This window comes from Erigeron canadensis, chromosome 3 (assembly GCF_010389155.1).
Source record: "Erigeron canadensis isolate Cc75 chromosome 3, C_canadensis_v1, whole genome shotgun sequence".
NCBI lineage: Eukaryota > Viridiplantae > Streptophyta > Magnoliopsida > Asterales > Asteraceae > Erigeron > Erigeron canadensis.
This window is the reverse complement of record NC_057763.1, coordinates 6,207,244-6,279,231: the sequence shown is the minus strand read 5'-3', so window position 1 is coordinate 6,279,231 and position 71,988 is coordinate 6,207,244. Positions and strand designations below refer to the sequence as shown.

Below are 71,988 nucleotides of genomic sequence, written 5' to 3'. Positions count from 1 at the left end.
ATCGAGCATTGTTACATCACTTACATTACATTTTTTATTTAAGTTAATTACAAAATTGGTCCATGTGGTTTGTACATTTTAACAAAGGGGTCCTTATTCGAGAATCGTTGCAATAAGTGTCCGTATTTTGAGAATTTTTTGCATAATTAGTCCAAATTTAACGGATCCGTTAAATGTGACCGTCAAGTATGCACATGTGGGGGGTATTTATGTACTTTCTACCTCACAAGGACCTCCATTGTTAAAATGAAAAAACCATATGGACCAATCTTGCAACTAATACCTTGATATATATATTTTTTTTCATTTAAGAGATTGTAACATACAACTATCTGCTCGTTAGGTATCTAATAGTAAATTTATGTGTACTTTAAAATTTTAATAATAGAAATATATCTTATATAAATGAGAATTGATATTAGTACCACACCATTTGATTATTATACCACATCTATGCAGTTAATACTTGTACAGTCTGGAACAATACTTGTACATTGTGGTAAAAGTATTAAAGGGTGGTACAAATATCATCCCCTTATATAAATACTTTTGTTTTAGAAAACTGATTTATATATAAACTTTTGTTATTATAAAATCTTAAATAAATAAAAGATTGTACGTTTGGAATTTGATACTTATTAAAAAGAAAACAGAAAATTTGTTCGAATAATCTAAATGTCATATATGGTATATTAGTTATCGATTCTCGAGTCAAATACACAGAAAGTCAACAACATTTTTTGAAATAAAATAAACTATTAAATAAATAAAATACACAGAAAGTCAATAACATTTTCTGTGTACTTTACTCAAGAATAGATAACTAAAATACAATATACGACATTTATCCTATTTGAACAGATTTGCTTTTTTGTTTTTAATAAATATCAAATTCCTAACAGACAATCTTTTATTTATTTAAGCATTATAATAACAAAAGTTTATATATAAATCAGTTTTCTAAAACATATTTCTATTATTAAAATTCTAAAGTGCACATAAATTTACTATTAGAGACCTAATAAGCAGATAATTGTGTTAAGTCCAGTTTTACTGGAGTCGCTTCAGATTTGAAGACTGGAGCTTCACTGAAGATTTGTCCAGAAATAATAGAAGACCAGTGAATCACTTACTTGTACAGGAATCTGGATTCCACCAGATTGCTTCACTGGACTTCACTCCAGTCAAGATCATCCCACTGAAGACTTTCTCACTGAAGTCGAAGACTGAAGTCTGAAGAAAGAAGACCGACAAATGGCGGGGCCCACTGACAGTCTTACCAGATCTCCTGACTGGAGTTCTTGTCAGTGTTCTAGACCTTACAAGTCCGAACACTGATTACGTGGAATTGACTTGTTTACCTTTACACGCTTTTATCCGGATAATATATTTGTCCTTTGTTAAAAGCCTTACACGCATGTAAAGGTGGTTGGTTAAATTATGAAAAGTCACATCAATGTGACTTTATCCTTGTACTTTAATCAATACATTTAAGGTAATAGATATTATATTGTTAAATGTATGAAACTTTATTTGTACGGCAAAAAGAATTAAATATTAATTCTTTTTGCCTATAAATACCAAATCATTTCCCTCGTCCAAGTTACTTTTTGCAATTTGGTGAATTTGCCTAAATACTCTCGATCCAAACTGTTATACTTCACAACTTTAAGTATTTCGATCAAGGAGATTATTTAGCAAATATAGATCACTTGTAATTCATAGATTGTTTAGATACTTACATTTGTATTATCTAGGTTCCACAACAATCTTGTATTTTATTTAACATCAATAAATAAAATACACTTGAAAATTATATTGTGTCTCACCATTTACTTATTCACTTATTTATTACTTTAAGTCTTGTATTACTTTATTTATTTACTTGCATTTATATTTAAAGTGATACTAGTCCATTCTAGTTCAATACTTGACTTGTCATTCTACACTCGTGAGTTAAACCATCGTATGAGGGGACTTCACATTTGGTATCAGAGCAGAAGGTTAACATACTTTCTTAGATATGTTTCATGATGTCAAACCCAGAGAATGCACAAGCTAATCCTAATGATCCTCCAATTATTAATGAACAAGTTAATGAACCACCACCCATAATTAATAACAATCCTCCAGCTCCTCCTAATTCTGCTTCTCCACATGTGCATGTGCACTACTCCAACAATCCTGCTCCCAAATTCAGTGGGAATGGTGATGAGTTTGGAACGTGGAAAGCTAGGATGATTCTTCATGTTACTGGCTTTGAGAGGAATATGTTAAAAATTTTAAATGAAGGTCCTTATATTCCCAGATCTCCTCTCAATCAACTTCTTGATCCAACTGGATCTAGATCTGAAAGGGAAATGAGGGAGGAACATTGGTCTGAAGAGGATAGAAGATTGGTAAACCTTGATACCATTCTTAAAAACATGATCCTCGGGGCTGTTCCAGAAACCCTAATTCCCACACCAGTTCTCTATCCCAGTGCTAAAACCATGTGGGATGTACTAGCAAACCAGCACGAAGGAGGTGATGACACCATTGTCACTAGAAAAGTCTCCTTAAACAAGAAGTATGAGTCATTTTTTGCTCTCCCCAATGAGTCTCTAACTGGTACATATACCAGATTTATGAGCATTATTAACCAATTAAGAGGACTAGGGGTTGAGAAAGACAAGGATATTCTTCCAACAAAATGGTCTCACATGATTCTGGTCTTGAGACAAGCTAAAACCTTGCATACCCATACTTTGTCAACATTGTATGGAGCCTTCAAATTTACTGAAGAAAATCAAGCCCAGAGGATTGAGGCAGAAAAAGATGCTTTAAATCATGCTTCCAGTAGTTCCACAGTGGTCAATAATTCTAAACCACCTTGTGCTGCATTCATGTCTTCCAAAAATGTATTTTCTATGAAGAAGATAATGTCTGAATTAATGGAATCTGGAGTCACAAATAATATCTCATCTGACTGTGATGAAACTGACAGTGACGACTTAGTTGCAATGATTGCTAAAACGTTTAACCGTTTTACAGCAAGAGCAAACAGGCCCACTGGACAACATGCCCCCAGTTCCTCTACTGACAAGACCAATCTGACATGCTTTAAGTGTGGTAGAAAAGGTCATTTCATGAAGGAGTGCAAGTCCAGTCAGTTTATTCCCCGGTCTGGTCCATCTGTTCCCTATAACAAGCCTGATGATAGCTATAAGTACAAGTACAAAAAGCTTAAGGCAAAAATTGCTCTCATGTCTGCAGAAAAAGATAATAATAGGTGCATGATTGCAACAACTGAAGAAAAATGGGTTCCCTCTGATGACTCATTTGATGATGAGGAAGAGGAAAAAGATTGTTGCTTTATGGCTCTGGCTGATGATGAGCATCTGGTGAAGGAAGATGTCACATCTGGAAGATGGATGGACATTGTTATCAAGAAGGTTAGTTTGTATGATCTGGAGAACGATCCTGAACTATAATTGGACATTGCTGAAGCTCTTAATTCTGATTTAATTTTTGTTGAAACTATCAGATCTGAAATGACAAAAGGTTTTGAAACTGATTTTTCTGAATTATCAATTTTACAATCAAAATTAAAAGAGCTCCAGGATATTGAACTGGCTTTTTAAGCACAAGTTTTGGTAACTGAACAACTGGTTCAAGAAAAACATGATCTGGAAATAATTTTGGAAAAGGAAAAACAGGTCATTAAATCATGGCTTGAAAGTAAAAAGCCATATGATGCTGGAGTAAACCAGTTTCCATCTCAAAAACGTGCATATCTGCATGGAAATACTCATGTTGCAGCATTAATACCAGTAATTGACCGGTTACCAGAGGAGGTTAAGCCAAGCACCATTTATGATGAACCTTCTACCCCAAAAGCTTGTTGATGTGTCATATTTTATACCATTTCCCACGTGATTTTAGAACCAATTATTTGTCATTTTGATAGTTTTATATCCAACTTTCGATGCTTTGAAGGTGTGTTAAGTGTTTCCAGGTTGGAAATTGATTAAAAGAATGAATTGGTTGAGTTCGATGATATATAGAAGAAACGGGAGGAAGATTCGGTTGAAATCGAGCGAAAGACGAAGGAAACGAATCCTGGAGTTTGTAACTCCCGTTACTGGAGTAATGGCCATTACAAAGGAAAATCATGAAACTCCTGTAACTTGCAGTTACTGGAGTAACGGCAGTTAGTTTTTCAAAGGAGTGTAACGGCAGTTACTGGAGTAACGGCAGTTACAAGGGAAGTTCAAAGGTAACGGCCATTACTTCACTAACAGCAGTTGCACGCGAATTTTGTATATATAGACGATTAGGGTTCTGCTTTGGGGGACGAATTCTTGGCAAAATTTCATTAGTTTTTTCATACTTCGGAATATTTTGGAGCAAACAAGTGATTAGGGTTTCACCTATTTTCAGCTTTGGATTGTAATCATCATTGCTACCGGATTATCATCATTCATTTGGTATAATATGATTTCTTCTCTATTTGTTTGTTCTTGTGTTTTTAATATGAATAGCTAAATCTTTAGCACCCGCTTGGGTAGTAAGCATGTCATATGGTCGAATTGATGTTGCTTGTAAATGTTGAACAAGGTTTATATGTTTAATCGAAGATCCACATTTATTTGGATTTAAATATTGTTTTCAACTTTTATATTTATTGATTGATAATTGTAATTAGAAGTTCGGGAGAAATCTATGTCATTGTCAATTGATTTATGAAATGGTTAATCGGTCTATAATTAACCGGAAATCGTTGGAGTAAATTCATTTTGAATGTGTCAACGCTTATGAAAGAGGGATCTGATTAGGCGAATAAGCAGTTCGGGAGAAAGCTTTCAAAAGATTAAATCATAAAATCAACTCAGGAATTTAATGCTTAACTGTTTAGAGGAGAAATTAAGTGCGGGAGCAATAATTATCTTTTGAGCAGTTAAAGTTTCAAGTATAACGGGAGTTCATCTTGTCTACTTTTTGAGTCGTTCAACAAATGCAAGTAATATTTAGACCCGATGATTGACATGTGAGCTGACCCAAGTAGGTGTTCCTTTTAAATTTGTGTTGAGATTCAACAATCAAAAATTCTTTTGCGATTAATCCTACGGGATTACTGACTTTTCTCACTAACTTTGCAACGTGACAATTCGGTCACAAAACCCCCCTTTTAATCTGAATCATTTTATTGTAACAATTGCTTATTAAGTCCTTGTGTTCGACCTCGGTTTACCAAGTCAACTATATTGCATACGAACGGGTTCACTGCCCGCAAGTGTGTAGTAGTCAGTAGCTAGGTATTTCGTGTTCATAAATTTAAGACTAGAAAATCCACATTAAGTTTTTAGCGCCGCTGCCGGGGACTTATTTTAAGTAGTTGTTCAATTTTGTGATTCAATCCTTTTTCACTTGTGAGGAAGTTAAATGCTTTCTTAGATTAGCGTAATGTTGTGTTAGTTTATTTATTTATTTATTTAGTTTTAGTACATTTAGTTTTCCAATTTTTCTTTTCCATTTGTGCTTTTCACGGGGTGTGAAGTTTTTGTTTTGTAGTATTAGCGTCCCCTTGGCAGATCAAGACTATGAGTTGGGGGCAGAATATCCAGATGAGATTCGTAACTTTAAGCAATTGCCCGATGAAACTTGGTATGAAGCATGGTTGAGGATGAGATACGTAGTTGATAAGTTAACCACAAACAACGTTTTTGTTGGTGAACTTGTTAACATATATTTATGTGGGCTAAATGACAAATCATACGAAATTCTAGACGAGGGAATAGTAGGAATGAATACCGACGAGGTATTTGATTTTATAGAAGAATTCATTCACTATAACGAATTTGTGTATGAGCCCAGAAATGAAACAATATGGCAAGAAGAGTATGATACTGCAGAAGAGGATGAAACAACGGAAGCTTATGATCTCTTGGAAAATGAATCTCATACTCAACCTCCTGAAAGCCAAAAATATCCAGAGATACAGGATTCCATTCAAATCTTGAACACTGATGCAATGGAGGAACTACATGTATCTCTTCCGCAATCTGACTTTGGTGAAGTGATAATGGCAGAACTGGAAGAAGAATTCATGGAATCAGGAGAGGGTGTTAGTAAGATAGTGGCAGAAGAGCTAGAATCATGCCCACAACTTTTCATTGGAGTTGACTCTAAAGAAGATGATTATCAGTTCACTCATTCGGAACCAAATGAACTACCACTTATTAGCAATGAGCCAATGATTGAAGTTGTTGAATTGGAGATTTGTTCCTCATTTCTTGGTAAGGTATGTGATGTTTCTTATGATAATACTAATGTTGCTAACTATATCTTGCAGGATATAGAGGATAAAAGCATAATCGACTTGGATGAGGAGGTAGTAACCGGTCCAACAAAGAGGATTGAGCTTGAACACACCAAAATGGATGAATTACAGACAAAAGCATGTTTTCAATTGGTGAGCAAAAAGAGGAAGCTAGAGGGAGCATCGGCTACTTTCCTCATTGATAAGTGCTTAATTATCTCTCAAGAGAGTCGTGTTTATACTTCCGGTAACCCAATATTGTTTGAGTATAATAAACGGCGATGGGTAGAAAACTCGGTTATAAAAATAGATATGATAGATCATGTGAGTAGAGATTTTGAAAATGCGGATTTGAAGGAATGGGTAATGATAAAAGTTAAGTTTACAAATTTTTCACCCTACTCGTGTAGGCCACCAGACTTTTGTGTAGGTGATGTGAATGATTGGATCTCTGAAAAGGTGAAAGGTAATTGTTTTTCACCGTTTAAGGGTAGACCGCCCAACACTTTAAGTGTGGGGGCGTCAGAGACCCCACCATGGTAATTCTTTGGGGATCGAGTCTAGCTAAAGACTCGTTAATAAATTAAGCGCTTCTCGGGAGGCAACCCGTGTATCATATTTTATTTCCATTTTAGTTTTAATAAGTAGGATTTGGATGTTTACATGCTTTATTATTTCATATGTTGGCTTTAATGTGTTTGTTCATGCTTGATAGCAAGTGATAGTCATATGCATATGCTGCAGCGCTCATTTTTCTGTTGGCATCATTCACGCATGGAACACCATTTATACCCGGCAAGTTTTTCTTGTTCTCTATTTTTCTTTTTGTTTACTCTCCCCTATTTCCCATAGTTTTCCTTAGTTTATTGGACATTGAGGGCATTGTCCAACTTAAGTGTGGGGGGGGGGATGGTAAATAGGAAAAGTCGGGTATTTTAGAGGAATTTTGAAACTTTTGCTTGCTTGTCCTTGTAGTTAATTGCTTTTGTCACCTAATTATACATATAATTGAGCAATGTAACTACACCCTTGGCAAAAAAAAAAAAAAATTTATATGTGGAATGTGTTTTGACTGATTAACGTGGCATTCCTTCTGGATTAATAACATTACTAGCATGCTTATAGCACCAAAACACCAAAATTGTGAGATATTATTGATTCATTGCTAGATATGATAGGTGTTACGGTTTTGGAACCTTTAACCTTGTAAATTTGTCCCTCTCTTAGGCTTTTGGATTTATCCGGAAGTAAGGGTCTCTTTTAGAGCTCTGAACTATGATGTGCAAGTTTGAGCTTGATTTTCCATTTCCGAGTTATTTCATTTGCTATGAGTGTGCCGGTGATTGCGTTGATTCTAGAACTTGTCCTTGTAGATCGTTCCGTTATCTTGCTAGATGAAAAAGAGGCAAATTTAGGATAAAACCTTTGTTCTTTGTTCATTCACCTTTTGTTTCGTAAAAATTTGTTATATGCATGTTTTGTAATGTGCTTAGTAGCTAACTACTCTGGTTAGTGAACCACCCGTTAAAAACCCGTATGTTGCACTCACTTTTAGTGCAAGAAACAATAGAAAACTTGTTGTCACTAGCCTGTTCTTTGTTATTAAATCTACCTAAAAATAAACCTTTCCTCGCCATACCGATAGTCAAAGTCCTGGTGGGTCATTGGTTGCCTTTGCTAGATTGGATGGTTTGGGTTTTGCCTTATTATGTCGGTCGAGATATTCTCATCTTATGGGGGTAGTTTGATTTCGTCATGGTTTTTGGAAAAGTCTAGACTGTTAATCTTGGCATCTTTTGTAATGATTTGTCACTGTTTCTTAAATTTTGTAAGAGAATACCAATTAGTCAGAGTAAAAGTAGCTCACAAAAAAAAGAGAATAAAAGAATTGTAAAACAGAAAAAGAAAAAAAAAAGAAAATATATATAAAAACGAAAGAAGAAGCTTGGGCTGTCAATTGGTATTTCTCCCTTTTGTCTAATCATTTTATGTAAGTTGGTACGTCGTTTAAAACCAATGAAGTGTTCTTAAATTGATATATTTGATTAGAGTGTTTGAGGTTGGCAAGTTTGTTGAAGTCAACACCGTTAGATTTGGTTGATAGGTTGTTTGATTGTCTTACACCACAATGGTGTCGGTTTTTGGATCATTCTATTGGGGTATGGTCGAGATAACTTCTTGGGATGTGGACCGTTGGCAACTAATGACATGGGTTTGTTTGGACTAGACTATATGTGAAAAATTTGTTAAATGTTGTGTTAGTTCTTTGTTTAACACTACTTGTTACCAAAATTTCCATACCTTGTTCAAATACCTTGTTTAGCCTTAAAATGTTACAACCCTTAAAGTCCTCTTTTGATAGACGTTATAGGGCGCATGCGCCTTGGCGACTTAGGAACGATCCTTGTACAAGCCTATGGTTAAAAGATTATGCATCACGACTTGGCTATTGAGTGATTATTCGAATATTCAACCCCAAAAGAAAGTTAGTTGGAGTAGGATAGGCGAGATATCACTTGTTCGTTTCATTTGTGCTTAGTCGTGTTGTTGAGGCTTGTATATCAGTCAAATATTGTCAAACGTTCCGGTTTTCATTTAAGATTAAAACCGCCTAACCATTTATTCACATTCTTGATTGTAGTTGAGCTTCTTTTTGATTACTGAAATGTGGTTCCATGATATGCCAAAGAATTTTATGATCTTCAGTTTGGATTTGCTTGAGGACAAGCAAAGCTTAAGTGTGGGGGGATTTGATGTGTCATATTTTATACCATTTCCCACGTGATTTTAGAACCAATTATTTGTCATTTTGATAGTTTTATATCCAACTTTCGATGCTTTGAAGGTGTGTTAAGTGTTTTCAGGTTGGAAATTGATTAAAAGAATGAATTGGTTGAGTTCGATGATATATAGAAGAAACGGGAGGAAGATTCGGTTGAAATCGAGCGAAAGACGAAGGAAACGAATCCTGGAGTTTGTAACTCCCGTTACTGGAGTAATGGCCATTACAAAGGAAAATCATGAAACTCCTGTAACTTGCAGTTACTGGAGTAACGGCAGTTAGTTTTTCAAAGGAGTGTAACGGCAGTTACTGGAGTAACGGCAGTTACAAGGGAAGTTCAAAGGTAACGGCCATTACTCCACTAACGGCAGTTGCACGCGAATTTTGTATATATAGACGATTAGGGTTCTGCTTTGGGGGACGAATTCTTGGCAAAATTTCATTAGTTTTTTCATACTTAGGAATATTTTGGAGCAAACAAGTGATTAGGGTTTCACCTATTTTCAGCTTTGGATTGTAATCATCATTGCTACCGGATTATCATCATTCATTTGGTATAATATGATTTCCTCTCTATTTGTTTGTTCTTGTGTTTTTAATATGAATAGCTAAATCTTTAGCACCCGCTTGGGTAGTAAGCATGTCATAGGGTCGAATTGATGTTGCTTGTAAATGTTGAACAAGGTTTATATGTTTAATCGAAGATCCACATTTATTTAGATTTAAATATTGTTTTCAACTTTTATATTTATTGATTGATAATTGTAATTAGAAGTTCGGGAGAAATCTATGTCATTGTCAATTGATTTATGAAATGGTTAATCGGTCTATAATTAACCGGAAATCGTTGGAGTTCGGGAGAAATCAACGATAAAGATTAAAAACAATTAAATTCATTTTGAATGTGTCAACGCTTATGAAAGAGGGATCTGATTAGGCGAATAAGCAGTTCGGGAGAAAGCTTTCAAAAGATTAAATCATAAAATCAACTCATGAATTTAATGCTTAATTGTTTAGAAGAGAAATTAAGTGCGGGAGCAATAATTATCTTTTGAGCAGTTAAAGTTTCAAGTATAACGGGAGTTCATCTTGTCTACTTTTTGAGTCGATCAACAAATGCAAGTAATATTTAGATACGATGATTGACATGTGAGCTGACCCAAGTATGTGTTCCTTTTAAATTTGTGTTGAGATTCAACAATCAAAAATTCTTTTGCGATTAATCCTACGGGATTACTGACTTTTCTCACTAACTTTGCAACGTGACAATTCGGTCACAAAACCCCCCTTTTAATCTGAATCATTTTATTGTAACAATTGCTTATTAAGTCCTTGTGTTCGACCTCGGTTTACCAAGTCAACTATATTGCATACGAACGGGTTCACTGCCCGCAAGTGTGTAGTAGTCAGTAGCTAGGTATTTTGTGTTCATAAATTTAAGACTAGAAAATACACATCACTTGTATTATCCCAGTTCAACCTTCTAAGGTTAAGACTGGAGCATCCTAGATGACTGCTCCAGTTAAAAAGGTCAAGCAGAATAAACCTTTGCCTCAGTCTGCTTCTAAAGAACCCTAGGTTCAGAAGAAAAAGAATGTTTCCCTTCCTAAGCCTAATGTCCAGTCATCTGGAAAGGCTAAGGTTTCATCTGAAGAATCAATTTTGTTGAGGTTAGAGAGCCAGTTTCAACTACTGACTCGTCAAGTTCAACGCTGTAATGCAAGAATGAACAACTTTGAGGGCACTTCATCCCTAAATAAAATTCCAAACCTTTTTCTAAGAAAAATAAATATTGCTCCTGTTGAGAAAATTAAGAAAAAGGTTTCTAAATTGTCAACTCCAGTAGTCTTTTCAACTAAGACTATTATTGAAGAAAGTGAACTCAACCAGATACCTCCAGGGATCCATAAGGGAGGATCTGGTGAACCCATTAGTCGATGGGTTCCCAAATCTAACTAATCAATCTAGTGGATGTGCAGGGCGATCGAAAGAAACATATTTGGTATCTTGACAGTGCTGCTGGCAGGACAATGACCGGATGTAAAACCCTGTTAGAGGAGTTCACAGTAACTGATGGACCCTCCATTACTTTTGGAAATGATGGTTGTGGAAAGACTGAGGGGTATGGTGTCCTGAACAATGGACAAGTGAAATTCAGACGGGTGGCTTATGTAAATGGTTTGAAATACAACCTGATCAGTGTGAGCCAACTATGTGATGATGGCTACCAGGTGTTGTTCAATATTGCTCAGGGCATCGTATTCAACAAGGATTGGAAGGTAGTATTGATTGCTCCCAGAAAAGGAAATGTGTATGTAATGGATATGGAAAGCTCTCTTTTAGAGCAGTGTTTCTATACAATGGCTGATGAAGACACAAACTGATTATGGCATAAAAGGTTATCTCATTTAAATTTCAAAAATATTAACAAGTTGTCCAGAAAACAACTTGCAGATGGGATGCCTTCAGTTTTCTTTAAAAAGGAAAGGCCATGTCTAGGATGTGAGATGGGAAAGCAGAAGCGTGCCAATTTTAAGACCAAGCAGAAATTTCAGTATATCTGAACCACTTCATATGCTTTATATGGATCTCTTTGGTCCAGTGAACGTTCAGACTCGTGCTGGTAAAAGATTTACCCTGGTGATTGTTGACGAATACTCCAGATTTTGTTGGGTAATCTTTCTCAGGTCTAAAAATGAAGTTGCTGCTGAAATCATCGCTCTTATCAAGCAAATTGAACTCAAGTACAAGAGAAACGTGTGTCAGTTAAGAAGTGACAATGGAACAGAATTCCAGAATGCAACTCTGGAGAAATTCTGTACTGACACTGGTATTTCTCAGAACTTCTCTTCAGCAAGAACTCTAGAGCAAAATGGAGTTGCAGAAAGAAAGAACAGAACGCTGATAGAAGCTGCCAGAAGTATGCTTGCTGAATCTGGTATTCCTATCAATTTTGGGCTGAGGCAATTGCAACTGCTTGCCACACCCAGAATAGATCAGTGTATGTGAAGAGACACAAGAAGAGCTCCTATGAAAAATTGAAAAATAGAAAACCAAATATTGGTTATTTTCATGTTTTTGGATGTCCAGTTTACATTCTGAACGACTCCAGTCAGTTAGGAAAATTTGATGCCAAAGCTGATGAAGGATATTTCTTAGGATATTCAGCCATTCGCAAAGCTTTCAAAGTTTATAACAAGAGACTGGAATGAGTACAAGAGTCAATGCATGTTACATTTGATGAATCAAATAGTGCAATCAATAAAAAGCCAGCCCTTGATTCTCCCCAGTAAATCCAATTATCTTATGTGAATATGATCCTATCAACTACAATAAATATTCACCAGAAGAAGTTTCCAGTTATCCTGATCTGGAACCTGTTCAATCTGAAAACCCCCCAGTAGTACCCCTTTCTATCCTTCAATAAGTTTCAAACTACCCTCTGAACTTGTTATTGGATTAGATGTTCGTACTACTCCTCCAGTATCAGTTTCAGTTGATACTGAACCAGTACTTCTGGAAATGCCTTCAAATGAAGAATATCATGATGCAAATCGTGATCTTACAGACTCAGACGAAGATGTTGAAGTAGTCTGGCAAGACCCTCTTTCTGAAGCAATTCCAGAAGGAAATCAATTGAATACTTGCACTAATATTGTTGTCAGAATCAATCATGGTCATTACTCTAAGTGGACAAAAGCTCATCCTATTGATTAGATCATAGGTGACTCCAGTAGAGGGGTTCAGACCAGAAGAGCCTCTAGTGAACAATGTTTATACGTCAGCTTCTTATCACTGGTAGAACCAAAGAAGATTGACGAGGCTATGGAAGATCCAAGCTGGGTGTTAGCTATGCAAGAAGAGTTACACCAGTTTGAAAGGAACAAGGTTTAGTACCTGGTCCCTTTCCCAGTTGGTAAGAAAGAACCAATTGGAACCAGATGGGTTTTCAGGAATAAGGTAGATGAAGATGGCCACGTCATCAGAAATAAGGCCAGACTGGTGGCACAAGGATACTGCCAGTCAGATGTTTATTTTGATTAATCCTTTGCTCCAGTGGCCAGACTTGAAGCGATTAGAATTTTCTTAGCATTTGCTGCTCATCATAAATCAAGGTCTACCAGATGGATGTAAAGAGTGCATTTTTAAATGGGAAATTAGAAGAAGAAGTTTATGTCAAGCAACCAACAGGCTTTATTGACGAGAAGCATCCTCACTGGGTATATCGTTTGGACAAAGCTCTTTATGGTCTCAGACAAGCTCCTCGTGCCTGGGATGATACTCTGACTAAACATTTGTTGAAAAATGGTTTCAAAAGAAGTGCAATTGACAATACCTTATTTATTCTTCGTGAAAAAGGTAATCTTCTGCCGGTACAACTTTATGTTGATGATATAATTTTTGGGTCTACTGATGAAAACATGTGCAAGAAATTTTCAAAAATCATGTCCTCTGAATACGAAATGAGTTTAATGGGTGAATTAACATATTTTCTAGGACTCCAGATTAAACAAACCAAAGATGGTATTTTTATTAATCAGGAAAAATATGTTAGAGATCTTTTAAAGAAATATGATATGAGTTCTTCAGTGTCTAAACCCACTCCAATTTCTGCACCACTGACACGCGATTCAGATCCTGATGGAAAACCAGTGAGCACCACTGTCTATAGAGGCATGGTTGGCTCACTGATGTATTTAACTGCCAGTAGACCAGATATTATGTTTTCAACATGTTTATGTGCCAGATATCAATATAATCCAAAAGAATCTCATATGCTTGCTATAAAGCGCATACTGAAGTACCTTAAGGGTGTCCCCAGTTTGGGTCTTTGGTATCCCAAAGGCTCAGGCATGGATTTAATGGGTTATTCAGATTCAGATCATGCAAGATGTAAGATAGACAGGAAATCCACTACTGGTGGATGTCATTTCCTTAGTGGCAAACTGGTGAGCTGGACCAGTAAGAAGCAAACTTCAATTTCATTGTCAACTACTGAAGCTGAGTACGTATCTGCAGCCAGTTGTTGTGCTCAAATACTCTGGATGAAGAACCAGTTGCTTGATTATGGTATTAAATATTCAAAAACTTCCATATTTTGTGATAATACAAGTGCTATTGCTATCTCAAACAATCCAGTCATGCACTCCAAGACAAAACACATTGATCTCAGGTATCACTTTATTCGTGATAATATCATGAAAGGTAATGTTGAACTCCATTTTATTCCCACTGACAAACAACTCGCTGACATTTTTACAAAACCATTGGATGTGAAAACTTTTGAATATCTTGTTGGTGAGTTGGGAATGTTGAACCCTTAAACCTGGAATCTTGCTATGAACGACGTTGTGACACTGGCAAGGTTCATTGATTTCCAGATTCTGAAATCTATACCAGCTTAGCTATCGAACGCCTTTGTGATACTATCTTTGCATTAATAGATTTCTGGATCACCATTCCATGGGAAGACTCAGACCAAAATATTTTTCTTCATTTTTAAAATGTTTTTAATTTCATGGGGAATTTATTAATTTATTTTCTCACTGGACAAATTTTCTGAAAAATGTTTCTGGTATCTTGTAAATATGTCCCTTTCACTGGTAATTGGATAGGTTGAAGTACGTGTTTGAGGTTACTCCAGTCGCCTTGTAAATATGTCCCTCTCATTTGTCTGTATTAGTTGATGTGCATGTTTGAGGTCACCAGTATGGTTTTGAAATTGGTACTTTACTGGAGTGTCCCTCCAGTGTACCATCAGTGCATGTCTCACTGGACTAATCCACCAGTGATACTGGAGTGACTAGTCATCCTCCAGATACATTGAATTGAGTCATGGTGTGTCAGTCATAACACGTGTGAACTTGATATTAGTGCGTGCCACGTAAGCAAACCTTTTAATGGACAACGACTGTTTATCCTACGTGGCATGTAATTTTTCAAACTAAATGATGGTTATTTTACCTTGGGAAGACAAAAAGTGCAAGTGGGTAGTTTTGTGGGCTCTCAACTGTTATACATTTCAAAATTACATTGAATACTTTTTTAAAATAAACCGTTTGATTTCCCATTTTCTCTCTCCTATATATACCAAAATTTATTTCCACTTCCTTTTTCATCTCGAAAAGCATTTACTCCCAAAATTCCTTCATTTACTTTCTTCTTCATTCAATTCCAATCATCACTCTCTTTCATCATAAATCATTATCCAAACCCTAAATTTTCAGTTTCATTTTCATCTTCTTATATCAAATACAATGGCACCAAGACAATCAAACTCTAACAAAAATCTTCTTTCTGCTACTTATGCTCCACCTACAGCCGTTGAAAAGGCTTCTTATATTACTCTAGAGGCTGGGGCCATTCGTATTAACATGAATAATTGGATGACAAAACTATCCAGCAATCATGATGCTCAATCCATTATTGGGTGAATTGACACATTTTTTCTCAGTTGTCCATTGTATGGTGCATTAACCCTAAACCTAGGGAAAATGTATCATGAATATCTATGTGAATTCTGGTATACTGCTAGGTATGAAGAAGGTGAAGACTCCATCCAGTACACTCTGAAACAAGGCACCAGGGCCTTCACTATTACGGTGGATTCTCTCCGAGATGCTCTCAGATTGAATTATCTGGCTGAAAATGAAATGGCCATTACACTTCCCTCCGGCATCAATATGAGGGATGTATGCAGACAGATGGGCCATTCGGAATTTTTGGATGAGCATGGCCAGTTAACAAGAAAAGGCACACTCTACATGAGTAAGTTGATTGACTCATGGAGATATTTCTTCACTCATCTTGTTGAGTGCATAGGAGGCAGTTCTGGAGGACTAAATCAGATCAATCAAACCCATCTCAAGATTGCTTACTGTCTCTGGTTTGGATATAGAGTGGATCTTGCTCAGATCTTTTTCGATGTTCTGGTTGAACGTCTGAAAGTGAAAGGTAGAAAAGCTTTTGTGCCCTATATTCGTTTTCTGTCTATTATTTTTAGAAGGGCCATTCGAAATGAATATGATTATCAATCCAATCATTTTTCTGTGTGTGAATATATGAGGGACTTGTCTCAATTAAAATCTTCTCTTGGTAAAGTAGATATCCCCCCTAATATGATTCACCACTTTAGACGTGAAGAAACCAATGCATCATCACCAGATGAGTTGGAAGAGGCTCCAGGCGGGCTTCAAAATAATGAAGGACCCACTGGAGTCCTCAATGCTGAAATGGTTTTACCCATTACCCAGGTGGCTCCTGTCCAACAACAAAATTTAAATGTTTCATCAGTAAATCCACCTAGACGACCAAGAAATGTTAATCCCAGGCGTTTAAGAAGGGGATGAGTTCTGGTCGCTCCCCATAGTTGCCAATCTAGCCTTCCAGAATCCTCCCAATAGGATTCTGGAGATGTCATTAGGGAAAACCCACAAGCAGCCACTTCCGATGTTCTTGTAGGAGGAAGTGGTGAAGAAAATATAGGGTCAGGCCAACCCTTATTAGAGTCCGTGTCAGCACAATCTATTGAATTTGGCCATACTCCTGATCTTTCTCTTACACAAACTGGGGTTGCTGGAGCCTCACCTCTGGTAATTCCAGTTTCACATTCTTCGGCTGGTGATATTATGAATGCAGATGGTACTTTGATTGTTGTGCAGGTTGGTGAGCAAGATGCTCAGTTAGATTTAAACAGAGAAATTGGTGATCAGATAGTTGGGACGGCTCCAGATTGGGAAGAGGTTGAGTCTCCAATGTCTGAAGATAATATTTTTGATATAAATATGAACTTTCTGGGTGATGAAGTAGAAAATGTTGTCACTTCAGTCTTTGCTTCAGTTACCCCACCAATTGTCTCCACTGAATTGCCACCACCACCTCCACCAAAATCAACACCACAAATTACCTCACTTCCACAAAATCAATCTACACCTCTTGCAACACCACTGGCATTTCCTCGTGTGCTGGACTCAACTGCTGTCATTTCTGAAACATCTACTGAAGGAGTCCAGGCACAAGTTACTTTGGTAACCAGAATGGCGTCTGATCTGGCACCTCCCAGTGGTCTCTCCACTTCTTCTTCCACCGAGGTCCAAGGTCTTTTAAGTAAGGTGGCGGACCTGGAGAGATCACTCCAATCATCTTTTTAGGTTGTGTCTGACTTTAAATTTTTATTGTCAAATAACCTTACCTCTGAAATGAATTTATTTGCTGGAAATGAGAAGATCGTTTTTGAAAAGTTAAATGAACTGGTACTTGCCACCAACAACAACACCGAAAATATTAAAGTGGCAGTCCAGGGGTTGGAGGAGAGGTTGGTGACTTCTGTCCAGACTGCAGTAAAATCTGAAATGGCCCAACCACTGACTAGTTTGACAAAAGAAGTTCAGAAGTTGACCACCAGAATTAGCAATCTGGAAAGTAGGCCAACCCGACCAGAATTCAGCTATATGCAACATCAGTGCTGCGGTTGTTCTCAAATTCAGGGCTGATATACTGAAGACCATCACTGATGAAATTTCTGGGTCAGTCTTGCGAAATATTCAAGACGGGTTGCTGCCTCAGGTGGTCAACATGATCAATACTGAATTGCTAAAGCACTTGCCTTCAGAAATTCAAGTTATCAAGGAGGAGGTGACCAAGCTCAGGAAGACGGTCAATATCACCACTCCAGTGGCAGGTAGAACATTCGGAATGTCTGACCGTCATACACTAGACCTGATATGGAATCATCTCCAGTTCCAAACTGGAGATACTTCCAAGGAGAAAAGTCTACTGTCACTGAAGACATCTCTGAAGGTGTGGTGAGAAAGAAGAATGAACTAGTGGTCAGTGAAGTTGAAAAGGCATTTGGTACTGAAGCCAATGTCCAGAGTGAAAGTGAAGTGCCTGGTACTGATGCCATTGCACAAGAGGCACAAAAAACACTTGGTACTGATGCCATTGCTTAAGAAGAAGCTACTGGTACTGATGCCAGTGATTTGTCTTTGAGGCCTTTCCAGATATCTCAACAGAGTTGATGTTAGTAAAAGAAAGAAACATGTGGTATCTGGAGGGGAAGTTGAAGAAGAAAATATTGAAGAATTTCCATCTGATGATGCCACTTATAAGAGACTGGAGCAAGAAGGAATAATGATTGAAATTTTTAAGAAGCTTCAAAGAGATGATCTGACTGCTCACAAGTTGGATATGGCAAAGCGTGGAACTTTTGATTCCTATAATGCTGGACGTCTAGGGATCCATATTGATGTTTATAAAATGATGAAGGAAGATCCCAGAGTTCATCAATGCCTTGAAAAACTTGATGATGTATACATTCGCTCCAGGTACTCTCTGGACCTGATTGCCAAGAGAAAATAAGCTCTGCAAGAGCTACAGAAAAAGGTCAGAAGAAATGTTGCGGCCTTGGAGAATGAATATAGAAGAAAAAGTAAAGGTCTCCCAAAGCGTCCAGCAAAGAAAACCAAAGCGGCCAGGGATGCAGACATTAGCAACATCATTCCCTTGGATACTACCAGAACAATAAATAGGGCTCAGATTCGAGAAGCCATGCAACAAACCAGAGTATCCAGGGAAACTGAAGAAATGAGCCAGCTGGCAAAACAAAAAGATAAGTACAATGAACTGATGGTGTTCAGGGCAAATGATCCACTCCAGCCAACTTACTTGTACAGGAATCTGGATTCCACCAGATTGCTTCACTGGACTTCACTCCAGTCAAGATCATCCCACTGAAGACTTTCTCACTGAAGTCGAAGACTGAAGTCTGAAGAAAGAAGACCGACAAATGGCGGGGCCCACTGACAGTCTTACCAGATCTCCTGACTGGAGTTCTTGTCAGTGTTCTAGACCTTACAAGTCCGAACACTGATTACGTGGAATTGACTTGTTTACCTTTACACGCTTTTATCCGGATAATATATTTGTCCTTTGTTAAAAGCCTTACACGCATGTAAAGGTGGTTGGTTAAATTATGAAAAGTCACATCAATGTGACTTTATCCTTGTACTTTAATCAATACATTTAAGGTAATAGATATTATATTGTTAAATGTATGAAACTTTATTTGTACGGCAAAAAGAATTAAATATTAATTCTTTTTGCCTATAAATACCAAATCATTTCCCTCGTCCAAGTTACTTTTTGCAATTTGGTGAATTTGCCTAAATACTCTCGATCCAAACTGTTATACTTCACAACTTTAAGTATTTCGATCAAGGAGATTATTTAGCAAATATAGATCACTTGTAATTCATAGATTGTTTAGATACTTACATTTGTATTATCTAGGTTCTGCAACAATCTTGTATTTTATTTAACATCAATAAATAAAATACACTTGAAAATTATATTATCTCTAACCATTTACTTATTCACTTATTTGTTGCTTTAAGTCTTGTATTACTTTATTTATTTACTTGCATTTATATTTAAAGTGATACTAGTCCATTCTATTTCAATACTTGACTTGTCATTCTACACTCGTGGGTTAAACCATCGTGTGAGGAGACTTCACAAATTGTATGTTACAATCTCTTAAATTAAATCAAAAAAATATCAAGGTGTTAGTTGTAAGATTGGTCCCTTTGGTTTTTCCATTTTAGTAGTTGGGGTCCCTATGGGATGGAAAGTACTGAAATATCTTCACAGATGCACACTTGACGGTCACCTTTAACGGATCCGTCAAATTTGGACCAATTTAGCAAAAATTCTCAAAATAGGAACCCCCATTGTAATGATTATCGAATAGGGACCCCCTTTGCTAAAACGTACAAACCGCAGGACCAATCTTGCAATTAACTTTTTTTTTTTAACGGCAAGATATATTAATAATAAACTAACCAAGAGCTAGAGAGTACACATGATATGGAAAAACATACAATTAAAAAGGAGAAAAGCACCATTTGTTCCAATCTAAACAATTTAACTTGGCTCTTGTAGATATCCACAAGAAAGTTGAATATTTTAATTCTTCGGTGATCCATCTCGGGTTTGGTATTTTGTTGGAGAATACGCAATCGTTCCTAGCTTTCCAGATTGTCCAGCCGGTAGTGAGGATGATGAGGTTGAATGTCTGTGATTTTGGGCCCGAGGGGGTATCCACAATTGGTCGTAGGTTAAATAGATCTTTTGTGGAAAACGCGAATATAGGTGGTATGTTGCACCATGAACGGATGGAATTCCATACCAGCTGGTATGCGGTTTCTTCACCTTCATTGCATAGCGGGCACGTTAACAACTGGGATGTTTCTTCTACCGAGTTCCAAGGGAGTTGGGAGTCGGCCCATTTCAGCCCTCCAGCCGAAAATATTGACTTTTAGCGGGGCCCATTTGTTTAATGGGAAAATCCATTGTCTAGGCCCAAAGTAGGAGCTACTGATTTTAAAGCGAATGACTTTGACCGAGAATTGAGTGTCATGTCCTCCTGCCCAGGTCCAAGCATCAGTCCTGTCCGTGAATCCGTGATATTAACATTATCAAATAATGATACAAGTTAATAACTTATCAAATAATGCATTAAAATCCTTATTTGGTCCTCCTTTTTTATGCTTTGATGTTTTTTACACGTAACTTCAATAATCGGTGCAACTATCTTAAATTATATATGAAGTCTTTTTTTTTTCTTTCTTTTTTCAAAAATAAAATCTTATTTCAACAATCAAAAATATGGCGACCGATTTATATGAGCAAAAGTAGTTGAGTAGGAAGAGTATTTCGTGTTATGTTGTTTAATTACCCTTTGAAACTTGATGATTGATATATACTACAAAGTTTATTTTGTATTCAAACAAAATCTTAAATACTTATAGCATATATATTACTCACACGTTGTTACGAGAAATAAAGAAAATTGCGGATAAATATGAAGGTACGTTTATGGTGCGTGAACGTATGCACAAACTCGTAAATGTTGACAATTGATTGAAACCCGATGTTGAATTATTTTATTGAGATTCAAATGTTGTTTTATGTGAGTATTAGTCGAAATGGAGATGGAAAAGAGAGTAAGAAGAGAAAGTGGAGTGTGTTTTGATGTGATTTTTTTATGATCTTAATTGGTAGTTTTGACAAATCTTTCATCTCAAATTACATTATTTTCAATAGGGGATTTTTTTTCATTAGGAAGTAGAGATTATTAGTTAATTAAACATGTTAATACCTACATATTACATGTTTTTAAAATCTAGTTAAACTTATCATAATTTACTCCGTATTAAATTAGCAATAAACGTAAAAGACAAAAGCAAAAATTGTGTAATGACTTCTTGTGTGTGGTCACCATCTTTTTTTTAACTCTTTTGTCTGCACCCTGAAAATAACACTTCAAGATTGTTCATTGTGAATTTGTGATACTCAATATATGTACGTTTTCTTCTAATTATTACATTTTGTAGTTTTATGATATTTTTTGAAGTACAAATAATTCTAATGTTCTGTTGTGACATGTAATAATCATATATCTTGCTTTAGTTGTGTTAATAATAATAAAAAAGTTAATTTTGCAAACGTAGATCCAAAACACCAAAATTTTCTTGATTTGCAATTGAATGAAGGCCATGTAAACATTAGTTAAGTTTCACGTTGATTAGAGGCTTTTAGAGCAATAACTTAGGCATACAAAACATCCACTTACACCATCATACTTCATACTTATATTATAAAAAAAAAGCCTTTTTTATTTTTAAAAATATTGAAAGTTACTGTATGCGATATAACAGAAATACCTTTTACTTATTTTCTAAATCACCTTATTCTTTAGTTACTAATTTAATTACTTTTACTAATATACTAAAAATACTTTTAATGAAATAAATACATGTATTAGTCGTCACCACCACCCGTGATCACCGCATTGTCGTTTCCATCGCCGCATCGCGCGGGAACCATGCTAGTCATAATTAAAATAAATTTCTTGTCTTGTGTTGCATCTTGATTAATGTACTCGTATTAATTATTATATCCTTCTCATTCCACATTCCCACCTTCCTTTACTTCTCTAACCTACACACCCCACACATACATCTGCATACACTCATATTTTCACCTTCACTTTACACACACTCACATTTATAACCACAATATGACCGACAAACCCAATTCCAATTTCCAATGGAACTACCACCCAACTCCTTTGCTCCTACTTTTTCTCATTTCCACAACCACCTCATCTCCAACACCACCTCCGCCGCAACCCTTGCCGGAGCTACCTTCATCACCACCACACATTTCCACCCTCAAACCAAGCATGACTATATTAATTGGAATCATAACCACTATATTTTCAATTACTTTCCTTTTACTCCTTTATACTAAACATTGCCGTAGAAACTCGAATAGTTCAAGTTATCCGAGACATACTGTCTCGGTTCATTTAACCGACAGAATAAACTCAGGAATAGACCGAACAATTATCGAGTCTCTCCCGGTTTTCCGGTTCGGTTCATTAACGGGACAAAAAGACGGCTTGGAATGCGCCGTCTGTTTGTCCCGTTTTAACCGCAACGAAATGTTGCGGTTGTTGCCTAAATGTAAACACGCTTTCCACGTGGAGTGTGTTGACACGTGGCTTGACCAACATTCCACTTGCCCGCTTTGCCGGTACCGGGTCGACCCGGAAGACATTTTTCTTATAACAAATGAGGAAAACAATTCTATTTATGAAAAAGAAGAAGAAAAAGAAATAATTCCAAGACGTGTCTCTGGCAGACATTCATCTGCCGGAGAGAAAAGAACACAGATCTCCGTGTTGAAGGATTCAACACGGAGATCTTTAGACAGTTTTAGTAGAAAAAAGTTCGTCAGAAAAACGAGAAATAAAAAAGAAGAAACAACGCCGATGAAACACAGAAAGGACGGAATGTTATTGGAAGAGAGTAAAGAAACGAGGAGGTTTGAGCATAGGATAGTAGTGGGGACAGGTGGCGGAGGGTACAGGTGGAGTGACGTACAGCCGTCGGATCTTTTGTATTTAAGATCAGAAATGATATTGAGTGATCATGTGCGGAGATTGAAGAGATCTAGACCGTCCGTTTTGCATGAGGTGGGGAATAATAATAACAATAATAATAATAATGGTGGTTTGTGGCAGAATGTAATAAATTCGAGAAGTGTGTCGGAAATGACAGGATTGAGTAGGTTTGGAAATAATGAAATGGTGTCGAGGTGGTTGGCTCGTTTTTCTGAACCTAAATCCCAGCGTAATTCTTCTTCTTCCAACGTTTAGTTCACAAGACACAAGTTATTCTTTGACGATTTCGGTAAACGGGGCAGATTATTTGAGAATTACGAGTCTTGTAGTTATTTTTTGATTAATTTTCTGACCATTTTAATATGTTTGGATAGGATAATTTTTGATGATTTTGGTCTAGACTCTAGAGTAGATTTATCTTGCACTTTGGTTGAATCCATTAGGATATTTTAGTTTTAAACATTTAAAAACGATTATTATTGAATTTATTTATTATTATACACGACGAAATGTGGAGAAGTTACATTACGTGGTTGTTATTTAACAACCAATGGTATGTCTTTTATGTTTGTCAACTACTGATTCGTATACTCATGTGTGGGAAGGTGAGAATGTCACATTACTTCCATCAAAAAATAGTCAACATGGAAAATGGATGAATAGGAAGGGATAAAAAATATATAGCAGAGTGAGTGGCGGCTTAAAAACTTATGTTTTTTTGTTTTTTTAAGAGCACAAAAGTTTATCAAATCAAGCCTCTATTTATACAGACAGACTTTTTGGGTGCTAAGATTCAAAGTCGAGAGGGAAACAACCCAGATCGTACACTAAGGTCCCTAAGCAATCACTTAGTGGAAAAGGAAGTGATCGAGCTTGATGTAGTGGGATCGTTTGGATTGTTACAACCTCTAGCAGATGGCTTAAGGTTTTTAGAGGTCTGAAACGAGATCAATTTTAAGGCCTAACTTATTGCCTAACTTTGTTATTGAATAAATAGTAATAAAAAAGGTGCAGATTGATGCAAAAACCAAAAAGGTGTTACTGCAATGCAAATTATATAATGATACATAGTCCAAAATACAAACATTAAATCCAATATACGATATATTGAGGCTTAGGATTTCGGGGGCTAAAAACGATCATTTAGTCTCATAGTAGTGTTGAGTCACCTCTGAGTAGAGCAGGGGTGGAGCTAGTAGGGGACTGGGGGGGGGGGTGCTTAGCCCCCGCTAACCATTCATGTTTTTGGTTTTTCTTGAAGCAAGCCACCCCCTATTTATAAATGTATGATTTTTATCCATGACAGCTCAAGTAAACCTTTACATTTGGTACATTTGGTCCGTATACTCGAAAAAATAAAAAGTTACATTTGGTCCGTCCCAAATCCGTCCCTAATAGCGAGGAATTAGGGATGGCCAAATATTTTTCTATTTTTTAAAAATCCATTTTTCGCCAAAACGAATGAACATTCATTCCTAAATACAATTATATAACTAAATTGTTCATATTTAAAATTTAAAAAGTGTAAAAACTCACACAACTCTACGACTTTATGTACAACCAGTAAGTTCGAGTATAAAACTACATATACACCGACTTGGTTGAACGTGTAAACGCCACAAACAAATCGTTTGTTGGTGGGTAGATCACCATTAGAACTCTAATTTTATAAATACACTTTATCATTACTTGTTTATGCAAATCATTGGTTGTATAATCGAAAAAATAAAAAAATTACATTTGGTCTGTCCCAAATCCGTCCCTAATAGCGACGGATTAGGGACGGCAAGATGTAATTCCGTCGTAAAAGATTACCGACGGATTTGGGACGGCAAAATTAAAGTCCGTCGTAAATCCGTCCCTAATAGCGACGGATTAGGGACAACTAGATTTAAGTTTGCCGTAAATTCGTCGTAAAAAATTAGATTTTGTCCGTCCCTAATACCGACGGATTAGGGACGACAGTTTAAGTCCGTCATTTTCATCTTCTATTTCATGAAATATATTTGTAATAAGCTCCCTAGAGAATCTCTTGACTAGTAAATCAAGGAACTCATCCCATCAGTGCCCTCTTGTTAGTGCTAGTCAGCTACCATCCTAAATCCGTCCCTAATAGCGACGGTTTATATATCCGTCGGTAATCCGTCCTTGATCCGTCGTAAATGTTTTTGTATGATTTTAATTGGTTGGTTGTCTCAAATCTGTCAGAAATCCATCTTTAATTTGGGACGGATTTTTTTCCGTCACAAATCTATCGGTAATATCAGTTTCTCTTGTAGTGCCACAATAATGAAACTTAATTGATATGCTGTAATATGGGTGAACATCCTTAAAATTTAAGGAGAACACTTAAAACATCATTTTGATGCATTAAATGTTCATAAAGCTAACATAGTGTATAACTAATTATCATTATTTAAGTGTTTAACAAATATACATTGATCCGTCAAAATCGAAAAAATTACGTTTTTTGTTGTATGCATTCATTTTGATGAATATGCATCTAAGATAGATGCATAAAACAAAAAACATGTTTTTCTCGATTTTGACTGTTGTTAAACATTTAAATAATGATAATTAGTTATACAATATGTTAGTTTTACGGACTTTTAATGCATGATGTTTTTAGCTATTCTCAACGTAATAAGGTGTTCTTATTTGATTGACCCCTAATAGTATTACAAACAATATATTAAACATAATTATTTCTTAAAAAGATAAACATTAAAAAATCTATTTCACATAATATTGGTCAAAAAGGTGACCAAATAATTGAATCTTAATTCTTACAAAACTACAACCATTATCTTCGAACCAACCAATCCTTTTATCAAAATCAAACATGACCCGTATCTTGAATCTTCTAATCAAACCAACAATAATTGTGTTTGTTACCAAACAATGTTTGTATTTATTTCTTGTTGTCTTTCTAATAATGATGATAACCTATAACTTTAACTATTCATCAAATTTAAATTTTATAGAAGTGAAGAAGTTTGTTATAACTTTCAAAACCTCATGTTCCCATTTGTTGACTTGACAATAACTAAGTGGATTGAAATTTTAAAAAAATAAAAAATAATAAAGGCTAAGGAAAAACAAAAAAAGAAAAAGGGAAAAATGGATTTTGCACGCCAAGCAATTCGAAAACTATTGTTACAATATATAGACAGTGGCGGTCCTGGAAATTTAAGTACCCAGTCCGAACCGTGAGAAAAATGCCCTTAACTTTTAGGAATCCAATTATATAAACTAAAACTTTTTAAAATTATTGAGACATTATAACAATAGCAAAATGATAGTATTAAAAATACATACCACATGAGTTAACCAATGATTCGAGAAGCTCGCCTAACATTCTTCATAGCAAATTGGTTTATTAGCTCGTCGCCTAACATTCTTCATAGCAAATTGGTTTATTAACCATTTCCCAAGCATTAATCCTCAATATATAGTTGTAGTTATCCCAGATGAAAAAGATGTATTGGTGTACTTGGGTTTAAGTAAGATGTTGTCTCGTCTTTATTATGGTGATCTGCCTGATGATGAGATGGACGAATACATCATGATAAAAAAATGTGTCATTCTTTCTTTGATCTTTTCTGCCACTCTGGCTTTGTTCAGATGACGATCTTTATCTTGGATTTACTCCGGCTATCCTTTCGTGCTTTCTGTCTCCATATTAATAATAGTCAGAGGCGTTTTTCATCCTGTCATAGCCTAGTGTGACGCGCGAGACGCGTCCATCGCCAATCCATTAATTATTTCTTGGGACATTGTTGATCGTAAATAAGATTTAAATTGCTTCAACTTCGAAGAACTTTCTTTCGGCGAATACAACTATGACTCCATAGGGTTGTTAAGTTCACCGGTTTCTTAAGTGTCAAGTAGTTTTAACTCCATATAAAGTTTATCGGCATCAATATCCAATCTTTTTTGAAACTTGAGTGCATTTACATGACTCTCACATGGCAACATAAGATCTTCATCTTCAATTTCCCTCAAGTAATGTGGAAATAAAAAGCCTAATAATTTTTCATACTTTTTGAATTGCTCAAATCTTGTCTCAAGGAAAGAACGAGCCTGATCAACAATATATAGTTCACTCTAAAGTTCTCTTCCGGGGTAAATGAAGCTACTTGGCTCTCGAACTCTCACCAAACTATTTTTTCCTATAAATCACACGTTTTTTGTGAAAAAAATCAGATGAATACCCATTTGAAACGAAACAACTTGATTAATGGAAAAAAAATAAGGATTTTTTTTATTTTAAATATGCATATATGTGGCCCATATCCCTGTCTGACAGAACCAAACTTCATTTTTGACACATTAAGTTAAGCAATTACATTTGATACAAAAAGACCATAATACAACCGTAACTTAAAGTTTAGAAAATAAGGGCTTAAAGTGTTAATTACATTTTGATACAAAAGGACCATGACATGTTGTATCTACATTTTGTTCTCACTAATATTCATCAAAACTTTCATGCAACCCAACTAGAAACATTCATTCTGATTAAATTTTAAGAACCCTAACTTGTATTAAAGTCATTTAACACATTTAAAGAAAAACCCCAATTTCCCAAATATAATTGGTGCATGAATCTTAATTCTTAAAGAAATTAAAATTAGGTCAAAGTACCTTAAAGAAAAGGGCTGGAAACACAAAATCCTCTTCCTCCCTTCTTGAAATTTCCGACCACTACACCTTCCCAAATCTTCACTTTTAATTTCTTAGATAATAGGAGATTATTATTCTTGTTAATGTAGAGAATTCTTAATTGAGATGAAAGAATGAAATTAGATTGAATGAGTTTGAGATGGTTTAGAAAAGAAAGAACATAAGAATGGTCGAAGAAAGGAGATGAGAGGGTGGCTGTAACACCCCAACAAGGCGGAATCAAGGGTTATCACAAGAATAACATAGCATGACATGGAAATTATATAAAGTAATACTAAATGCATAAATAGGATTGGACAATCCATACAATTCAATCACGATACAAGTGCCGGAAGCATACAAAAATGCATAAGGAGCATGCCCATCAAACGTTTACAAAAGATAGTTTAAAAGATGGTAAATGATCCTAAGCATAACCCATAAACTGGAACTATGAATCACGGATCCAAGAAGTCCAAGTCCAATCCTAGCATAATCAAGCAATCAATCATCCAATACGTTTCTGGTTTACCTGTTCACCTGAAAAGTGTACTAAAACGTGTCAACATAAAGTGGTGAGTTCATAGGTTTAGGTAATAAAAATCAAGTGTCGGGATATCAACCGTTATCGATAAGTGAGGACTATAGAACCTAATCACTTCAAGTCAATACAATAAACGTCAACGTCTCAATAACCATCAATATATATATATATATATATATAACGTCATAATATGGGTTAAACAACCCGTATCTCGAGTATGATCATGTCGGGTGTGGATTCGTCAATCCACCGTCTCGTCTTACATAATAATATATAATAACGCCATACGTCATAAGTATAATATCTTCATAAAGTGGCCATGATCATACCGGGTGTGGATTCGTCAATCCACCCTCACGTCATACCGTAAATATAATATACGTCTTACGTCACATATCAACGTCTAATAACACGTATCACAAGCAATCAATTAGATATCTAACGTCTCATTTCATATCACAACAAATTCTATCAACCGAAAAACATGTAAACGACGAGTACACTTTCCACCCTAAATTAAGTAAGCGTAGGGGTTACAAAACTCACGTGATGCGATCACACAAGTATTACCACTTCCGAAGGTGAAAAATGAGTCCCAAAGCTCAACAACGATCACAACTTACTTCACAAGTATCGAATCAACACAAAATACCCCAAAGGAATAAGGCCTAGCTAGTTTAAGTCATGCCATAACCCAACAATCGCTTTAAAAGCTTTCCCGACTAAAAAGGATGATTTTGCATATGACACTGAAATTTGCATATGAGTTTTCTGAGATATGCATATGAAACTAAAATATGCATATAAGGTGAAATATGCATATGAGAATGCAAATATGGGTATGAAGATGAAAATATGCATATAGGGATGAAAATATGCATACAGGGCTGAAAATACGCATATAACGCTCCTTGACAGGAAATTGGACTCAAGTTTAGCAATCTGAAAATCTCACAATTCGTGTCACCATAATGGACGGTCCATGACGGCGTAATGGACGGTGCTAGCCTTTGGATTGGCATAAGAGACGTCCCTCCTTGGTGTAGAAGACGATGGAGCTATGTGGTAGAGCGTAAAGGTTCAAATGAGAATCCAAGGCACCGTAAGCTACGGTCCTTGGATCGTCTGAGACGCGAAAAAGGAGGAACCAACGTACCAAACACCATCAAGGGGCGTAAAAGACGATTGAGCAGAAAACAAGGAAAATCTGGGTGACAATTTGGGTAAAAACAGTTGACTAAAAAGTCAAAGTCAACCTACAATCTTCAAATCCTAATTTTCGAATGAAATCCGACTTTTGTGATGACCCAAATACATTTTTGTGCAATGATAACTTAAATAGACATTAACAATCCAAACCCCTTTCAAAATCGGTCTTTAATCATCATTAAATCTCAAAAATTAGTTTTGACCTAATTTTATGTTCTTGAAACCCTAATTTTGATTTTTGTGGATTTTAACCCGAAATTCATCCAAGATTTGCTTATATTAGTTTAAGAACATGATTAAAAACATAACCCATTCAAGAATTTGATCCATAACATACAACAAGTGAAAAGACCCAATTTTTGACCCACTTCAACTCGATTTTTGACTAAAATTTCCAAGGGTTTGACTTAGTAACATGATTACAACATAAAGAGATGAATAAGAGATGAATTTTACCTACCAAAACCTTTCTCAAATGTTCAAGTACGAATTTGACCTGTTTGGAGAGTTTCCTTGCACTTTGACTAACCCGATATTGATGATGAATCTTGAACTAATCTAACTTGAAACACATTAATTGAGCTAAGAATTTAGAGAGAGAGAGAAGGTAGGTGCAAGAATAATGTCTTGCATTTAGTGAGAGAGAGAGAGAGAAGAGATAGAATGTATGGGTGAGGGAGTGCAAAAGTGAGATTGGAGGTTTTGGATAGGGTTGGCTCAAGGGTGGTGGTTCATGGGTCATGGATCGACTCATGAATCACAGGATTACATTTCTAGTTAAATTAAACGTCACATTACGTAATAAAACCGCTTAACACGCCTATATAATCCCGACTTGGCATAACACACGTCATATAATCATAGATGAAATTTAAATCATTTTATTAGCAATCATACGTTAGTCACATTACACGTCAAGTCAACAGGTCAAAATTTGCAAATGTTACAGTGGCACTCTCCTGTGATGCCACGACCCCATCCATAATTTGTGGTATTTTTTACGGCTATCGGCTAAAGTTTCAACTAAATTAACCTTGTATCTAAGAACAAAATATTAGAAAACTATTTTAATCTCAAAACTATAATAAAGGTTAATTTTTATTGGCCTAAAAAATAATAGGATGTTACACATTTCAAGTTAATGCCTAAATTATAAATATACAATATTTTAGACCAGGTGAATCTAGTGAGTAAAAAGCTTCAATCATGATATAAAACTCAATATAGCTATAAAAAAAAATAAACATATTGATTTAGTACTTCAACGATTATTATAGAGAAACGGGATATTCAAAAGCAATACAAACATCATATATATATATATACGACTTTTACATATATAATCTGTATAGGAAACTTTTAAATTTTTTGTACCCCTTAATATTTTGCCTTGACCAGAAGTCTTGCTTGCCCCCCTCCGGGCCTATCCTGTGTATAGACAAATAAAATAATGGGGAATGTTAAAAAAAACAAACCAAAAGTAGTTTACAGATATAATTTAACATTATCTTGATTATCTGAATAAAATCAAAAAACCGCCTTTAATGAGTTTTAAGCCTTAATAATTTGATGGTGTATGGAGGAAGTTAAAATGGGTCTACATTCGTATGTTAGTCAGACAATTACAACAACGATCATTTCAATCTCAGTCACCTCAAATTCGTTCACCTCAACAACGAGTTTTTTCTGAAGTAGTATATTTGATAAATTTATTTACCAAATTAGTATACTTTTAAAAATATTTGACATTTTAGTATAAAACCTAATTTAACTAAAAATAAAAAAATCCCTAATCATTGATTAAAAACAAATCACGGCACATATAAGGCTGAATCAACTATCTTGACTTCTTTTTATTGTCACATGTCACATACTTACATATATATTTGAATAACAATTTTTTATATATAAAATATCAATACACATTTATATTTTTAATGCAGTACAATTTTATAGTTAATCTTTCTTTGCAAGATCTTTGTGAGTTTGTACAACCAGTGGCGGCTCAAGGTTTTTAGAGGCCTCAAACGAAATCAATTTTGAAGACCTAATCCATTACCATATAGATTAAAAAAAAAAAACTCGACTTTTGTTATTCAACTACTAGTAATAAAAAAGATACAGATGTTGATACAAAAACTAAAAAGGCATTACTGCAATGTAAATTATATAATGATACTTAGTCCAAAATCCAAACATTAAGTCTAATATACAGGATATTGAGGCCTTGAAAATTTAGAGGCCTAAAATGATCGCCTAGTTTCGTAGTACTGTTGAGCCACCTCTGTGTACAACATAACGTCACTCAATGTTATGCTCGATATTCTATATAAAGATACAATTATTCAAATTGTCGACAAACATGTGATTCGCTACATTTTCCGATATTGGCTATTTGTTTGCGTCATGCATCTTAAATTATGATCATATAAGAACTTAGGCCATATCAATTCAATTGTTGTTACGTTATTCTCAATGGAATATACTAATTTTTAGTTGTGTTTTTAGGCACTAAATAGGAGCGAATGTATGTGTTGCAATTGGATAAAACTTTTTGCTGCTACCATTTTGTCTAAAAATATAAATTGACCCAAACCATAGTTTCAAGCTAGAGTATTTCTTTCAACACATTAATACGTAATGTTGATGTTCTGAGCATGACCATTTGTATTGCTATTAGTGTTCTGTAACTTATTTATTAAAATTCCACATATTCTAATGTGAAGGCAGCTGTGGCTACTGCAATGTTAGTTGGTTTAAAAAGTTCTAAGGTTTTATATTCAATGTTTTTGTGGCCAGACCAGACCGGCCGGTTGGCCCAAGCCGGCCGTGACCTGGTATGTCGAACGGTCCGGTTCATGCTGTTAGCTCTGCCTTGCAATGGGCCGGCCGGTTGGGCCTGTAACCGGCGGTCGGGCCGGTAGTCGTTAGAATTTTAAGTCAGCCTGCATCTTCTTCCGGGTGTGAACGTAGTTGGAATGTTTTTGAGAGAATCCACACTAAAAGAAGGAACAGCTTAGAGCACCAAAGGCTAAGTGACCTGGTCTACATCCATTACAACTTACGCCTGCAAAATAGGTTCGTTGATTATTTTTCTTATTTTAAAATTTTCTTTTTAATAAACACATTAACAATTCAACTTATTAGGCTAAATGAGAATAAACGACCATATGATCCTGTTGATTATCAAAGCATTGCTAAAACCGAATTTTGGGTGGTTGAAGAAGAGCCAACAGAGGTCATGGGTTCGATCCTCATCCCATGCAAAGGTTGGAAGGCCTTTTCTACTATTTAGGTAGAAACTGGAAGCAGCCTCTCTACTTAGGTAGAGGTAAGGTCTGCCTACATTTTAACCTCCCCCATACACCGTCGAGGTATTCGGGCTCAAAACCCCCGCGGAAGGCGACACTAAGCAGTTACTTACTTACTTTTTTTTGCAGAAGAGCCAACAGGAAAGCTTAATTACGATGAATTAAAAAATATGATAGACGAAGAGTCGCCAGTCAATATTGATCCGTCTACTTCCCAAACATAAGCAGGTTAGTATCCTTCTTTTAATGATGTCTAACGAACTTTTATATATTTATAGTAATTTAAGTTTCATTGTCATTTGTTAAATTTAGGCCAAGATATTAATGAAGAACATGATTTGATTTTACTGGATGATGATGATGAAGTTGAAGCTACTGAGGATGAATCGGATGATCTCTAGTTTTATATCTTGCACTTAAATCTTTTAAATGTGTAATATTTTAACTTCTATGTGATTCTGGTGATCTTTTGAATGATGAATGGTTGCTTTTAGACTTCTTTTATTATTTGGTATTTTTTCCATATATATAATAATATTTTTAATGTTTCCTGTTCTCTAATCCGGCCCGACCGATCCGACCAGTAACCAGTAAAGACACCGGTTCGCCTTCCGGTCTGGTTTTAAAAACATTGTTTATATTTTAAATTAATAAAATATAAAATTTAATTAGGTTTTATACTAAAATGGTAAATATTTTAAAAAGTATACTAATTTGGTAAATAAAATTTTTCATTACACTAATTTGGAAAAAAACTCCCTCAACAACAATCCCACAACATATGTCACCTCCACCGCACCAAATTAACGTTGAACCAATTGATGCACTTTTGTCGTTTCGCATTACTCATCGTAGACACTTTTTGAAGTTATCGTAATCATATCTTTATATTTATTAATGTAAATAATAGCGGAAAATTTTAATTTATACGTTGTCATTTTAATTTGTTGCGTTTGCTAGGTTATTACTTCGTAGTTATTTTACACCGTTTGCCTATGGCGCTTATGTAATTAGCACAATCTTTATAGTGATTTTTAATAACACATGTTAAATAATAATGAATACTTTTTTTACGTTATTATGTTATAATGGTTGTTACGCTGTCATTTACTCGACGTTGTTCACTTGTAGCGGTCTTGTAATTAACGTCATCATTAACGTTCTAAAAAAAATTAACGTCATCATTATGGTCATTATAACTACTACAAAATTGGAATATTCCGACTGGCAGTTTCTGTTCGAAATCCGTCGGTAAAGGCCTTTACCGACGGATTTCTGTCGGAATCTGTCCGTCAGAATATTTGCGTGGGTAATTCATTTCTGACGGAAAGATCCGTCGGAAACATTTTATTTCCGACAGAAATTTACGTCAGAACGGCGTCGGAAACTATTTTTAGAATAAAACTAGTTCCGTCGGAAATCCAAAAGTTTAGAGACAAATTACCGACGGACAATTTTTTAGTGATAAATTTTCCGACAGGTATTTTAGCTACGCCTTTCCGACAGATCTCGAAAAGAAAAAAATAAAATATATATATATATATATATATATATATAATTAAATACCCAATTTTTTAAATCCATAAAACAAATGGAACAAATCTTTATAGATTAAGAGATATATCTCATTTGCATTAACATCCAATCAAATACATCTTAATTACATATACAAATGTTCATTTATACACTAATGTACACATCTAAATCTCACTTGCAACATCATAATTAATTTAGATACAATAAAAATCTTCGTTTCTTATTCTTCCAAAGATCGGGAAAAAAAACATGAAACATACATATATTTATTAAAAACATGAAACCAAATATATCACAATACATAATAAAAGTTACAAAATATATATAAAAAAACAGAAATAAAACTAATTAAATTACATGCTACTGACCAAAATATATCATATGAAGTTCCTGTATAAAACATAAGAAAAAAAACATTATACTAAAAAAGATGAAAACAAAAGTTAGTAAATATACAAGAATATAATAGATCTATATAAAAAAACAGAAAACACATAAGATCCGTAGATCTAGATCGGATTCTCGAAGAAGACCAACAAGCAAACCTGGATCTGAGCAAAATATGTGCTGCGAAGTCATGAAACACAAAAAACTCGGGATTAAACACACAAAAACGGTTTAGCCTTAGAAACCCTCTTACTTTTCTTACCAATAATTCGAGATATAGATGATAATTTGTTGTTGAGAAAAAGAAACAAGACATAGTCGATTTACATACATATATATATATGTATATATGTAAACTTTCGTGATTTTTATGAAGAAAAAACATTTAAACATTTAGATCTATAAGAAACTCACCCAAATCCGAAAAGAAAATGAAGAATTTGATGATGGTTGATGGTGGTTGTTCTTGGCCAAAAATAGAGAGAAAAAGGAGAGGGGGGCGGCTGCCAAAGAGAGGAGAGGGAAGAAGAGAAGTGTTGTGTGTGAGAAATGAGAAGGGAAAGATGGGTAGGTTAGGGTTTTGTTGATTTTAAAGGCTTATTTACCCCAGTCTTTGACTTTCATCTAACTTGGTTTGACCCGACAATTTAAGAAGACTCGAGATCCGTTAAATTAATTTGTCGACATATTTAAATGCAACTTTTCAATAGCTTTCTAACAAATATAAACACGACCATATTTGTCTATTAAATCTTTAGTTTATTAAATTTTATATATTTTACTTAAGTTGGCATTTTAAATATTTCACTTTATTAAACTTTTCAATAGCTTTTTAGCGGATATAATCGCTCATAAAGCCCGAATAAAACAAAAATCAATTTATTTCAAGATAAAGTCTTAATGTTTAACGACATATATAGACGAAACAAACTAAAACGACCGAAAAAATACTTCGGGAAAATACACTTAGATGACGGTTGTCACAATACATGCGTACATACATACATACATCTAATAGTGGCAAGAATTGGCTTTAGTAGCTTTCAAAGCTTCGTTTATAGTGGAAATCTAATAATTGGGCCTAATGGCCCAATATATACATATATACGTACATACACACACAAACTCATACTTATCGATGAACGATGTTAGGTCGAAATAATGATTTTAAAATAAAGGAGGTTTAAGGTCCAATAGGCCCATTCGAGTGAAAGACGAATATACAGGGTCCAATAGCCCCAAATAGGCGAGTTATATGCATACGTGTCCAGTTAGGCCCAGACGAATGATAAGAAAACATATCGGGCCCATTAGGCCCAATGATGAGACAAACATTATAAATGAAGCTTATGAAAATTAAGACATACATATATACATAAATATATACACATGAGACAAAAACTAAGGCCCAACAGGCCCATTCGAGTGAAAGACGAACACACATTACCCAATAAGTCGAATACACGAGTTATATGTATACTTGTCCCGTTAGACACAGGCGAATGAAAGAAATAGGCCCATTTGAGTGAAAGACGAATATACAGGGCCCAATAGCACCAAATAGGCGAGTTATATGCATACGTGTCCAGTTAGGCCCAGACGAATGATAAGAAAAACATATCGGGCCCATTAGGCCCAATGATGAGACAAACACTATATATGAACCTTATGAAAATTAAGACATACATACATAAATATATACACATGAGACAAAAACTAAGGCCCAACAGATCCATTCGAGTGAAAGACGAACACACACTACCCAATAGGCCAAATACACGAGTTATATGTATACTTGTCCCGTTAGACACAGGCGAATGAAAGAAATAGGCCCAATAGGCCCATTTGAGTGAAAGACGAATATACAGGGCCTAATAGCCCCAAATAGGCGAGTTATATGCATACGTGTCCAGTTAGGCCCAGACGAATGATAAGAAAAAACATATCGGGCCCATTAGGCCCAATGATGAGACAAACACTATATATGAAGCTTATGAAAATTAAGACATACATACATAAATATATACACATGAGACAAAAAACTAAGGCCCAACAGGCCCATTCGAATGAAAGACGAACACACACGACCCAATAGGCCGAATACGTGAGTTATATGTATACTTTTCCGTTAGACAAGAGCGAATGAAAGAAAATCAAATTGACCCAATAGGCCTAATGAGGAGACGGAGATTAGAAATGAAGCTTATGTAAGTTAAGAGAGATATAAATAGACACATACTAGTCCTAATACCCGTACGATGTACAGTAGCTATATAGATTGTATCATAAAGAAATTCGAATATGCCTCATACATGATTCGTGAGTATGAAATAAATTAAAGTTAAGGTAACCGATAATCGAAGCTAAGTTATATTAAACGGTAATAATAAATATAATATATGTTTACTTAAAGTTTTGAAATTACATAAAATTTTTACAATAACATCAAAATCAGAACTTGTAGTACATAATGATAATATATGGATAAATTATACATCGCATAACTATAAAATCGAAGTATTAGTATTTGATAGTTATTAGATAACTTTTATTTTCAAGATTAAAAGCGACACATGTCGTGTAAGAAATCCGCCAAGTGTTAATTAGAAAAAGCCTCACTCCTGTTTTAGTTTATTGGTAGATATGCCCATGAGAAAAACAATTGAAATACAAACCGGGTCGGGTCCAAAACCCATAATTTGATTTTTGACCACCTAATTGCTAATGATTCAACACTAGGCTTATTATACCTCCCAATTGGTAATATGTAGTGAATTGATGACAAAAAATTCGATGTAGTTGCATATAAATAACTTAAAAATGTCAAGAAATCACTTAAAATTAATTGTTTACTACGTAATTTGATTTTTGACCACATAATTACTAAGGATTTAACACTTGACCTTAATATACCGCGCCACAATGTAGTGAATTGATAACAAAAAAATCGATGTAATTGCATATAAATCACTTAAAAAATGAATAAAAATGCCAAATGCAATATATATTTCCTACGGATTTTTTTAAAGTCTGTTGGTAATTTGTAGGAAAATTCCGACTGAAAATAAAAATATCTTTAAAAATTCTTGACTAAGAATATTTCCTTCGGATTTCTGACGGACATCTAAAGCCTGTCGGTAATCTGTAGGAAAATTCCGACAGATTTCCCACGGACTATAAAAATATTTTTAAACTTTTTAACTAAGAATATTTCCTACGGATTTCCGACGGATTAAATAATGAAATTTAGAAATAAATATTCCTACGGATTTCCGACATATTTATGACTTCCGTAGGCAATCTGTCGGAATTATTTGTTATTTCCCGACGGATTTCCGATAGACTTTTCGTTCCGTCAGAAATCGGTCGGAAATCTGTCAGAAATTGTCCGAAAAAGAATTTAAAAGACATTTTGTCGGTAATCCGTCGTAAAATTCCGACGGATGTTTTCCGTCGGAAAAATCCGTCAGTATTTTGCAATTTTGTAGTAGTGTTTTAATACAATGTGTAAAATAATCCAAATATTTTTTTTATACATTGTTAGAGCCATATGAATATTTTAGGAAGTAGCTTTGAGTAAGGCCGAAAGAAAGAGACAAACGATTGAGGTAAATCATGCAAGTTATCATGATGTGATAAATTAATGAGGCACAAATTTATACTCTAGCTAGAACCTAATATTTGAATATATGCATTACATGCATCTTCAAACACAAACAATGACAAATATTTATTGATGGTCATTTATATTTTCGGTTTTATCTAAAGTTTTAAGTTCGATTTTTAGGGATGACAAGTTTTGTTAGGGAATTTTTTCTCTCCGAATACTTGTACCGGCTCATGCTCAGCATGTCGTTATCTAGTGTCACCGCCGGCTTAACAATATATATACGTTAGGCATGGGCCTAAGGCCCCCAAAATACAAAGATCTCCATTTTTATATTTTGGGCTTAATCTTTTAAATTTTAGACTTTTGTGTTATATGTTATTACTATACAAGAGTAGTAAGAATGTCTAAAAAACAAATAGACAAATAAACTTTATGACCTCATGAATAATTTTTAGAGAAAAAAACATCACACAAATAAAGTTACAACCTTCAACGGAAAAAAGGAAAAAGAGAAAAGAAAAAACTAACTATTAAGAATCGAAAAATCTGACAACTGAGTTTCATTATGATTTCCAACAACGAGTTAGTGATTAAATCTTGATTATATGAAAGACTTTCTCCTAACAAATGATGCAGAATTTTACTTCTTTTCGTTCTTTTCACATAACAGTCAAGTATATAAGATGAACAACTTTTTATCTGTTTTTTGTGTTTACTTTAAGTTGTATGTTAGTCAACTAGGCCCCCAAAATTTAATCTCGCTTAAGGCCTCCAAAATTTTTAAGCCGACACTGCTAGTGTATGTGCAAGGATTCGCCATTAGACAGTGAGGTTTCTCTGATGTTGTATCTTGACCAAATGTTCGGAAAAAAGATAATAATTCGTTATTAACAAAAAAACAAAACGTAACAAAACTACAAACGAAATACAATACCTTTACTAGTTTACTACCTAAAGACATCAAGTTTAGTATATGGGAAGTAACATATCAACGAGAAAGTAAGCATGAGCTACGATTCTACGAACTATTAACATGAGCATGAAGTAACCATGAGCTACAACTGTTAACATGAGCATCAAGTTTTTACTTGAATATAATTTTACATACTTGTTATAGGATAATATTATTATTTGTAGTTTGTACACACTTACCTAATATGTATGTGTGAAGATTTATGATAATTTTATGTCGCTTCACCTACAACTGTGTTTATGGAATTAGAGGGTACCATTAATTCCAACTGCCCTATCATCACGTGGGTTACATTCCATATTCAAGTATTAGGTTCAGGTGATTGTCGACAGCGTACCGACTTATCAATCGTTTTAAATTTAATGCACAGCTAAATTATGTCCAATGAATGTTTGATATTAGATTTTAGTTGTCAATCCAAATTTCGTTCTTAGTTTTGGCGTTATTGTTCCATTATATATCAAACACAAAATCCATACGAATATATAAGCATTCTTATCAGTATATTGATAGGTCAATTGTTATTATTAATTTATTATCATACATATAATCATGAGGACATAGACCGAAAAGCCCAAATTTATGATATTAGATTAGATAGTCGAAGTAACTAGATAAGCCCACTTGTATCATGGTCCATCATGGCCCAACCAATGTATCTTCGTCAGTATCCAAAATATATTCATATTCATTCTCCAATAAGAGTGTCATGTTTCGCCGTGTTCGTCTTTCTCATTGTATCAAATTGGTTCTAGCACAAAACATAAACATGGAGCTATATATATGTTGACTTAGGTACAACTTTGTTGACTAGATCATGTATACCTCACCACGTATCATCCCTTGTTATTTAGTTTATCAAATCTATACAGGGAATCAAGTACCATATGTACAATTTAAACGAAACATTCTACCATAAAGGTATGTGTAAAACTTTTATTTTTACGAATTACAATTCAATTTAATAAATGATTGAATAATGAAACAAAAAAATTTATAATAATGAGGTATTGTGTCTCAGTTTGCTCATTTGTTTATACTTGCTGACGTGACATTGATATGACAAAAGTGACAAGAAATGATGCACCCGAGGCATATAATGAGTGCCATATCTGATACTTAGAGAAAGGTTACATTTTCATGCACCCATGGCATGGGTAGTTTAATCAAGGATATTTGCTATAAATTTATACATAGATATAACATTGTTCTTTACATAAACCCATTTGGGTGTAAATCAATGAAGACAAGAATAATGAAATGGTTTATTTATACCCTTAATACAAAGAAAAATTCACCAAAGTCTATCCAATAATCATAACTTGTTTAACCTAGTCTATTGGCAGTACTTAAATATTGCTTAGTGAATCATTAGAGATAAGTACTCAATGATCAGACTGCAAAAGTGTCACCCAAAACCTTCATTTTTCATACAATAAGTATTCCATCACTTTTTATAGACGAGCATCCGCTGGCATCAAAATCCCGAGAATTTGGAGGTTGAGTCAATGAAGGGGATTCTGTTTCTAAAGAAGGAAAACCATCCGACATAGTTTCCCAAGAAACCTTCTCATCATTTGTTCGTCGTCTATGATCCAGAAAGGTCGGTTTTATTGGGGATTTGATCATTTCAACCTTCCAAGTTAGCATTGCCACGATCTCTGACATGGCTGGCCTAATGTCTGGATGAGGCTGAAGGCACAATAAAGCTACATGGATTGTTTTCATAACATCCTTTACTAAAAATCCGTCCTTTTGCATTCGTGGATCTATGAGGTCAATCATTCTTGATCTCTCATATAGCTTCCATGCCTTGCAACATAAAACATCAATGCTATTTGATCAAGTTTAACTTGAATATAATAAGTAAAAAAAGTTAACAAAGGGAAAGTATGATCAGACCAAATGCAAGTTCATACATTGTATCTTATGATACTAACCAAAAGATAGCTAGTCCAAGAGAGTATGATAAATTCGGGTGGTTGGAACGTAGGGTAATTATTGGATAATCATTTAAGATCTCGATTTGATCCTATATGTCAATCATTATATCTGCTTGTAGGGTCAGTGTAAAATAATCTATAGAATATGTAATAATGTAGATATATAAAATCGATTAGAACTTACCAGCTGAAAGTTATAATTTTTTTTCACAAGAAACTAATAAGTTTTATGTTCATACATTACACATTTACACACAGGACCACTAAAACAATGAGGAAATAGTACAAATCATTTGGGTGTTAGGAAGCAGAGATGTTAATAGAGTCAATAAGATGGCTTACATATTCTGGGAGGTATTGTCTTTCTGATGGTAGCGTAAGATCGGTATTTTTCCTGCAGCTAATGATCTCAAGAACCAGAACTCCAAAACTGTAAATGTCGGCCTTTTCTGAAAACTCACCCCTGATGGCATATTCAGGGGCGGTATAACCTCTACCAATGCAAACACATGGAAAATTTATATTGAACTGTAAATCAAATATCGAACCATGATTTTGTATAGCCCGTATTAAGGGCAAAGATTCTTAACTATTACTAATTTCATCTCTCAAATAGGAATACTTACAATGTTCCAGCAAATGTGGTGCTGAGATAAGGTTGGTCCTCAGGGAAGAACCTTGCCAAGCCAAAATCTCCGATTCTTGGCTGAAATTTGCCATCTAATAGGATGTTGCTAGCTTTAATATCTCTATGAACAATCCTAAGGTGTGACTCCTCGTGTAAATACTGTATACCCCGAGCAATGCCCAAAATTATATGAAACCGTGTATTCCAGTTCAGATATTGGTTATTTGTTCCTAGTTATAGAGTCAACGAAAAAGATCAACAAACAATATTCTACACAAATCGAGAAAGAAGATAATCTATTTTAGAACATGGATTTAAGTTATATACCATAAATTATGAGATCCAAACTCCTGTTTTTCATATATTCATATACAAGTACCCTTTGAGGTCCTTCACAGCAACAACCAAGAAGGCGAACCAGGTTTTTGTGTTGTATGCTTGTGATCATTCTCACCTCTGCAAGAAACTCTGACTCTCCTTGTTGAGACTTTTCAAAAGATAGTTTCTTTATAGCAACCTGCCTCCCATCTTTTAACTTACCCTATAATGATCACTTTAATTCAATTCATAAATCTTTGAACCAAACTATGAATTTTTAGATACCATTAGCTTCATCCACAACTTCCATTTACAAACAACATATATTAAATTGATCAGTTTTTTTTTATGAATGACGAGTTAGTAGTTAGCCCAGTGACATCTAAGCGGACAATACTATTTTATCTGGTATTATTAATTAGAAAAGATTGAGGAAATGTACCAAATAGACCGGCCCAAATCCGCCTTTCCCTAGAAGATTAGACTCATTGAAGTCGTTGGATGCTTCCTTTAATGTTCGAAAGCTAAAATATCTTATCGTCTCAAGTTTCCCACAAAAGTACTTTTTTGCAGCTGCAATTCACAAGAGAGACTTAATCAACTAAATAGTATACAGTTGTTATTACACGATGTATAAACAGAACGAAAATAGAGCATACAACCTTTGCAGCTGTCTTTACGTTTCACACACCTTCCTAGGTCTGTCGGTCTGATAAATTTCCGGATTGCAAAAATAATAATCAGCACTACTAGGAACAAGAATAAGCCTCCAAGGAAAAAGAACAAGCCCTCCTTGTGATTCTTTGTATTTGAGTTTTCTTGAGGCAGTGATACAGGTAGTATTGATTTATCTGCTAAGAAGATAATGATATACTTACAAACAATTTGTTGATATACATACAGACAATATTCCTTCTATAAAGTCTAACAGAATCTTGATACTTAATAGACACTTGATATGTAATAAAAAGCTAAAAAAAGGGATAAAAAAAAATGAGAAATGCCACCCCATATTCCTTGTTATATTAATTTCACACAAGTTCATTTGTAAACATATTTTGAAAGTCCCTCAACCATCAATTTTTTTCTAAGAATAAAAAGGTATTTGGGATTTTTGCATATTTTCAGCTTATGCTTGTATATATTTTTGCATATTTTTAGCTAGAATTAGCAACTTCAACCATATTTATCGAAAAGTGTTTATAAACACTTTCAAAAAGCAAATACTACAAAAGACCCTCTAAACTAGCACTTCACAATATTGTTCATCTTAAAATGGTTCTTTATTAACACACATATTCATGAACACAATGAAAATCTTTATTAATAACATATAACCGGACTAGCTAGCAGGGTACTAGAACCGCTATAATACGTTTTACATTAATACAACAAAGCACCAAAACAAGTTTTACAATATTTATGAACACAGATAGAAATTAACTTATAACAAATATACCAGCTCCAAGTAGAAAACGCATATCTTCTTGTTCCAAAGTTTATGGTCTCTATATTCTCAAAAACCTCATGGCTCATACATGCAAACTAGTGTTTGTTTAAACTTTCCCATTATCTTAATTTTATTCTTTGTTTTTGTTTGTTTGTTTGATTGTTTGTCTAGGAATATTGAGAAAGACAAAAGAGTAAAAAGGGAAGGGTGAAACGACAAAGCCGAGATGATAGAAGATATATATGACAAATTCTCGGTAATTACAAAGTTTATAAGATCACAAAATGTATGAAGTGTCAAAGAAAAATGGCAAAAAGTTATGTCATTTTGTTGCAGACGGCAAATCAAGAAAAAGTATCAGGATCAATAAGGAATGATTTGTACAATTAAGTAATAAAATTTGAGGATATGGTCAGTGTGATGAGGTATGTTTATGTTAGAGAGAATTTCAAATTTCCCCCTCATTAAACAAAGTGGAGATTCGATTTTTGGATGGGCCTCCTTGAAGTTTTTTTTAAAAACAAATTGGTGCAATTGGGCTTCGATTGGAACTTTCACTATTGGGTCACTCTGGACAAAGTTTTGGGCTCTAATACCGACACCGTTAATAATGTCGCGACATGGAAATATTTATCCATTCAACGTTTAGATTTTTGAATTTTTAAACTTGTACACTTCATAAGTTCAAAAACCTTCTCACTTACTGATAATTGATAATTGATAATTGCGAAAATAAACGTAAAAACACTAATCTTTTAAAAAGTTGGTGTTAAGTTTTTCAAAAGAGTCAATAAAAATAGTCTATATACAGAGACGGAGCCAGTTATATTTTTATGAGGGGACAATTTTAAAAGTTGTTTGTTATACTTATAAGAGGCATATCCGAGAATGTAAAAAAAATGGACCGTATCTCGGGGTTAGAAAATGAACCCTTAAAATAATTTCGTTCCCCACATCAGGTGTAACGCTCATATTCAAATGGTATTAGTTATTTTTAATAAATAAACATCACACTTGCCGGAAAAAGTCTTATTAAATGAAAACTTATACAATCATAATATAGGAAACTCGAAAAATATAATTTTTTATGAAGTAATTAGCTTGTATATATATCTTTTCTACATTACTATTAATCTATTATGATCATTAAAAAATTAAAAAAAAATTTATTCTACCAATGGAAACGTTTCGATGACCAATGACTTCCACTAAATAAGCTTATGACAACGAAGATAATATTTGTATGTCCTATTCATTTTTTCTTATTTTAAGAAAAAAAATTGCGTATATACCATTTAAATTTTAAAAAATTACATTGTATCAAAATTGGAGTGGGGGCAGCTGACCCCGTGCCCCATTGTAAATCCGTCCATGTCTATATATGAAAGTTTTTGAGGCAATGATTTCACCTCCAGGTTTGCTAAAAAGAATTTTATAAGCATGTGACATAGGGACGAGAGAGATGTAATATGTTATCCGCAAAAGACCCGGGTTTGACAAAGCACGCTTAAACTTTTTTTTTTTTTTTTCTTATTTTGTTTCAAGACATGGTTCGAATTCATTGAACAAATAAGGGATAAGTATTCGGAAATGTAATTAGGCCTGATAAAATGGGCAGGTTGGACGGGTTTGAGTAGCGGATCAAAACGGGTCATTTATAAATGCGGGTCAACCGGGTGCGGGTCAAGCGGGTTGGGTGCGGGTTAACCCGCATTTTTTGTGTCTTGTCTTATTTTTATATATTAGCATTATATATTAGCGACTCTCAAAAAAAAAAAAAAGAGTTTGTAACAAAGTAGCGAACTTTTGTTCAGAGCGTTGCATCACTTTGAGTCAAAAGTCAAATATGTAAATGTGTCTACAAAATATAAATTATATCATTTATGAAATAAAATTATTAATGTCATATTTAATAATAAATATTATTTTAATTTTCTTAATAAAGCAAAATACAGAAAGTCATATTGCTACGTGCGTACAACTTACGTAACAAGTTACCAAATTGCTATTGGTTTTTTAATAATGAATACTCGTATTATTTTATTAATGATATTTAATAGTATTGTTCTCAACAGGTATGGAACTACATTACATCCTGGTGTAAACTATCCCCTTTTTCCTTTTGGAAATAGAGATTTGCTCGAAGCTCACATACATGTACGTGGTACCTCTAAGTGGAGAAAGGCTTTTTATAGTATTGTTCTTACCGTCATTTGGTGTTTGTGGAGTGCTCGTACTGGTGTGGTTTTAATGAGAAACCAGTGGTGTTGAATAAGGTGATTAGTGATATCCAAGCTTTTAGCTTTTTCTGGATCAAAACAAGAGCTAAATGACATTCGTTAGATTGAGAAGCTTAGAGCTGTTTTAAAATTTCTAGTTGGTGCCATTGATGTTTTGGTGCATAAACATCTTGTATTTTTTTTTTTTTTTATGTAATCTCATGTATTGTTGTATTATTGTGTCCTAGCATCTAGCTAGGCCGGTTTATATTATAATATGGATAATGATAAATCAACTTAATTGGTATGCTTAAAGTTGTGCCTAATTGTAAGATGATGACATGTGGAAAAATCAGGGGGCAAGATTAGGAAAAAGAATTAATGCATTCCATATGTCAAATTCCTAAGGTTTTAGGCATATCTTTAGGTACACCAATTAAGTTGATTAATCATTTTCCTTATAATATAATATATTTGTTGGCCGTTCAAAAAAAAATATTATATTTAATAATAAATATTATTTTATGGTTTTTCCTATAACAATCAACGTACAAGCATTACTTCACAGAGTACAACAAATCATAGCTCATTATCTTTACACATTGTAAAACCACATTTAGAAAATAAAAATCCAGCCTGTAATCCTCTCTCTCCTATACCCTATTTTTTCTCCCATATATTCAATTCAAGAGCCTATATACATTAAGATAGAAGAAGCGTCATGTCCCCGCTTTCATTATTTTCTATTCCCTTTGGTAACAATGGGTAAGTGGTTTCATGACCCGCTCTGAAATTTGTTTAAAGATTTCAAATTACCCATTGGACCCGCAGTTGGTTATGAGGTCACCCAAATCAACCCAAAGAGGTTGAAAGATTTACCCAAATTGACCTGTTTTTAGCACTTTGGGTAATGATTGTCAGGTCTAAATGTAATGAACTATATATAAATATTTATGTTGTGTAATGAACTATTTGGATGTTTACCGTATGTAATGAACTTTCAAATCCTGGTTATTGGGTGTACCCGGGTATATGTGTCAACCATATAAGTTGCCATTTGTAAGTTTTTTATTGGTCGGATACATCCAATAACCTGAATTTGAAAGTTCATTACATACAATAAACATCCAAATAGTTCATTACATAACATAGACATTTGTACATAGTTCATAACATTCTTAAATCCTTATCCCAACAAATAAATAGGAACATAAGAGATGTGGTATTCTGCCTAAAGAAGACCGAGGATAATTTGTATTATGACATCAAAGTGTTTGGCATTGTGGCTATATTGCTATTCCATCTCAGCTTTGATCGATGAGTTATCCAAACTCAAGAGATTAACCGAAAACAAGTACTCATTGCTATATATGTTCTCCAAAATCCTCCCTATTTGAATAGAGGCATTTACGAATGAAAGAGGATAAAAGGTCAACCAAATAAGAACATTCTAAAATATACATATCGAAGTGGCAGGGACCATGCACTATGCAGCCAGACAGCTTAATTAAGCCTATTAACAGAAAACATTACGTTTGCAACGCAACAATTTTTAATTTCGTCTAGAAGGAACAATCGTTTTCGGAATTGATGGAGCCTTTAATGGCTGACTCAATCCTTAGAAGTGAACACCAGCTAGACTTACCAGAGGCGGCTCAATGACTAAAACGAGTTTTTTTTACGAACATTTCGGATTAATAAAATTTTTAATACCTTATGTATGCCTGATTTATTCACATATATATATACATGTAAGTGAACATGTATACGTTCACATATCACGTAACACATAATTTTATGTTTCTTATCTTTGTTAACCTTTTGGTAATTAATTCTCGTTTGTGCTAGATTAAATATATATAATTATAAAAATATTAAAGGACTTTGCAACGAATATGTTGGTCATCATAAAATATACGAATAATATTATTAATTTTTTTTTTCTTTTTTGGAACGAAAAATCGTTGCGGAAAAGAAGTTTGACTACAAAAGTAAAAAATATGTCATTCTTTTGTCATTAATATAATATAGTGTCTTTTAATTTGGGACGAAAATTTTTGGTCCATCAAAAGGTTGATCGCATGTGTAATATATAGTCACATGCATGCATATACATAAGCAAGCACTCATATGAGGTATTGAAGAATATATATATATACTAGTGCTTAGACACGGAAAGCCCTAAATAATTTTTTTTAAACTTTATTTTAAGATTGTATCAATGAATAAATATAAATGAGTTGGACATAAAAAAAATATTTTTATGAGTTGATTAATTTAAAGAAGAAGAATGCTAGATATACCTTGGGATTTATTAATGATACACGAGAGCTTAAAACGCGTACATTGCACGCTGGAGAGAAATTATAAAATGGATTGCCCATATTAGACGCATATAAGAAGGATTATGTTGGTTACCTAGATGGGATAGGTATTATGAATTTTCCCCCACTTTGATATATAGACCCATGTGGATGCGCTATAACCTTAAATAATTTCTTTAACACCAATTCAAGCATGTATGTAGCGAAGTAAATGTACTCCTATTACAACTAATGACCATTTTAAAAAAAATTAATGACTTAAAATGCATAGAAAAGTCTTATTTAGCACTAAAATAAACCAAATATACCTCATAATTTTCATCACAAATTTGATAGGCTGTTCTTTGTATAAGATTTGAAATTTGTTGATCATTCATTTTAACTCCAATAGCACCAGTGGCATCTACAATCCTAACTTGCACATTAAACCTACAAAAAAAAAAAAAAACAGAGATACAATTTTATCACACAACTTAATGATTATAGAGTTTTAATATGAAATATAAATATATACCTAGGATTGATGAGAACTCCTTCCTTGTTACATGAACAACAAATCCACATTTTGTTGTCCCTTAAAGCATCAATAATGTCGACTGCATCCATGTGGAGATCGGTCAACTTAACTTCTTGAGAACAGTTCACACATTCCATTGAATACCATAACTGGTCGGTTGGAATAAACCGATTGTTGCAACAACAACCACTTTATCAAACTGTCAAAATGAAAATGTTTATACATTAGAACGTTAAAAAGCTAGTTATAAATTCGAAAGAAAGTTATGTTAAAAAGTAATCTAATCAAAAAAAGAAAAATTCACAAACAATGAATACTTACATGTTCGTCCATGAGGATCATCTCAATACTACCTATGTTATTAACATCTCCATATAGAGGTTGCTTCTATAGCCGCAAATTCTAACCGTTATCATACATGGCTTATTATTTGGACGCAAATTTCTAATTGAAACATGGTTTAGTGAAGCCATGCTAAAATTGATCTGTTATGTGTTTATGTTTTGAAATGCCTTAAAACTGAATGGAAGTGACCTTATATAGACATAGACATGCAAGGAAGTAACCGCCACAAGCAATACACGAACGGTTACATATTCAAATTTTCGAAAATTTGAACTTCTTAAAAGCATAACTAATCCGTTTTCGAAAATTTGAACTTCTTATATAAGTAACTAATCCGTGGACCTTCCAAGGAGCAATATTGTAATGATTTTTGGGCTTTCTTGCATTTTTAAGCATGCCACATAGGCATAACTAACAAATTTTGAAGTGAGATTTATATAATGTAGGGATATATTTGATATTTTACTAATAGTGTTGAAGATAAGTACGTACCTAGCTACAAATTAAAAAAATTCGGTTTATTTATCTAGATCAAAGTTAAAACACATGATTTCTTCATCATTATATATGTATGAATGTATACTCAAATCTTCAACCCTAATAATTTGTAGGGTTGCCAAATAACATAATCATGAGTCTACTTATTTAATAAGGGATTGCCTAACACCCTAATTAGCAACCCTACTTATTAAATTAATCAAAGCCGTTTGTAGTTTCACCCTACTACAACAATTTAACATCAATGGCGTTCTTTATAATTACCATTATCATACATTTGGCCCATGTTGACACCATTCATGACTGCTACAGTTTTCATGTCATTGTCGTCGGATTTTCCAATCTTATCAAACGGATGATGATGAGTCGTTGTGGTGGTTGGGTACCGGATGTATAGAGGTAGCAGCGGTTGTGACGCTGACTGTTGATGGTGATGATCAAAGTTTAATGAACAACACCGAATCTCTTGAAGTTCTTTCTCCAGTCTACGATTTTCTTCGTTTAGGCTTTCACAACATTTCTTTAACAACTCGCATTCTTGTTCAATTTGCTTCAACTTTGTCCTGTAACCGATATCAATAATTATAAATTCACAACTATGGAATAACAAGTTTATACTAGGTAGTAGTTACTAGTTAGATACCAGGATTTAGAAGTTTTAATCCAAATGATAGGTAGCAACTATAATGATACATGATTATATTGTTATACTTGTGTTCTTTAGGTTTTTAATTCATGAGGTATTTAATTTCATTTCCTTAATTTGGAATTGATATATTTACCTTTGAGTAACATTAGTTAATATTTAGAATATTTTTTTCTTATGGCGATACTATTTCACTATCGATCATCTAGTAATTAAATTGCTAGAACTAGAAAAAACTAGGTGGTGTGTACAACTTTTTCATGGTATCAATGAATCCTGGCTTTATTAATGGATTTAGCAATATATTGTAGTTAGCTAGGCCTAAGACTAAAAATAGCATAAGATTCGCTGTTTGAAAAACGTTTTTTAATCAATGATCAAATAAAAAAAAAATCTAATTATTTAAAAAAAAAAAAAAAATGTATTCTTACATCTTTTCCAATCATATATCTTTTTAGGGTTCTACCATTTTATCTCAAACTTAAGCATATGTGAACTTGCTTCAAGCTGTTTTTATCTTTAGATACATATAATGTTTCCCTTTAAAAAATATGCATGTGTGTGTATGTCACATTAAGAAAACTAGCTAGAAAAGTGAAAAAATTGAAACCTTGCTCTTCTATTTTGGAACCAAACTTCGATTTGTCGAGGAAGAAGATTTAACTTCGTTGCTAGCTCTTGTTTCTGCCCCTGCAATAACAATAATTTTCATTAATTAGCATGCAGTTTTAATCACAAAAGTGATGAATATATACTTTATATTTGTCATCAGATTAATCGCGGTATAGATAAATGTAGAGTAATATCAATCAGAGGATCGCCATGTTCTATATAAATGCAGTTCAATTTTCAATGTTTATTTTGATAATCAATTGTCATTCTACATTTTGGATAAGACATTTTTATCAAACTATACCAAGGATTCTAAAGAGGGAAAATGGTCATTTCAAAGATTATTCAAATCATCACAATTTTAATTTTATTGAAAGGCAGTAAATTTATACATCATTAATCTGACAAATATTATTTTGTTGGAAATTTACTAGTTAGAGGGTCGTATATAAACAGATTATGATTAGTACCGCACATATATAAACAAACAAAAGTTAATTTGATTACGAACAAAAGTAACATGTACCGTATTAAGGGTGCTATGGATTGTAAAGCTATGTTCAAGCAACGTTGTTTGTTCCGTTGTGAGTTTTAGTTTCTTTCGTGATCCATCATTGTTGTTATTCATGGCATTGGCATTGCTAACGCTTCTTTTCAACCTTATATCGTCTTCTTTTTGATCATCAATACTTTTAGAACTAAAAGAGTCTTGATCCGGCGCCTCTTTGTCGTCATCATTGATCTTATAATCATGATCATCACTGGTTTCAATCTTTGGATGAAGTGGTAATGAAAGGTCTAACCAATATCCCTTCTTGTAATTATTCTTTGATGATTGCTTCTCCCTTTTGATCCCTACTCCAATGCCAATACCAAGTGTTGTGTTGCATGTCTCTTCTTCATTCATAATTAATATTAAAATAGGAAAGAAATTAAAGGGGGGAAAATAATTAAAATGAGGATGAACTCTTAATGATCAGCTAAAAGGGGTAAAACTCTTAGAGAAACTGCTATTTTTGTAATCAGGAAAAAGCTTGTGGGAGGAGAAATGAAGATGAAAATAGGTGTTTATAGATCAATACCAAGAAATCATAATTAATGATGTATTTATTAATGAGGTGCCTTAAGTGGATGAAAAATAAAACAATAACAATAATAATTAATATTAATTATATGAGAATGAGTTTAAAGTTGTATTACGTTACGATATCATTATGACACTTTGAGAGGAAACCAACAAATAATTACTTATGCTTTGACAACATCCTACATTCTTGACCTTCTCTTAATGAAAGTCAAAGTTTAGTTAAAGAGTAATTAGAAGTCATAATTCTTGTTCATTCAAGTTAATACAAGACTTGCTTACTACGAGTAGTAGTTTATTAATTGTAGAAAAACTGAAAAATATCCAACATGTATCAATATATTTGCTATTCTCAGTTCTTTTTGGCTAATATTCTTTAAATCTATTTTATGAGTATGTCTAATGATATCATTTATAAGGAAACGATAAAATATTCTTAAATTATGTTTCTAAAAATTCTTTTAATTATATAATCTTGGCACTTGATATCAAAGGATGAGATTACGAAAAAAAAAAAAAAAAGGTTGGATTACACTTTTATTTTTTAAGGGTTTTAAAAAAATTATTAGACTATTTATTAAAAAAATGCATCATTTTTCTATTTATAAATATATTCACTGAGAAAGGTAATAATAGGGATGTGCAAATGGCCCGACCCGCGAAAACCCGGTCCGGACCGCGACCCACGAATGCATGAAAATCAAAACCGTGACCCGGCCTGTGAAGGTCCGGGCCGGTTCAGTTCGGTTCAGGTCGGTTACGGGCGGGTCTCAGGCGGGTTACGGGTTTCCTTCACTTTTTTTCGGTTTTTGTCTTCACCCGACCCGACCCGGCCCGACCGGCGTGACCCATGACCCGCGAAAACCACAAATGTGTGACCCGTGACCCGGCCCGTTTGGGCTCTGGGCGGGTCGGTTCGGGCCGGTTCCGGGTCGGGCGCGGGTCAACGGTTTTTTTTCTCATCCCTAGGTAATAACATATCATTTGTTAGTTTTTATCGGTACTGATGTTCCACGAATGCACAACTTATGTTATATTTAAATTAGACAAGAAAGTAAATAAGAAGATAAATAACAAGAACAACAGCAAGTTCAATTGTAATAAATCAATGCAAGTATAATCATATGTTTCATTGATTAAATGATGAATACATGGTTGATCTTACACACTTGACTTACAAGAATACAAAAGAACAAAGGTAATTGCTAAGTCTAAACACACTAAAAACTTGAACAATTACAAGTGACACACACTTTGTAATGGTGCTACTTGCAACTTTGTAATCACATGTCCACCAGAACTCCCTTAAGAGGTGGACAGCTATTTCTTTAGGATCGCTATAAATAGCCCTTCTAACTGGTATCCCATTATGAAGTCGAGCATGGAGAAGTAACCTTTGATTTTTGATGGGATCTCTTCAGATCCCCATTAGTTATTGGCCTTGATAACCAACTTAGAAGCTTGGAAAGACACTTGATTAGAAGGATTAATGCCTTCATTATCATAGATTTTGTTGTTCAGGAGCAGATGAAGAAGCCATTTTAGATTAGAGTGGAGATGAAAGAAGATTAGAGGATGAATGTTTTAAAAGAATCTGAAAGATTTGAGAGAAATTTAGAAATTTGAGATAATATGAGAGATTTTGGAAGTTTAGAGAGAAAGAAATGAACGTAGAAGAAGGTGAAGAGGAAGAGATTTGCATATATATGGCATGGATATGGGTCACATGACTGCAAAAAGTGAGTCGTCACATGTACTCTCTTTCATACATGGCATAAAAAAATTATATTAAATTGTGAGACACTGTTTATATGTACGTATGAGAGAAGTATGATGTGACTATATGAACCACGATTTCAACTGTACTCGAGTTCATACGGCGCGTACAGTGTACAAGTTGCCCATTTGGGAGAAAATCGAGGTAACCGTTTGAGATATATATAATAAAATATTAACAAAATACGTAGTGGAATACACTCAGATAAATTGAGGTATCCACTGAAGAGTTTATTTTATTAAAAGGGATGGTTACCAAGTTTTAATCAGCACCACAAAGAAAGAAAGGGTGGATGTTGATGAGCATTAAACAATTTTTGGCAAATTGTCAGCCATCAACGGATTTTAGAAGTCTTTACCAGCAGCCGTTTGCTGCTGGACTAGATAGGGACTTTCAGCACCCTATTACTTTTATTATGCTTTTTCCCAAAGCATCAGGGATCAACGGATTTTAGATGTCTTTACCAGCAACCGTTTGCTGCTGGACTAGATGAAGACTTTAGGGCTCTTCATTGCCTTATTTTGTAGCAAGTAAGACACACTTGAACTTGCTGAGAATCTTGATATAAGTCAAGAGATTTTAACTTACAAAAGATATGTAAGTTAAGTAACAGACTCACCATTTCGCATTCCCAACCTGCTAACGAGATCCTTGAATCTCTTTTCATCTAAAGGTTTAGTGAAGATGTCAGCAAGTTGGTCATCAGTAGGGATGAAGTAAATTTCAACATCCCCCTTCATGACATGATCACGAATGAAGTGATACCTAATGTCAATATGCTTAGTTTTGGAATGCTGAACAGGGTTATGTGTGATGGCAATAGCACTAGTGTTGTCACACATAATTGGGATTTTAGAAAAATCTAAATCATAGTCAGCAAGTTGGTTTTTCATCCAAAGGACTTGTGCACAACAACTTGCTACTGACACATACTCTGCTTCAGCAGTGGAGATGGAGACTGTATGCTGTTTCTTACTAGACCAACTAGTCAGTCCTCCCCCCAACAGTTGACATCCACCATTGGTACTTTTCCTATCTAACATGCAGCCAGCATAATCAGAATTAGAGTATGCAACTAAGTCAAAGTTAGAATCTTTGGGATACCAAAGACCTAGAAAGGAAGTCCCTTTGAGATATTTGAAGATACGCTTGACAGCGAGAAGGTGAGACTCCCTGGGTGATGCTTGATATCTTGCACAAAGGCAAGTAGCAAACATAATGTCTGGACGACTCGCTGTGAGATACATCAACGAGCCTATCATCCCACGATAGAAAGTGGGGTTCACATGCTTACCATCAAGGTCAGCATGGAGATTGTTTGGAGGAGACATGAGAGTAGGCTTTGTAGTGATATTAGACATATCAAATTTAGCCAGCATGTCTCGTATGTATTTTTCTTGGTTTATAAAAATGCCATCAGGAAGTTGGCGAATTTGTAGACCAAGGAAGAAGGTCAGCTCACCCATCATACTCATTTCAAAGTGAGAAGACATTAGTGAGCTAAACTTATTGCAAAGTTTCTTGCTGGAAGATCCAAATATGATGTCATCGACATATATTTGTACATATAGGACATGAGCACCCTTTTTATATATAAAGAGGGTGCTGTCTATAGATCCTCGCTGAAACTCATGAGAAAAAAGAAATTCAGTGAGTGTGTCATACCAAGCTCTGGGAGCTTGTTTAAGACCATATAATGCCTTATAAAGACGATAAACATGGTTTGGTTAGGTCTTCAAAACCAGGTGGCTGCTCCACATAAACTTCTTCTTTGAGTTTTCCATTTAGGAAAGCACTCTTGACATCCATTTGATATACAGTGAAGTTTTGATAAGCAGCATGTGCCAAGAATAAGCGTATTGCTTCAAGTCTGGCCACTGGAGCAAAGGTTTCGTCATAGTCGACACCTTCTTCTTGAAGGTAACCTTGAGCGACTAGCCTAGCCTTGTTGCGTATAACAACACCATCTTCGTCCATTTTATTTCTATAAACCCATTTAGTTCCAATGGGTTCTTTGCCAGGAGGAAGAGGAACCAAGAACCAGACATGCTGTCTTTGGACTTGTGTTAGTTCTTCTTGGATGGCAGCAACCCATAATGGGTCAACCATAGCCTCACCAATATTCTTAGGAGTGATCATTGACAAGAGATTAACATATAGACATGTGTTTCTAGTCGCTGATCTGGTCACAATGCCCTGTTGAGGATCACCAATAATTTGGTGAGCAGGATGACTTAAAGTCCATTTAAGTGATGGGACACTTGATGAACCTAGAGTGGCAGCGGAAGACATTTGTATGGGATCAGCAGGAGAAGAATAAGAGGAGAAATCAATGGTAATTGAAGGTTCAACAGGAGTTTGATCAGTGGAGCCATTTGACTGATTTGAGTTATTAGTAATGATGGGGTCATCAGCAGACTCCATGTCTTCAGCGTTAGCTGAAGCATCATGAAACTCATCATCAGCAGAGTCATCAACTTGTACATCATCAGCCAGTGATCTAGGTTTTGTTGATGCAGCATGGATTGACCTTAAGATAGGCTCAACTGGCTCAATCGTATAGATATGAGCAGCAACTTGCTCCGGCTCAGGATCTGCTGAACTGTCCTCAGTGAGTTGCTGATCAAGAGGAGGTGAGCAAGAAGCATCAACAAATGAGTCAGCATCCTCCGTAGGAGGATTAGTGAACTCATTGAAGATCTTTTCAGTAAAAGATGGCTGGATATCTTTAAGAGCAGATGAACTTTCATCAAAAGTGACATGAATGGATTCATCCACTTTTTGAAGTCGAGTATTAAATACTCTAAAAGCTTTGCTAATGGCAGAATATCCAACAAAGTAATCATCATCAACTTTAGGATCAAATTTGCCTAGATGATCTTTATTATTAAGAATAAAGGCAGGACAACCAAATACATGGAAGTATTTGATTTGAGGTTTCTTTCCTCTTAACACTTCATATGCTGTCTTGTCATGTTTTTTAACAATGAGACAGCGATTTTGAGTGTGACAAGCAGTGTTGACTGCTTCAGCCCAAAACCTACTGGAAAGAGAGGACTCACTGAGCATTATACGTGCTGCCTCAATAAGAGTTCTATTTCTCCTTTCAGCAACACCATTTTGCTCAGGAGTTCTAGTAGAAGAGAAGTTTTGTGAGATCCCTTGATCAGCACAAAAAGATTCAAGAGTGTGATTTCTAAACTCGGTGCCATGATCACTTTTGAGTTCTTTAACCCTTATGCTGTTGAGATTTTCCATTTTCTTAATGAACTTGATAATTTCATCAGCAGCATCACTCTTAGAATTAAGAAAGATTGTCCAAGTATATCGTGAATATTCATCCACAATTACTAAAGTGTATCTACTACCCTTTAGACTTTGGACATTCACTGGACCAAAAAAGTCCATGTGAAGAAGATGAAAGCAACCCTTAACAGAATTTGCTTGTTTTGTTTTGATGGTAGCTCTATGGCATTTGCCTTTTTCACAAGCACCACAGAGTCTGTCTTTTTCAAAAGAAAGAGGAGGAAGGCCACGAACAAGGTTCTTTTTGGCCAGTGAGTTTATGGTTTTAAAGTTCACATGCGACATACGCTTGTGCCATAACCAATTTAACTCGGATGCTGACTTAGCAAAGAAACAAGTCTCACTATTAGTTTTGATAGGAGTGAAGTCTACAAGATATACATCTCGTTTTCTTGGTGCTAGTCATGTGTTTTGAACAACCGTTGTCCAAATACCACACTTCTTTGCCCAGCGAGCCCTGCATGGATATAGAGAAAGGATTTAGGGTTCACTTTGTTCATCCATTGCCATGTCAGCAGGATTAACTAAAGGTACTTCAGAGGAGGATATTGGCTCTTCAGAGAGAGCCTCCTCAAGAGTAGTGTGATTTCCCACAGAGACAAGACCAAAGGTGTTATCTTCATTGGAAGGCATTACACTGGTTTCATTACTATGAAGATATGCATAGCTGCTCACAACATCAGGAGCACTATACTCAACCAGCATTGAAGGTTGCCCCCAAGCATTTGAAATAACCCTCTGAGAATGGGGAATTTCAATGCGTTGAGCTGCAATGTATTCAGCGATGCTTGCATTAGTGACAGAAGAATTGTCACTGATTACAGGTTCAGTAGAGAGGTTCTCACTGATCCTTGTAGAGGAAGATGTTTCAGCAGATATAGAGATGTTTGGTTGAATTACAACCGCTGGAGCATCTCTTGAGCTGACAGAAACGCATTCAGAGGCAACATGTCCTCTGCTGCTACAAAGATAGCATTTTTTGTCAGAGGGGTTGCCTTGTTGATTCTGAATGAGAAAGTCCCTCAGCTGAGAAGAAAGATCATTCACTCGCTGAGTAAGCTCATTTATTTGAGGAGAGGAGGAAGATGAAGCCTTGCTCTTTTGCTTAGACTTGGATTTACTCCTTTGTCTAAGTTTAGGAGGGGGCAATTGAGGAACAGGACCAAGGATGGACTCACCATGATGATTTTGAGGATTTTGATGACCTCTAATCATGGTCCATGCTTGCTTTTCAGCAGGATAAGAAGAAGAGGAACCCTGCTGAGACTGATTTACTTGGTTAGGAGTTATGGATCTGATTTGACGAATTGGAGTCACTGACCTCATTTGCCTATGAGGTAAGTACTCCATGTTCGACACTGAGGATTGATTGTGCTGAGAAGGCACTTGTCCTCTTTATGGAGTAGTAGGTCTCATTTGCTGATGTGGCAAATGTCCCCGCTGAGGAGTTATAGGCCTTACTTGCTGATGTGGCGGGTGTCCTCGCTGAGGAGTGGTAGACCTATTTTGTGAAGGCAATCTTCCCCTTTATGGGAAGTACTTGTTAATGTCTTGCATCAGCGAACCTAACCCGTCTGTTCATTAGACGATCATGTTCAGACATGGAATTAGCATGGGTAAGTTCCAGCTGAGAGAAAGATTGAGCACTAGAGTGTTGCTGAACGACCTGATTAACTCGCTGAGGAGTACCATAGTCATAGGGAGCAGCAATAGTGCTTCTTTTAAAGGGCTCAGCACCTTTTACAGATAGTCGCTGAGGAGCAATGGGTACATATCCATTACTTGTAATATCCCCTTTAAAGGTTCTGGGTGGAGAATGTTGAATTCTCCCTTCATGTGGCATCATGCCAACAATGGGAAGATGAGAGAACATGTCAAAAGTACTGGTTGAGGAACTGGTACTTTTAATATTAGAGGAAGAGGGCACACTGGTGGAAGATGTAGCCTTAGAATCCATCTCAGCATGGTAGTCATTTTGTCCCTTGAGAAAATACCACTTTTTCATCTCTTCAGGAGAGATGGTAGATGAAGAAGGTGGAGGAATAGAGATTTCAGGCTTTACATCATCATTAAATGAGTCAGCAATTGAGGCAACAACATCAAAATTGCCACCAATCACTGCTTGTACTTGAGCAGGGACTTGCTCACTCAAGCATTGATGATGAAATTTGGAAGCCTTTGACCAGGAGGTCACAATCTTCTTCAGATTAGAAACTTCAGCCTTGAGAGTTTCATTCTCAAGTTGGAGTTTCTGAGTCATTAACTCATGAGATTGAAGTTCAATATGAACATTTTTCAATTTCATAAGTTTTTCAGATTTTTCACTTAACTCTACTCCAGCAGAGTTAAGTTTAGATTGAAGTTCAACACGTAGACTTTCTACGAACTGAAGATCACAAGACAAAGACTCAATAATTTTGGTCTTGTCATGATCAGAAGAGGAAGAAAGAAGAGAGTGTACCTTTTTAACAGTGACGTTTACCCACTGACTCGAGGAGACTTGATCCTTTGTCAGAGCATCACTGTCAGCAAGTGCCATAAGGCACATGGCATCAGAATCATCTGAATCAGCCCAATCATGTTCTTCAGCAACAAGTCCTTTTTGCTGGAACTTTGGCATCCTCTGTTTCAGCCACCTTTGCCTTCAGCTGATAGTATTTGTTCCTGTATTCATCAGCAGATTTAGAAGGGTTAGGTAAAGGAGCAGCAGGAGTGGGAATAGAGACTCTGCACTCCTTCTGGTAGTGGCCTTTTCTGCCACACCTCCATCACTCTTCCTGTGATTTATCAACAGGAGGTTTGAGGGGAGCAACCGTTTTGCGATTGTTCCACATTCTGGAGTATTTTCTACCAGCAACAAGGGCAAAGCCCATAAAGTCATTAAACAAATCTTGTTTCTCTTCATCATCCAGCTCATCAATGAGAATCTGAATAGGTGCTGGAAGATTTGAAATACTGGCACCATCATAGAGATCGATGGGCTCAGTAGAAACAAGAGCTATAGGGTCAGAAATAGGATGAGAGGAGATGCTGACAGAGGAGGAAGAAGAAGAAGAAGAGGGGCCAGCATGTCTTTTGGCATCAGCAGAGGCTTGAATGTTTTGAGCCAATGCTCTCTCTTCAAATTGAAGAGTGCCAAAAAGTTCTTCAAGATCAAAATCTTGGATTTTCTTCGTTGTACGAAGAGTTTGTCTCAAGTTTTGCCACTTAAGAGGAAGATAGTCGATGAATTTATGACATACTTCAAAAATATCATGAGTAATGCCAACATTTGTCATATCATTGAGCAACCCTTTAAAGCGAGTATAGGTGCTCTCAAGACTTTCATCAGGAAGAGAGAAGAAGTTTTCATAAGCTCGTTTCAAATCAGTTTTCTTGATTTTGATGAGGTCAGTAGATCCTTCATAGGTGCTGACCAGACTATCCCATACTTCCTTTGAAGAGGGATACTTGATGACTAGCTTCATGATTTCAGTGGGAAGAGTGACGATAATCATGTTTTTCAACCTAGCATCAAGATTTACCAGCTTTCTATCTTCATCTGTCCATTGAACCTCTGGTTTAACCAGGTCAGTGACTATCTCAGGAGCTTCAGGTGTAGCTCTTGGAGTCCTTTGGACATACATCGGTACGTAGGGACCCTCAGTTAATATGGTCATTAAATAGGGTTCCACAGCAGAAATGTGAAGAAGCATCCTCTCCTTCCAAGACCCAAAATCCTTGGGCTCGAATTTAGGAGGTGTCGACACGTAGCCAAAGTCACGTGTGTTCACTAGGCTGGGAACAGAAGACATGTTCTTGTTTTAGAAAAAGGGTTTCAAGAAAGATTAAAGAACAGAAATTTTAGATGTAAACACAAGGAGGCAAACAGATCTTGTTCCAATGATTTAGGAACCTGGCTCTGATACCACTTGATGGTCCACGAATGCACAACTTATGTTATATTTAAATTAGACAAGAAAGTAAATAGAAGATAAATAACAAGAACAACAGCAAGTTCAATTGTAATAAATCAATGTAAGTATAATCATATGTATCATTGATTAAACGATGAATACATGGTTGATCTTACACACTTGACTTACAAGAATACAAAAGAACAAAGGTAATTGCTAAGTGTAGACACACTAAAAACTTGAACAAGTACAAGTGACACACACTTTTAAGGTGATTAACCCCCTTGATACAATGCGGCTGTGTTGCTTTATATAGAGGAAGAATTAGGGCAACACAACCTTCCTTTGATTGTGATAGATGGTGGTTGTCGACATTCCATTGGCTCCTTGTACTTCCAAGCAAGAGCCTTTGTCTTTTTTACCAAAATGGGTATGAGAGAGAAGACCCAAGTTTTGGTCCCAAACTGTACCTTTACCAAGTATGGCATGTTACAGTTGGAAGAACCACCATGTGACTCTTGTCTTCATATGGTTTGAATACTTCCCTCCATAACGAACATTTGGTCAGCATACATCCCGCTGAAGAGAGTCACTGGACTCGCTGAAGACTTGCTGACTATACATGTCAGCGAGTAAGTCTAATCAGCGAATCCAAGACTCAACAGGTACATATCGTCATGTAGTATAAGTTACTAGAATGGTACTTGGGCATTGCGTTTGTGTAATGGTGGTGGTGGTAACGGGTGGTAGTGGCTTGCCTCAATACCAGTGGTAGAGGCGGTGATAACAGTGACAAGTGGTGCTGAGAGACGAATAGTGTATGTTATTGATATAATGTAGTTTTGATGAATTGTTGAAATTTAAATGTTGTTAGAAATTTAAAATTAAACAAAAACCTAAATTTACTTTATAATATATATCATATTAGGGAAAATGAAATATAAGGCTGTCCGACACCTAAGCTTAGGTATTGAACCCCTCACATACTAATATTTTATTATATATTGTTTAATGAATAAATGTTTAGGCCCCTATGACTTTTATGGTTTAAAAAATTAATATGTGAGTGTCTGACATCTAAGCTTAGATACCTAACAGCCTTATATTCCGATTGTAACACCCCAACAAGGCGGAATCATGAGGGTTACACCAATAGCACAGCACGACATAGAAATTATGTAGAGCAAAACTAAATGCATAATTAGGATTCAATAATCCATACAAAACATCCAAGAATACCAGTATCGGTTCATACATAAACATAACCCTTAATCGGGATAATAAATCACGGATCCATGAAAAGGTCCAAGTCCAAACTAGCATGCAATGAAACATCCGATACATCTTTAATCCACATGCTTACCTGAAAAGTGTACTAAAATGCGTCAACATAAAGTTGGTGAGTTCGTAGGGACAGGTAATAGGAACAAGTGTCGGGATAACAACCGTTTAACCTTGATTAACATCATAACGATCACATAACCTTGATACGAACATATAACCTTGATTAGATCATAAATGATCATCTAGCGAACTTGAAATCCTTGATTTAATATCAAACGATCATATATCGAACTTGAACCTTGGTTAAATAACTAAACGAACATATACCGAACTTGTAACCAACCAAACATATATCGAACTTGTAACCTTGGTTAAATAACCAAACGATCATATACAACGAGCATACCGAACATAACGAACATATAACAACATAACAATCACAACGAACATATAACCTTGAAACCTTGAAACCTTGATTTGGATCATTTAAATGATCACATAAATTGGATCGATAAACTATCACAAGCCTTGAAACCATGATTGGGTCATTAAAGGGACCTCATAACCTTGATACGAACACATAACAATCATACATCCTTTATTGAATTGATAAACAATCCCATATCCATGATTTGATCAATAATTGATCATTTAATCTCGATACGAACATATAACGATCAAACAACCGAAGAAACGCCATGTACCTACACTTCGTACGACTCTGCATTCAAAGAACCTTCGATGCTTATATATAGGGTCACTCGCAGCCTTCCCACCACATCTCCAATTCTTTGAATGCATCATCGTCTTCCATGTATGTACAACTATCCTAATCTCAACAAACATTCATAACCACAAGCATAATCAATCGAGCAACAAGTCTATACTTCAATCTAACAATCAATCAATCAAATCAACAAACAAACAAACAAGGATGTACACTTTTCAGCCCGTATCTCAATTGAGTAGGGAAGGTTACGAAACTCACCTTGAGCGGCTTCAACAATTAAGATTAAGCTACGAGCGTGCCATATTCGCCACACAATCACAACCTATCAATGTACATCTCAATACAATCAAATTCAACTCTAATAACCCTAAGAAGTTGGTCTAGCAAGTTTAAGTCGAGTCACAAACCCACTAACGCTTAAACAACCTTCCCGAGTAAGCACAAGACACTTTCACAAGACATTTTTAGAAATTGAATTGGATTCACTTTAAAAGGGTGATATCATGATAAAGTAGACTCTCTCACGATTCCAGCGATAGGTCACACGTCTAAAACAGACATACGGATCAAAAGTTACATGTATATATGTATATATAGTTTGAGTTGATATCTCAAGTTTGGTTCCAAAAGTGACTCACGACTTTGAATGAATGGTTTGTCTTGTGTAGAGCACCAATAAGATCATAAGAGGACATTCCGGAAAGGTCGGGACGATCCTAGGATTCTAGAACCAAAGCTAGGAAAAAGTTAGGTAATTAAAGACCCCAATTGCGCCGCAACTTAATGTTGCGCCGCAGCTCAAAAACAGAACACTTTAGTTGCGCCGCAACCCACCCAGTTCAGCACCAACACGAGCCAAACACCCCTAAAACAATCATTTTGACTCCAAGACGACCTAGGAGGATCTAGGACTTGATTTCAAGCTTAAATGCACACATTTGGACATAAACAAACTCAAATGAACACAACCCATTCCAAGATTTTACTTCAAAACATCAAATCTAGTTTCAAATTCGCTTTGACCCATTATAAACCCCACAAACCCTAATTCGACCTTTGTCTCAATTTGTGACCCAAAAACACTTAATTGCGACTAGTATCAAGTTTATGAGTATGAAATGATGATTAAAGGATAAATTTCACTTACCAAATCTCCCACAATTGCGCAAACCCGAATCTTGACCCAAAAGGATAATTCTTGCAACTTGAAACTCCAAGATTTTGATATGTTGTTAAGGTGATGCTAAAGATGAAAAACCCCAACACAATTTTGCTTGAAACATTTAATTTGGTGTATTTATGTTAGAGAGAAAATTGTAAGAAAAGCTCTTCCATTGAAGAGTGGGTGGGAAAAAGAAGGAAATGAATGAATGAATGGATATAATGGATGGATGGATGGGGGAGGGAAAAAGGATAGGGTTGGGTCAAATATATGGGTATGGGTCAACTAGATGGGTAATGGATACCCAAATACAACTACTAATTACATTATGCCTCGACTACCTTCGAACATTTAAATTAAATCATTAATTAACCTTGAGTAACGCCTTGAACACAACTTAATCCACGAATAACTCGATCATATATTATTAGTCACTTAATCACATCAAATCGAACACAAAGTTGATGGGTCAATGTAAGTCAAAAGTCACGAATGTTACACTCATCCCCATCATATTATAGATATACAACATAAGAATTTGAATAATATGAATTGAAATATAAACGTATTCTTTCAAGAGGTCTTAAGTTTGTATGTCACTGAATACAATTGTGTAGATGGACTACGTATCCCACTGAATTTATAAACGGTCACGACTCACGAAATATTCGATATGAACTACGTATATCTGAGTCACAAAGTGGTCTGTCTTCCCAAGTAAGCTAATAAGAAAAAATCTTGTTTTTATTTACTTCTACTTAAGTAACTTCTATTGGTAAAAAGATTGGTAAAATCTCATATATTTTTTATAATAACTTCTAGTGGTAAAAAGAAAGATTGGTAAATCACATTTTTTTTTTTACATATATAACATAATAGCGTTAAGTACTTAAGTTAATGATTGGTTGATCTAATCAAGTTTACAATTAGAAAACCTCAAAAATTCATCTCAATTTATTGTGTTCTAAGTTCGAGATTAAAGGCTGATTAAGCATAATAAGATGTGTAAGAAGTACAGGCACTAAATCACACCATAAGCCATAAGGGAAGGAAGATAGATCAAGTGCAGGACTCACGGCTAGAGACATTTAAGACAAAGTAAAATAAAAATGCTTAGTAATCCACCCCACGAATGTGAAAAGTGAGACTCGAACCCAGGTGGGTCATCTCTAAGTCAAAGACTTTACCAATGTACCATCAACTCATTGAAGAATGATAGTATATTTTACTGAATAAAGTATAACTGTATAAAGTTGTATATTAATAAAGATATTTATTGTTATAACATTTCGCTTCCATGAATGTACATTACAAACCCAAATATACTTAACAAACAAAAGTCCAATTTCCAAACCCATTGATTAACCCAGCCTGAACCACTATATCTATCCATTTTATATCCAAATATATTCCACTTTACATTTCTTAAGAAAAGAAAGTTTCTTTTTATTTTATCTCCCCCCCCCCCCCCCCCCATCGAACTCAGATCTATATCCCAAATTCACACGTTTAAAATGTGATGGAGTATTACTTTAGGAGTGATTGGATGATAATAAATTAATCCAATAATTGTGTTATTTGTCTACCAGGTAAAATAAAATCATATGGGGCATTGAAATACAACCAATCAAGAATCAATTTACAACTGACTAATGAAAGTAATAATTAATTAAACTACAGAATGTAAGTCCAGTAACTATAAAGAGGGTCCCAAAATTAACCAAAAGAAATAAACTATATGTAGCTAGTGAACCTTAATGTATGATGATAATGAGACGGAGATTAAAAGGGATTTCATATTTTGTTAAGTCTGGGATTCGCTGAAGGAGACTTGAAAATTGACACATGTCGTCAGCAAGTCTCTTTACAATTTGTCAGCAGATGAAGAGACGTCTTCAGCGGGATGCATGCTGACCTAAGTTTGTCTTGGCGGAAAATATTCAAACTACATAAAGACAAAAAGTCACATGGTGGTTAACTAACTGTAATTTGCCCTGAATGGTAAATGTACATGTTGGGACCAAAGCAAGGGTTCTCTCTCTCTCTTACCCGATTTGGTATAGAAGACAACAGGCACATGATTCAAGTACCATGAGCCAATTGGAGTTCAACAACCACCATCAAGTCACAATCAAAGCAGACTGTGTTGCCTCATGTCTTCCCCTATATAAAGCAACACAGCCACATTGTGTTAAGTGGCTTGCCGTCAATCTAAAAACATGTATCACTTGTAATTGCTTAAGTTTTCCTTTTCTGTCTAGACTTAGCAATTATCTTTGTTCTTTTGTATTCTTGTAAGTCAAGTGTAAGATCAACCATGTATTCATCGTTTAATCAATGATACATATGATTATCCTTGCATTGATGTATTGCAATTGAACTTTACATTGTTCTTGTTGCTTACTTGCCTGCTTATTTTCTTTCTTGTATTCTAAATTAAACATAAGTTGTGCATTCGTGGACCATCATGTGGTATCAGAGCCATCGTTCCTAAATCATTGGAACAAGATCCGTTTGCCTTCTTTTGTTTATATTTAAAATTTTCTGTAATCCCTCTTAAATTTCTTTCCAGCAAGAATCATGTCTTCTGTTCCCAGCCTTGTGAACACACGTGACTTTGGTTACGTGTCGACACTTCCTAAGTTCGAGCCCAAAGATTTTGGGTCTTGAAAGGAGAGAATGCTTCTTCACATCGCTGGTGTGGAGCCCTATTTAATGACCATATTAACTGAGGGACCATACGTACCGATGTATGTCCAAAGAACTCCAGGAGCTACACCTGAAGCTCCTGAAATAGTCACTGACCTGGTTAAACCAGAGGTCCAATGGACAGATGAAGAAAGAAAGCTGGTAAATCTTGATGCCAGGCTTAAAGACATGATTATAGTTACTCTTCCTACTGAAATCATGAAACTGGTCATCAAGTATCCCTCTTCAAAGGAAGTATGGGATAGACTTGTCAGCACCTATGAAGGCTCTGCTGATCTCATTAAAATCAAGAAAATTGATTTAAAAAGAGCTTATGAAAATTTCTTCTCCTTCCCCGATGAAAGTCTTGAGAGCACCTACACTCGCTTTAAAGGGTTGCTCAATGACATGACAAATGTTGGCATTACCCATGATAACTTTGAGGTATGTCACAAATTCATTGACTCTTTTCCTCTTAAGTGGCAAAACTTAAGACAAACTCTTCGTACAACGAAGAAAATCCAAGACTTTGATCTTGAAGAACTTTTTGGCACTCTTCAATTCGAAGAAAGAGCATTGGCTCAAAATATTCGAGCTTCTGCTGATGCCAATAGGCATGCTGGCTCTTCCTCTTCTTCTGTCAGCATCTCTTCTCATCCTATTTCTGACCCTGTCGCTCTTGTCTCTATTGAGCCCATCGATCTCTATAATGGTGCCAGTACCTCTAATCTTCCAGCTTCAATTCAGACTCTCATTAATGAGCTGGATGATGAAGAAAAACAAGAAATGTTTAATGACTTCATGGGCTTTGCCCTGGTTGCTGGGAGAAAATACTCTAAAAGGTGGAATAATCAAAAAACGATTACTCCCCTTAAATCTCCTGTTGACAAATCACAAGAAGAATGCTGGAGGTGTGGCAGGAAAGGCCACTATCAGAAGGAGTGTAGAGTCTCCTTACCCAATCCTGCTGTCTCCAAAACTAATCCTCCCAAATCTGCTGATGAATATAGGAACAAATATTATCAGCTGAAGGCCAAGGTTGCTGAAACAGAGGATAAAGTTCCAACAAAAGGACTGATTGCTGCAGAACATGATTGGGCTGACTCAGATGATTCTGATGACGATTATGTTGATGCTATGTGCCTTATGGCACTTGCTGACAGTGATGCTCTGACCAAGGATCAAGTCTCCTCTAGTCAGTGGGTGAACGTCACTGTTAAAAAGGTATACTCTCTTCTCTCTTCTTCAAATCAAGACAAGACCAAAATCATTGTGTCTTTGTCTTGTGATCTTCAGTTCGTAGAAAGTCTACGTGCTGAACTTCAATCGAAACTTAACTCTGCTGGAGTAGAGTTGAGTGAAAAATCTGAAAAACTTATGAAATTGAAGAATATTCATGTTGAACTTCAATCTCATGAGTTGATGACTCAAAAACTTCAACTTGAGAATGAATCTCTCAAGGCTGAAGTTTCTAATCTAAAGAAGATTGTGACCTCTTGGTCAAAGGCTTCTAAATTCCATCATCAATGCTTGAGCGAACAAGTACCTGCTCAAGTACAAGCAGTAATTGGTGGCAATTTTAATGCTGCTGCCTCCATTGCTGACTCCTTTAAAGATGATGTAAAGCCTGAAGTATCCATTCCTCCACCTTGTTTGTCTTCCATCTCACTAGATGAAATGAAAAATCGGTATTTTGTCAAAGGACAAAATGACTATCATGCTGAGATGGACACTAAAGCTTCAGCATCTTCTAGTGATCCCTCTTCTCAAAATGCTAAAAGTACTAGTACTTCTACCAGTACTTTTAACATGTTCTCCCATCTCCCTATTGTTGGCATGTCGCCACACGAAGGGAGAGTTCAAAATTCTCCTCCAAGAACCTTCAAAGGAGATATCTCGAGTGATGGGTATGTGCCTATTGCTCCTCAGCCTCTATCTTCAAAAGGTGCTGAGCCTTTCAAAAGAAGCACCATTGTTAGCTCCATATGACTATGGTTTCCCTCAGCAGGACCATCATGTCGGTCAGCAAACTTCTGGTGCTAAATCTTCTTAACTTGAACCTTCTCATACAAATTCTATGTTAGAACAAGTAAATAGAAGGGTTAGGTTCGCTGATGAAAGACACCAGCAAGCACCTTCCACAAAGGGTGTACATGCTGATGTTGTATCTCATTCCTTACCCTCAAAATCAAATTTAAGGCATGTCACTCCAAAAAGGGGAAGACAGCCTTCTCAGAATAGATCTGACACTCCTCAGCGAGGACACTTCCCTCATCAGCAGGTAAGGCCTATAACTCCTCAGCGAGGATATTTGCCTCATCAGCAAACAAGGTCTGTTACTCCTCAAAGAGGACATGTGCCCTCCCAGCACTGTCAATCCTCTACTTCCAACAAGGAGTATCTATCTCATAAGCAAATGAGGTTGATCTCTCCAAAACATCAAGTCAGATCCACAACTCCTATTTGTAAGAATCTACCTCAGCAGGGTAACTCCTTTTCTCATCCTGCTGGGAAGCAAGCATGGACCCTGATAAGAGGACATCAGCCGCCTTAAAATCATCATGAGGAATCCATACTTGGCCCTGCTCCTCAAATGCCCCCTCCTAAGCTTAGACAAAGGAATAAGTCCAAGTCTAAGCAAAAGAGCAAGGCTTCCTCTTCCTCATCTTCTCAAATAAATGAACTCACTCAGCGAGTGAATGATCTTTCATCTCAACTGAGGGATTTTCTCATTCAAAGTCAAGGCCAATCCTCTGAAAATAAATGCTATCTCTGTAGCAGTAGAGGACATGTTGCTTCTGAATGCATTTTATTTTGTCCTAAAGATGCTCCAGCAGTTGTATGTGTACCTAAAATCCCTACAGCTGCTGAAACATCTTCCTCCTTTAACAGAATCAGTGAGAACCTCTCTACTGAACCTGTTATCAGTGACTCTTCCTCTGTCACAAATTCAAGTATTGCTGACTACATTGCTGCTCAGCGCATCGAAATTCCTCATTCTCAAAGAGTTGTTTCAAATTCTTGGGGGCAACCCTCAATGCTGGTTGAATTCAGTGCTCCTGATGTTGTGAGCAGCTTTGCTTACTTTCATAGTAATGAAACCAGCATTCTGCCCACAAGTGAAGAAAACCCTATCCCAGTCACTGTGGGAAATCACCTCACTCTGGTAGACGCTCTCTCTGTAGAGCCTACTTCCTCCCCTGAAGTATCTCCAGAAAATCCTGCTTACATAGGTTTGGATGAATAAAGTAATCCTTATCCTCTTTTCATCCATGCAGGGCTCGCTAGGTAAAGGAGTGTGGTATTTGGACAACGGCTGTTCAAAACACATGACAGGCTCAAAATCCCTGCTGGATGACTATATTGAGGCACCTGGTCCTACAGTAGTGTTTGGTGATAACTCTACTGGCCATACTGAAGGGTATGGTCTTCTTTCTAATGGCCTCATAAAATTCTCAAAAGTTGCTTATGTAAATGGATTAAAGCATAATCTCATCAGCATAAGTCAACTATGTGATGTTGACTACAAAGTAATCCTTGATAAGCATCAAGGCACTGTAGTAAACATCAACAAGGAAGTCGTCTTGGTTGCTCCAAGAAAAAGAGATGTCTATCTTGTAGACTTCACTCCTATCAAAACTGATAGTGAGACTTGTTTCTTTGCCAAGTCAGCATCTGAGTTAAATTGGTTATGGCACAAGCGTATGTCGCATGTGAATTTCAAAACCATAAACTCATTGGCCAAAAAGAACCTTGTTCGTGGTCTTCCTCCTCTCTCTTCGAAAAAGATAGACTTTGTGGTGCTTGTGAAAAAGGCAAATGCCATAGAGCTACTTTTAAAACTAAACAAGCCAACTCTGTTAAAAGTTGCTTTCACCTTCTTCACATGGACCTTTTTGGTCCAGTGAATGTCCAAAGTCTAAAGGGTAGCAGATACACTTTAGTAATTGTGGATGAATATTCACGATATACTTGGACAATCTTCCTAAATTTTAAGAGTGACACTGCTGATGAAATCATCAAATTCATTAAGAAAATGGAAAATCTCAACAGCATAAGGGTCAAAGAACTCAGAAGCGATCATGGCACTGAGTTTAGAAACCACACTCTTGAAACCTTTTGTGCTGATCAAGGGATCTCACAAAACTTCTCTTCCACTAAAACTCCTGAGCAAAATGGTGTTGCTGAAAGGAGAAATAGAACTCTTATAGAGGCAGCACGCATTATGCTCAGTGAGTCCTCTCTTCCAAATAGGTTTTGGGCTGAAGCAGTCAACACTGCTTGTCACACCCAAAATAGATGCCTCATTGTCAAAAGACATGACAAAACTGCATATGAAGTTTTAAGAAGAAAGAAACCTCAAATCAAATACTTTCATGTATTTGGATGTCCTGTCTTCATTCTGAATAATAAGGATCATTTAGGGAAATTTGATCCTAAAGCTGATGATGGTTACTTTGTTGGATACTCTTCTATTAGCAAAGCTTTTAGAGTATTCAATACTCGTCTTCAAAAAGTGGATGAATCAATTCATGTCACTTTTGATGAGAGCTCTTCTGCTCTTAAAGATATCCAGCCATCTTCTACTGAAGAAATCTTCAATGAGTTCAGTGACCCCCCTATGGGGGATGCTGACTCATATGTGGATACTCCTCGCTCGCCTCCTCTTGCTCAGCAACTCACTGAGGATAGTTCAGCAGACCCTGAGCTTGAGCAAGTTGCTGCTCATATCTATACAATTGAGCCTGTTGAGCCTATATTAAGGTCAATCCATGCAGCATCAGCCAAACCTAGATCACTGGCTGATGATGTGAAAGTAGATGACTCTGCTGATGAAGAATTTCATGATGCTTCAGCTTACACTGAAGACATGGTGTCTGCTGAGGACCCCATCATTGAAACCTTAAATCAGCCAAATTGCTCCACTGATCAAGCTTCTCTTGATCCTTCAATTACCATTGATTTCTCCTCTTATTCTTCTCCTGCTGATCCCATACAAATATCTTCCGCTGCCCCTCTAGGTTCATCAAGTGTTCCATCACTTAAATGGACTTCTAGTCATCCTGCTCACCAGATTATTGGTGATCCTCAGCAGGGCATTGTGACTAGATCAGCAACTAGAAACACATGTCTGTATGTTAATTTCTTGTCAATGATAACTCCTAAGAATATTGGAGAAGCCATGGTTGACCCATCTTGGGTTGCAGCCATGCAAGAAGAACTAACTCAATCCAACGACAACATGTCTGGTTCTTAGTTCCTCTTCCTCCTGGC

General features: G+C 35.5%; 3 protein-coding genes across 3 annotated transcripts; 1 reads left to right on the top strand and 2 right to left on the bottom strand.

Annotated features, from left to right (window-relative positions):
• Positions 1–22,099: 22,099 nt before the first annotated feature.
• Positions 22,100–23,517, top strand: LOC122594012 (RING-H2 finger protein ATL43). The gene has a single exon (XM_043766487.1). It carries the CDS (start codon positions 22,165–22,167, stop codon positions 23,305–23,307), a length of 1,143 nt encoding a protein of 380 aa, XP_043622422.1. The 5' UTR covers positions 22,100–22,164; the 3' UTR covers positions 23,308–23,517.
• Positions 23,518–40,462: 16,945 nt separating this feature from the next.
• On the bottom strand, positions 40,463–45,962 carry LOC122591431 (putative receptor-like protein kinase At4g00960). Its single transcript, XM_043763700.1, has 7 exons — positions 45,834–45,962; positions 42,839–43,091; positions 42,619–42,749; positions 42,186–42,399; positions 41,857–42,088; positions 41,573–41,723; positions 40,463–41,099 (listed from the first exon to the last, which is right to left on the bottom strand). Exons 1-7 carry the CDS (start codon positions 45,960–45,962, stop codon positions 40,716–40,718), a joined length of 1,494 nt encoding a protein of 497 aa, XP_043619635.1. The 3' UTR covers positions 40,463–40,715.
• Positions 45,963–49,716: 3,754 nt separating this feature from the next.
• On the bottom strand, positions 49,717–51,712 carry LOC122590530 (homeobox-leucine zipper protein HOX15-like). The gene is made up of 3 exons (XM_043762726.1): positions 51,314–51,712; positions 50,786–50,865; positions 49,717–50,092 (listed from the first exon to the last, which is right to left on the bottom strand). The coding sequence occupies exons 1-3, from the start codon at positions 51,692–51,694 to the stop codon at positions 49,771–49,773; spliced, it is 783 nt and encodes a 260-aa protein (XP_043618661.1). The 5' UTR covers positions 51,695–51,712; the 3' UTR covers positions 49,717–49,770.
• Positions 51,713–71,988: the final 20,276 nt, after the last annotated feature.

Excerpts from the sequence above, each read along its gene's own strand:
- LOC122594012 (XM_043766487.1), top strand. The coding sequence starts at position 22,165 with ATGACCGACAAACCCAATTCCAATTTCCAATGGAACTACCACCCAACT.
- LOC122591431 (XM_043763700.1), bottom strand. The coding sequence starts at position 45,962 with ATGTCATTTAGCTCTTGTTTTGATCCAGAAAAAGCTAAAAGCTTGGAT. Across the intron at positions 42,400-42,618 it reads GATTTGGGCCGGTCTATTTG|GGTAAGTTAAAAGATGGGAG; the intron begins GTACATTTCCTC and ends TGATCATTATAG. Across the intron at positions 41,100-41,572 it reads GACAATACCTCCCAGAATAT|GCATGGAAGCTATATGAGAG; the intron begins GTAAGCCATCTT and ends TTATGTTGCAAG.
- LOC122590530 (XM_043762726.1), bottom strand. The coding sequence starts at position 51,694 with ATGAATGAAGAAGAGACATGCAACACAACACTTGGTATTGGCATTGGA. Across the intron at positions 50,866-51,313 it reads TCCATAGCACCCTTAATACG|GGGCAGAAACAAGAGCTAGC; the intron begins GTACATGTTACT and ends TTGTTATTGCAG. Across the intron at positions 50,093-50,785 it reads TTCCAAAATAGAAGAGCAAG|GACAAAGTTGAAGCAAATTG; the intron begins GTTTCAATTTTT and ends TATCGGTTACAG.